Here is a 72,089-nt window from a genome sequence, read left to right as displayed (position 1 = left end):
CCATCCTGAAGCCCCTCTGCCAAGCGTTCCAGTGTTTACTTGTTTCAATTCACGATTTGTTGACGTGTGTCTCCAAACTAAAACAAATCCTCGTCCATTTATTGGCCTTGGCAAATCAAGTGATTTGGAGTCTGATTGTGAGAGCTGCTGCTTTCAATACTTCCGAGGGATGGATGAGAGACGAATCAACAGAGGGGAGAGAGACAGAATGATAGATGGAGCAGGCACAGCGGAGGCATGTTCAGTGGATTCAAGCCAAGGTTTCTGTCGGAGGGGCGAAATCCAACAGGGAGAGCTTTCTCACATCCTCCCCTCGAGAGTTTCAGCACCTCCTCTCGACTCTACGTATTTCCCCCCTCTCTCCTTCTCTTTTTATAGCTCTCCCTTCCCCTCATATCCCTCCATCTGTCTCCGCTCTTCCCTTCCTTCTCTCCCTCTCTCCTCCGCTCTTCACAGAGGTGATGACAGAGCTTCCCTGGCACGTGTTGCGCAGATGAACCTCCAGAGTCTGTAGACCCACACATGCACACTGAACACATGTTGAATGGATTAATTCAGCTGTACCATACCCACCTGCGCTGAGGAGATGCTGACGGGATGTTCAGTGAAGTCTGCAGCCGGTCTTAAGATTCCTTATTGCCTTTCTATGATAGCCATTTTTTCCACAGCAATGTATGAATGGCACCCAACAGCGAACACCGCGTGTGTGTGTGTGTGTGTGTGTGTGTGTGTGTGTGTGTGTGTGTGTGTGTGTGTGTGTGTGTGTGTGTGTGTGTGTGTGTGTGTGTGTGTGTGTGTGTGTGTGTGTGTGTGTGTGTGTGTGTGTGTGTGTGTGTGTGTCATACTTGCCAACCCTCCCGATTTTCGCGGGAGACTCCCGATTTCATCGCCCTCTCCCGGTTTCCTCCCGTGGTCATATTTCTCCCGCATTTCTCCCGATTTCTGACAAAATCTGATTTACTCGGGACTGTTTCCACTTGTTCTTTAATACAGCTACACCATTGTTTGGTTTCCATGGTAGCTTGTCTCTTTAGTAGCGCACGCAACTGACAGTCTGAGAGGGTGAGGAAGATAGTCACAGAAAACAGAACAAGAATCGACAACTACTCTACTCTCTGCTCACTCCTTTCCATCAAGGATGGTGCTACAGGCCGCAAGACAGTGCACTTACAACTACAATAAGCATGTTAATGTTAATCTAATACAGCTCCGGCGACCCCCCCGCGGTGGTTTTGAAATGCTCCTGATTTCTGAGGTCTCAAGGTTGGCAAGTATGGTGTGTGTGTGTGCGTGTGTGTGCGCGTGTGTGTGTGTGTGTATTGTAATGACTGGGTGCCATGGCTCCTTGCTGTGTTCTTGCTAGCTATGACTCACCAGCAGGCAATTAGCTTAGCTTAGCATGGATGAATTGTCACTTTCTATAGATCCAGTTCCTACAGGCTACAGTTTACACCTCGCATTAAACTCTCTTAAGCAGGCTAGTGTATTAAAAAAGACAACTGCGTGTGTGGAGATTGTGAAAAACTTGATAGCTTTTCTACAAAGCTCCGTCCAAGACTGATTTAATGATTAAATGAAACTGTAGAGTATCCTCAAGTGTTACACTGTGAGTATTTGTTCTGTGTTCTCTGGATTATGTCTCAGGATCAAGTCATTGAGGTCATTGAGAAACTGAAGAGCCCAGGAATTTAATAAGTTTGCTGTCATGAAGCAACGGATATGCAAATGTCTTTTTGAAAGATTAGGAACAGATGAACACATCTTGATTTATTAGAAATGGGAACATACATTATACAGAATAGTAGGCTATGCATCAAATAACTCCTTGAAGTTGACACTAAACATGACATCAATATTATTTGGTGCAGGATTTGTGAAATTGCCAGGCACATTTTGTGTTGCCAGAAAAGGGTTTTGTTTCTTTTCAAATAAAATAATGACCACATTATCAGGCCAAAATCTGCACTTGTTTTCCTCTTTTCGGCTGTAGGAGTCTGCTTTCCTGCTGGCTGTTAGCATGAGCAAAGGCTATACCGTACACATTTCACGGTACGGTTTAATAGGAAGGCATAAAACATTGCATTGCATCATAAGCAATTTGTTATGAGGGCTTGATCGCTGATTACACTCGCTGTATATACAGTCTGTGCATACATCATCTGTAACATAACACAGCTATGAGTTTCTGTGTGGGTAAGAGGTCTCCTTCATACATCACAGACTGTCTGCGTGGGTAACATGTGTTTCTCATTGGGTGTCGTTGAGTTTCATTTGCCTATCTGAGCCAGGTTCTCACCTCTAAAGCCTCTGGATTTATGTGCAAAGGGAGATATGAGACAGGTTTGAAAAATAGATTGTTCTAATGTTACAGCTGCAAAGAGAACTGTAATGTGTTTTTTGACCACACACTGCCCTGACCAAGATGATTGATACTTATATTAGCACAGCAATAGTAGCTGAAACATAACAAATGCATAAAATATGTATATAAAAATAATACATACACATTGTTACGTCTTATTTTTCTTCTTCAAATACCTTTTTTAAAGCCTTAAATGTACTATTTTGGCTGTAAAGTGGGACTGGTCAACATATCAAATGCTAAAATAAGAGCTAGTTTGGTCAGCAAATCAAATCCGTATTTTACTGTGTTATAAATCAAGATTATAATTAGTGCTATGCTTAAAAATAAATCTACTTCCTTGAAAACAGTATTTCCTGAATCCTTATAATCTATTTTACGATGATTACTACTGACTACTGAATTCATTAGAAGGTCATAAAGTTGAAAAAAATGTTCATAGACTTCTATACAGTCTGCCTTTTCTTTTGTCTACCAGTTAATTCGCCTCCTATTGTCTATTCAAAAGAAATGTAGGTTTAAGGCTCTCCTGCATTGACTTCACTTTCTGCTTCCAGTTTTTTGGTAAGATTAGTTAACATCCACTTTTACGACACTAACGTGCGATTGATCCCCCCGTATATCTATCTACAAAGCTCACAATAATAAAATCATCCAAAACACAAATCGAATTCAAAGCAGAGTAAAAGATACAAACATGATGGCATACTGTGTGCCATTTCAAAAAACGATCAGCCAATCCAAAGACAAAGACTGAGTTCCCTGGACTAACTCAGTTCAACCTTCAAAGACATCTCAAATCAAGTGCTTTCCTAATAATGTATCTGTCTTTGACGTGCTGAAGTCTCGGGACTTTGGGGAGGGATTGACGTATTTGGCTACAGTTGTAACAACGGCAGGAAAATTCATTTCTGGATTGTCAAAGACATTTGTTCTCCATGGCCTCCCAAGGCGAGAGTACAATCCAAGGTCTCTTTCCCCCCTCTCTTTTCTTCTCTCTGTCCTCACTCTCTTTCCCCCCGCCTTACGATCTCTACTCTTGCCCTTGGCTGACATATCCCCTGGATTTTGTGTGTGTGTGTGTGTTTCTGTGTGAGACATTCCTCAGTAGAGTCCAGGAGCTACGTTCTGTCACACACTTCCTCCCTGAGGCCGAAGCCTTGAAGAGGGAGAAGGAGGAAGAAACAGGGGGGTTGATTTTTTAAATACTTTTTAAAACATGCACACAGGTAAAATCTCATGTATACAACACATAGCAGAAATAGAATTGAAATAGTGTGAGTGGAAGGTCGGAGATGTGATATCATGCACAGTTGGCCGGTTACTCCCTTTATTAGACGGATACATACCAGTGAGGCCCCCCCTGTCATTCTATCCTCTAGGTGTGCATGTATGTGTGTTTTCAACTCGCCTAAAGGCCTAATGTTTGCTTTAAGCGCGCTTCAGTGAGCAGCGAGCCAAAAGGCGCATTTGTTTAACCCCCCAAAGCACTTGCAGACACACAAACAGAGTCTAGTGTTTACATGTAGGAGCTCCTTTTAGTGTTGAAACAAATACATGACAAATCTGTCACTTTGCATTGAATTGTGGCCCAGTTGACAATGCTAATATGATAGCATTCATCACTTCAGTAACTACAGTCTATTCAAAATAGATTTCCCATAAAACAAAAATGGAATTGTCAAAAACATATTTTTAAAGGATGCTGCTTGTTTTTGAAGCATTAAAAGTATGTTTCTCGTCCCAAAAAGTACCTTTAGGAAGGAGACAAGCATGCAGCTTTCCCCAAAAGACTGTTTTTTGGTGCCTTGAGTCAAAACATATTTGTTATGTACTGGTAGTGAGTTGTTGGTGGACATACTCTAGGAGAGAGGTTTGCTAATACAACCCGAACCGTAACCTTAACCTTTCACACAACCTGTTTTGTAAATGGTAACAACTCCAAAATAATCTGTCATCATTAAAGTTACGGGTTGCACCTTTTAAAACACACCAAAAGTTACAAACGCTTCTCAGATTTACTGCTGTGGAGAGTTGCTCATATATGGAAGTCTTTGGGTCTGCAGAGGCTTAAAGATTAGACAATGTCATACAGGAGAGGTTTAGCATTAACTCAGTGAGGTAATCACTTTAAGATCTATAGAGTGGACCACTCAGGGGGTTTCTATGTATGCTCACAGATATGATCCAGGCAACAGCAAACACAAGTGTATTATAGTGCTGTCAGAATCAAGTTTTAATTGACAAAATTATAACAAACATACATTTTATCATTTATACTTGATTAGATATATATAACCTGGAATCTAAAATAACAAATGCTTTGATATTGGATAACCTAATCCTAATGATTAGAACGGGTACAGCAATTTTATGTATGATGTATGTTCTTGGTGTATTATCCTTGAAGGTAAACCTTGTTAACAATAACTGGAAATCAACGCCCCCGTGATCCACCTTGGATTGAAATATGAAATCTGGAGTTACAGGACAACCAATGCTGAGGATAAGTTTGGTAAGGGGAGACTCACTGAAACTCAGAAATGGAGGGTAGACAAAATGCAGAAAAAAAAACTTTTTTTAAGCTTGGTCAAGAAGAGGCAAAACGGAACAGATCTTCCAAATACATGACACAGAAGATGGATACCAGATGCAGACCATAACAACACTTTCCTCTGTAACAACACTTTGCAACAACACAAAATAACACTGAGCATATACTTAATATTTACTGTTGTACTAGTTTCTACTTCATGACTTTTTTTATTACTTTTATAATGATGCTACTTCCATACCTTGGATGTGTACTTATTGCTTTTTAATTAACCTGTGTTTGCCTCTTTTTTTTATATCTTAATCTGCTCTTTTAGTTTGTCTTATCTGCTGTGTCCCCTTCGCTGTAACAATGTACATTTCCCTGCTGTGTGACTCAAAAGATTTCAGATTCTTAAGGACTGCCATTAAATCCTTTGTCCAACGACAAGTGTGCGTCTCTCAGGCCAAAGAGTGACTGACGTGTGCAGTAATTGTGTTCAGGAGTGGGCACCCAGCAGGAAGCCGCAGGCAGCGATGTGGCGACTTCCATCCACTCGAGTTTAACGACCACCCAACCTAATATGGTCACGCACTCAGGAGTTAAACAGCCGGGCTCTCAGAGTGCCTGACAAAGTGCTCAGGTATTCCAGCTATGGAGGCTGAACTGCTGGAGGTCCTCCACAGGTTAGAGGTAGCATGCCGGATGTGATGTGTGTCCTTAGCCTAATTAGGGCAGTTTGAGAGGTATCACCATAGGAGTTGTTTTGTGTGTGTGTGTGTGTGTGTGTGTGTGTGTGTGTGTGTGTGCGTGCGTGCGTGCGTGCGTGTGTGTGTGTGTGTGTGCACGGACAAAATGTGCCTTGAGCCACGAACAGCACATCCACCTAATAGGATTAACATTTAACCAGTGCGCTCACTCTCTGTCACACACCTGTCTAAAAAAACACCACACCAGTGAGTGAGGAAACTGTGTGCATCTGTATGTGTGTGTGTGTGTGTGTGTGTGTGTGTGTGTGTGTGTGTGTGTGTGTGTGTGTGTGTGTGTGTGTGTGTGTGTGTGTGTGTGTGTGTGTGTGTGCGTGTGTGTGTGTGTGTGTGTGTGTGTCGCTGTGGGGGGTGCACTGACTGTTGATTTACTTCATTCAACAATTACCAGTCACAGGTGGCAGGAATTCCAGAAATGAGGAAAGATTGTGTTCCGCCCCGTCCACTCGGAGCATTTCCTCTCATAAAAATACCGGAATTAGTTGCATTAGCTGGCTGAGCCTCTCCTGTGTCACACCATATCTCACACTCGAAGGTCCACGCTTCATTCTGAGTTATGTACTCGTCTCTAACGTGATATATGGTGTGCATGCAGGTAGGGGTGAGGTGCAGTGCTCAGTTACACTTTTGACAGGACGCTGGGCCTTCAGAAATATATTTTCAGGTCAATTGTGTTTAAATGTGGTGAAATATTATTCCCTTTTCTTGTCAGGAGTTAGATAAATAAATCGATGTCACTGTCATGTCTGTACAGTAAATATGACTAAATTAAAATTATAAAAATAGTCAAATTTAAATATATAAAAAAACAATTAAATCAAATAGAAAATGAAAGTTGTAGAATAAATATGTAAATACTTACATTTAAAAAAGTAACATACAGTATATTCCATACGATCAGTGTCGAAATTAGCTTTTAAAATGAACACAAAGAATAGAAAATCTGAAATGCTAATTTCACACCAAATATGAATACATTTACCAAAGGCTTATTTTCTTGAGCTACCTTTGACATGACAATACAAATAAAATAAACAATAAAAACCTTGAAACGTGAAACTTTGACATTTGTTTAAACTAAGGATTGAAACTGTCCTTTAATTGGTCTCTTCAAAAAAATGTGTTCCTTCTCCAAACCAGAATATAAATGTAGTCCCAGTGAAAACTGAACGGGCTAAATGGCTCCAAAATAATGTGAAAAATGGACGCCAGAGTCATGCCTCCCGTAGATGCTTCCAGTAAGTGTAACCGAACCTCTCTTGACTCGAGTGAACTTACGCATCTGATGACAGCTCAGAGATAACAGTGCACCCCCCCCTCCAACCCGACCGACCCCTATTCTGCCTGTGGTAACGACAGAGATGACACAAGCAGATAGACTAACGACAGCGGGGGAAAGACAACATGTTACAGGTAGATAAATGCGATGAGTGACAGTGAGTGAGCGGGACGTCCTGGTAAATACACAAAGAAAGAGTTTGTACTTGTTACAGGCTTTATTTGTTCTTCTGCTTTTAACCCGAGGAGAAAGAAGCTTCCCTCTGAGTTTATTTTGAGTTTAAACAATCAGACGACATTCCTCTTCACTGTCTCCCCGCAGATGATGTTTTGTGGACAATCACAGATTCCCACAGCTTGATTGACAGTTTTCCTTAAGGGCCAAATCTGGAACCACTTACCTCATTCTCACAACGAGGAGAGGAGATTTCTGAGCTGGGTTGTACAGGGTCACAGAAAGAAGGAAAAGTTTTTATTTTGGTGTATATTGGTCGATAATCCCAAAGCTTCTGGTGCCAAATGTCAGGATTCAGAGCACATGGTTTGTGGCTATTTGTAGTTTCGCCAGCTGGTCGTTTTCTCCTCTGTGTGACAGGGTTGAATATCACTTTAATGCATTGGTCACGTTAGAGACACGGTGTGTGGTTATTCTGTGTTTTTAATGAAAGGATATCAACTTTCAGATCAGTCCTGTAATCGTATGCCTGGTTCTGTAGTTTTACGTTTCCTGGTAGTGAGCCATTTGTTGAATTACATTTTTGAAGTGGTCAAGCTGTGGTACTACACTGCCACTGCCTTGACGTCATAGAGGCCCAAACATACTTTTTCCCATTGACTTACAATGGGAAAGAGATGTCTGTAGATCAGCCAATATATGTTTTAGGTAAGCCAACTAGCCAGTATGAACACTTGAAGCCCTCGATTAATTAGATTATAAAAGTTGCATAATGCATTTAAAGCCAAAACAAGAGTTATTTCCCCTCTCTATTTATCTGACAGAGCCGAGACCGAACGTGACTATGGATGTATAAATATTACTGGATACAGCTTCGAATGTGGGGCACTGTTCTTACCTACGACAGTTGCTCAATGGCACATGAAACCAAAAATCGACTGAACAAAAGTACCCAGATCATCTGAAGCCTTGGGCCCATGAAGAATGAGCACTTGAGTTTTCCTTAAGCCCCGCCTCTGATCTGCCAATCTCGGCTCAGTGAAAAGAAAAAGGAGGAATCATAGCTTTCGATTCACTGATTAACAGACGTCTCTTTCCCATTGTAAGTCAATGGAAAATAGTGTTGTGCCAAATGACACGGAGGTTGTAGTACCACCTTTTGGCCAATACAAAAATGTGCTTCAATGGATTCGAGGCGTGGCTTGGGGAGGCATACTCTGTGGGCCAAAGTCCCCAGATGATCAGGGTACTTTTTGAACCTCCAGTCAGTCCATTTTTTGCTACAGGCGCCACTGAGCAACTTTTACATGAATGAACTGGTCTCCGCCTCTAACACTGTATCCAGTTCTCTTTAGAAATCAATGGTTGGACCTTCTTGTCATCTTTTAAACCCAACACCAAACAAACATGTATACACCCTGCCAAATATTAAGTCTCCAACCAGATACTAGGCTGATAGGAAGATAACCTTTAGTCATCCAAGTTGGCGTCACAAAGCACGCAGTCCCACATCAATCTGGATTGTTTTCAAAGCAGTGTTCCAGAAAGAAAAGAGAAGGGGGATTGGAGATAAGAGTCAGGATCGGAGATGTACAACGTGCTGCGCCTGCCTCTGACACTTTCATAATTCGTGCCGTGTTTCCACAAACCGGAGGGTGACAGGAGCAGGATTTACTGACCCAGAGGCCCCTTTTGTGCCCTCCACGCTGCACTGATCCCCGCTTCCTCTCGGGCTGCATGTGTAGGCCTATAGGCTTACCTTTTATACCCCTCTCTCCCTCTCTCTGTGTCTGCTGTAAATAGGCTTAATGTTACAGATGTCTGTGGGCGAGCACAAAGAACCGAGTCGAAGCACAGAGAGCGGCTCTATTCCACAAGCAGGCCCGGAGAACAGGTGGAAAGAGAGCAATCGGGACACAGAAGATGATCGGATTTCACCTTAAAAGTTTAGCAGCGTGTGAGGTGATGCACAGCAGGTGAATTCAGAATAGCTGCTCAGTCAGTGTTACTTTGTTCAACTTGTTTGACACTTCTTTCAGGCCCCTGTGAGATATTTGTGTTAACACTCCCAGGTTTTCAGTGTTTGGTGATCTTGGAAATGAAGCTTGTTCTACTGCTTCACTTAAAGTCCCTTACACACCAAGCCGATTTCGGCCGTCGAAAGATGTCAGGCCGCCGATGAGCGTCGTGTCGCCCTACTCAGATTGGTGTGTCTTGGTGTGTCCTGCACCGCCGTGTCTTTTCGGCCGTGCCGACACCTTCCGTCGGCTAAAGGCCGTCGGCCAAAGAAATCACTCTGATTGGCTGTTCAGCTAGCGAATCAGTGCATGAGAAGCGAAACGGAAGTGATGGACCCAAACAAACTATTAAGAAGGCAAATCTGAGATTTCATTTAACCCCTGCTCTCGACACAGGTTCGGGAAAGCCCCATGAGCTTCTCGCTGTAGAGTGAAAATGGAACGCACACGCTATTTGTTGTTTGTTTAAATCACGCAGTCTGTTCTTCTTCCCTCGGTTATCACGCAGTCTGTCTTCCGGTTGTTGCCTCTTTTGAATGACGAATACACATTACCGCCGCCTGCTGGTAAGGAGAGTTATTGCCACTCACACATGCGCAGTTCGTACGTGCAACTTGGCTGAAGTCTTTGCGGTGTGTTCCATTGCGAAACATGGCCAAGATGCAGGAAACGTGAGGCGACGTGAGGCGACGTTCCGTCGGGAGGTGTTCTTTGGTGTCAGTTTGGTGTACAAGGACCTTAAAGGTCCCCTACTATACTTTTTTTTATCAATATATTATAGGTCTCAGATATATACAAAACATGTCTCTGAAGTGTCTGTCTTGTAATACCTAACAGATCATTGCAGCATCCCATAATCCCCTCTGTTTCAGCCCTGTTTCCAAAGTGCTGATTCTCTGTCTGTTACTTTAGATGAAAATAAGGAGCCCTTCCCCACGCCCCTCTGAGAGAGATTTGGTTAAAAAGAACACAAAGGTGCTCTAGGAAGAGATTCAGGTGATAAGGTGGGCAGGTGTTACCTTGGTTTGTTATTGGCTAATGGTTACACAAGGCAAAACATCGTTATGACATCATAAAGTGGCCAAAATCTGATCAGCTCATTTTCAGACAGGTTTTTATAGAAATGGATCAGGACAAAAATTGAGCGAATCTTTCAGATTCTCTTTCCACAGAGGGGACACATGTTTATGTAGAAAATACATGGAAAAGTGGATTTTGCACAATAGGTCCCCTTTAATGCAGGTTAGCTAAGAGGCTAAATGTAAATCGAAGTTATAAATCAAGCTGTCAGATGCTGTCAGAGCTGCAGCCAACAGGGTGAACGGGGGCGTCCGTGGGTCCCTCGCTGTGTGGGCTGCTGGCTGCTGGCTGGCAGGGACAATAAGCCATACTGTTTGACCCCCGCCCCCCCCCCCCGGTCCCGATGCCAGGCTCACAGACATTCAAACAGCTCCCTTCACTCCCCTGACCCCACCGCTGAGAGTGAAAATGCAAACCGAGCGCAACGCTCCACAAATCAGATTCTGCTGCCTGTCGGAGCTCTTTGTGATTATCCAACTCTGTGGAAGAGAAACAGTTTTGACAACCATGACCTTAAATAGTGTCATGACTTGTTCATTCTGCGCTGGCAGGAGTCACATTTTCATTAAGCTGTGACGCTGGCTTCACAATAGGATATGTGTTTTCTTCTAATTTGGTTCCTCTCATGACTCAAACCATTTTATGATACCACCATTTATTACCTTGTAGAATGTAGCTTCAGGGTTGCACGAAAAAAATTAAGGTCAACCAGACCAAGGAATGTGACAAGGAGTCCATGCAGGAGTTGTGTTTTAAACATTGAAGTAAGGTTAACACAATACAGACAACGAATTAATGTGTAAAATTACAAGAATATGATGGGTAGAAATGGAGGGCTACAAGTAGCAATTTTATAGACTGGAAGATTAAAAAATTACAGTAACTGCTGTTTATTGTGACCATGAAGGGTATATGGTTGTTCTAAATCAGTGGTTCTTCTTCTCGAGATTTTGGGAGCGTACAAAAAATACTTCAACTAGCATTAGCCATAAACAATGGAAAAGAGCCAGAAAAACAAGCTAAATCATGTAATAAGTTCAACTTTTTTTAACAATACTTTATTAAGAAAGAAAGAAAACTTAGTTGTACATTGCACATAAATACAAAGGTAGTATACAAGGCCGTGTCTCCCTTGCTAAGAAAGAATTTAAACAATTTTGAGCTAGCCAAGTCATTTCAAATACACTGACAAAACACTTAGTTATGAAACAGACTCTACCAACAGTGACGTAGACCTATTGTGAACGGGCCAAAGTCTTTAACTGACACACTGGTCAATGAAGCCAATTCTATAACACATAGGTTTGAGCAAGCTCTCTGATTGGTCAATAGGCGTGTTTGATTCCACGATCAAACAACGATCAAACAGAACGTGCCTAATCACAAAGTGGGGATAAGTATAGGCGTACGGACTGCCGCAGTACTGTCGTACCAATAATGACGTTCAAGAACGACCTCTCGTTTGCTTAATTGCTTAATTCCAATAGGACTGTTGAGACTGAGGTTGCTTTGCAGTGCATCGGATTTAGGAGCATATCAATAAAGCACATAGTTGATAGCATCAGAATTCAAGAAATCACTTTCCATGTGATTTGTGTAGTTGCCATTCTTGTAAAAAAAACAGGTCTTAGTCACTTATGTGCTGAAAAACAATCAGGTTTAGCCATTTTTCCTGCAGTGTGAATGTAGCCTGAAGGAAGCCGCTTCTGGATTTCTGCAATACTGGACATACTTGGTTTCATATATCGGGCGTATGGCATACTGTACAGTAAATAAAACCTCCACGCACCATAACAAAATGCCAGTTTTACTTTTCAGGACGTGTGGTATGTGAGCATCTGACATACATAAGCATGATGTAATAGTTAATCTAGAAATCTTTAATGTGTCTGTGACTAAGGGTTACAGTCCATACAGTCAATTATTTGCAAAAAAAACCTGAATCATGTATTTATTTAAAAATATCTGAACCCAGAAGACAATATATTACATAGTTGCTGCTGTACTCATATGAGCACTCAGTAAGTAGTTTACAATGACCTCATCATGCTTTAAAGGTATTTCTAACACACAGATTCTAATGGAAAACTATTAAAAACACATCACGTGGATTTGATAGCCTCAAAAGCAAATCCATATAGTCATGTTGTTGATGTATGCTGTGTGTCTGTAAGTGAGAAGGAGAAGTGTGTGTAGAGGAGGGAGAGGGAAAGGGGGAGGGGGGGTTCAGGTTTGAGCCAATAGGCGCAGAGCACAGCTAATGTCATTTCTCAACGCTTTAACTTTGTGCCAGAGCTGCGCAGCGCTCAACCCTGGCTGAGCGTCCTCCTCTCTGCCTCTCTTTGCACGATCATGCACTGAAAGACTTCATCCTTTGAGCTGATTTAGGACTCCCAACGGCACTCAATTGTGTTATTTGGTTGCAGTCAGCCCGGATGTCTCCAGATTCGTGATTTCATTCTGATAAACGGAATATCCAAACCCGAGCCCGGACCAAGTTGTTGCCTCTGAGGTGAGTTTTGTCTCAGAACAATTCTTGTAACCCTACTTTTTCCTTAATGTTGCACCATGGTTTCATGAGAGTTTTCAATAGACTTGTGATGAAAAACAAATGTGCATGCTTGGAAATCATCATGTACCAGCCAGATTTAGGGATGGAAATGATTTTCCTCTCCATTACTTCATGGCCAGACGCACAGCAGAAAATAGTTAGTTGAGGCTCGGGGACATATTTTACCTCAAGAAAGAGAGAAAAAGTGAAACTGTGGCAGATTCCGGGGTGGGGGGTTTGGGGCTTTAGCTTGGAGAGTGTGTGTGCCTAAAGACGCACTTAATGGTGGGTTGCATTTTGGTTTCCAGATGTGTGGACTCAGCTGTTGCTTGTCACTCAGGTGGTCCCACTCTGTCTGTCAGTATACTCTTTTTCCTGTCTTCACGAGCTCACTCAGTCTTTTTCATGGAGCGTTTAGTATCACAACAGTGTTGACAAAAACAGCCCAAAATCCTCAAAAAGAGTAGAGCAAATACAGCCAAACAATACAATTGATCAAGGAAGACCTTTTGATCATGCTTAAATCTACTTTTAAAACAGGTATACAACTTTGGAGTGTTATATAGTCTCTTTTAGCACAATTACTTTTTTGGGCATTTATTTCCAGTAATCTTAGTATAAGATACTGGTTGTTGTCTTAAAATGAATAGAAAAGTATTTAAAAAAAAACCTTTACGGGGACTTCAGATCCTATATGATGTGTGCAGCGCTGGCTGATCTGTTTTGAAGCCAGTGGTGGCACCTAGTGGTGGGAGAAGTTTGTAAAGATGCTGCAGAAAGAGATGCAGGCTACTGAATCTATCAAACTTGAAAAAAGCTTGTTTCGTAAAATGAGTCCGATCTGATCTGAAAAGTCATACTTATCAATACTTTAAGTCCTGTGGGGTTTCCATGCCTTGCAGGCTTGGTGGCTGTTATTGAATGAGGCTGTGTGGTTAACTGATCCAGGATGAGAGAGCCGCTGAGTATCAGGTGACTGAGGTGTATTCCCCCTCTGTGGGAGGCCAGTCAGCCAGACTATGCAACACTTCGCTGGGGGTACACACTCTGCAAAGCCTTTGTTAATGAGTATGTATCTGTGTGTGTCCTCGTCTGTGTGTGGTACTGGGAGCAAGTGCTCGTGGATCTATTACTTTGTATGCTTGTGCGCGCATGCATGCCTGTGTGTTTCTTCTGACAGAGAGATGTGTGTGTTTGGACCAAGGAGTTAAGCTGCTGTTAATTGGTCAGCCATTCGAAGCACAGGGGAGAGTCAAACCAGGCAGGAGCTGAGTTGATCGACGTGCTTGGCTCGACTAATGCCTGATGACGTACAATTGATTCCAGGCTTTTAATGGATGCTGAACAGGGTCTTTTGTTTTTTCATATAGTCTTATGCTATCAGGGTTGGCAGTGGTGCTCCCGTAAAGCTCAGTACCGGAACTTCTCTGTTACCTGCAATTATCATCAGGTCTAGCATTCCACTCAATCAGTGTAAGGCTTTCACATCCTGGTGGCTGATTATGCTTGATTAGCCTATTTAGATGTTGCAAATAATGCAAACTCATTTTAATTTCAGATTTTCCGGAGGTAAAACATTTTTTTTTTTTGTATTTGTCCTCCCTTTTAATTTATATTAATGTGTTTTTTACCCATTAGAAAATAAGCTGCTTGTTCAGGAGCAGGATACATTTTTGCTACCATCTAAAAAGTATGGAAGAATAGTGTATAGAAATATTTAGCTTAGCCTAAATACTGGAGATAGGGGGGACAGCAAGCAAGGCTATGTTTAATGGTTACAAAGCCCAGTGATTAACGTTTTATACCTGATTTATTTAATCTATACAACTCTGAACGCTCGTTGTCGCTATCACCCGCCACAGTCTCACGGCATTTCGTGTTACAGTCACGAAATGAATCTATTGATTCGTGTTCATTAACACGATTTCGCCATTTTTTTTTCATGTCACACAGAACGATAAGCAGCGTAAATAATAACAAATTAGAAGGAAAAACTGATTTCAGCATTCTCACACAGAGCGATTTTAGAAGCAATGTATTTCTATTGGTATATGTTTCGTGCCTGCACCAAATAATAAAAAATTAGAAGGAAAAAAAGATGACAAAAAATACAGATGTCAGTATTCTGAGGCTCTGAGCCCCATTTATTTTCCTCGCGGACGGCAAAAAAACTCCGACATTATACAATTTAAAATAAAAGGGAAAGGGTTAGGCTTAGGGTAAGATATTGAGTAAGAAAATGTGTTTATGAACCACACAGCTTCTGGTATTCCAAGACCCGACCGGACAAAAAGACGTGGTGGAGGGAGGCACGAAACATACTACCAATAGAAATACATTGCTTTTAAAATCGTTCTGTGTGACACAAAAGAAATGCGAAAATCGTGTTGGTGAACACGAATCAATAGATTAAATTAATTTTGTGACTATAACACGATGCCATGAGACTGGGTTGTAGGCCTATCACCTTAGCAAGGCAACCAACAGAGACCTTATGCCCATAATATCATTCATAAACCTAACTGTCGTTTTATTACTTTGACTTAAATTTGTACCAAAGAACAATATATAACTTGTCAGTGAGCAAGCTTCAGAGGTGCTGGTAGATGTTGTTAACTTTGTATTAAGCCTGGCTAGCTAAATTAAGCTAAGCTAGCTGCTGGCTGTAGCTTCATCTTTAACGGAAATACAGGAGAATGGTATCAATTTTCTTGTCTAACTCTTGTCAAAAAATTGTACTTCCCATGAGTCAACACAATGAGGGGTGTTTGTGCTTTTCCTTGTGAAGTTTGGTGGAAGATTTCTAGCTAGCTTCACATGAGAGTCAGGGTTGAAAAGGTTGATTTTGTTTAAAAATGTCAAAGGGATGAAAATGTGTTGGTTAACAAGGATGTGATTCAGCGCAGGATGTGAAGCTGTTCTTGAAGTGATGACCTTTGAGGTGTTAAAGGAAGACAGAGAATGACTGGAGATGTATCATCATTAAGTCTAGCAATGGCACATAGCGTTGGTTATTTTTTTAGCCCCTTTTTTTGTTTATAGACTCTTTTCCAAACCGACAGACTCATTTTTCAGAGTGTCTTTTGATTAGAGTTTTCATCCTACAGTTCGTCCTCTTCTCATATGCAACCCAGATTCTCATTCTCCATTAGGGGTTGAGTGCCAGAGAGGAAATCCAGCCTGGAGATTGTTTTGATATTGTTGGACAGTGTCCTGGAAAACCTTTTTACTCAGCGACCAAGTGTTTAGAGCCATGGCTTCTCGGCTGAAACACCTCATCTGATCTCAGCAGTGTAGCTGTTCGACGAGCTCAAGATGTGCCATGTTTCGGGTAGCCATTGTTGTTTGAAGCTATACATATCCAATATTTAAATGAAGATGCTGCCATAAAAACAACATGGAGATAATAAACACATTTGTAAAAGATAGTGGTTACTTAACATGTTGCAGTTTGCTCACAAGCAATATTGAACATTTTTAGAGCAGTTTCTCACATTTAATTCATAATATTATACACACACACACACACACACTAATTATGTATTCATTTAGTCTGGCTTGCTCCTGGTGGACTCGGTTCACGGGGGTCATTCAGCATTCACAGATATCTTGTGTCCCAGATTCTGAGCACAGATTGGCATTAGATTAAATAAATGAAAACCAATGAGAGACATAAGCGTGAATGTGAAGTGTCTGTGTTTGCATGTGTGTGTCTATAAGAAAAATACAGAGACTTCCATATATTAGTAAGTCAACACTGTTTTATCTGTGCACCTCTGTCAGCCTAATACCTCAGACCTACTTGTGTACACACAGGCAAGTTTGTGCTGTCATACTGGAATTAATCGAGTGTGGGGTTATGTAAATCATTCCAAACCTCAGAATACACACACACACACACACACACACACACACACACACACACACACACACACACACACACACACACACACACACACACACACACACACACACACACACACACACACACTTTCCAAGCAACTGAACGGGTGAAACAGAACAGTGAACAGTGGAAAACCGTCACTTCTTGGAAGAACGGAGATTAAACAAGTCTCAAATTGATATTCTGAATGTTGCATGGGAACCAATTGCATACAAATAGTGCTGGAAAAAATGTCAAACATTCCCCCTGTGACGTAAGTTTTTTTTTATGTTCTGCTTTGGTCACATTTTGTAGACTAAACCCTGAATCAAGACATCAGTTGAAAATGTAATCGAGGTTTCTTTCAGACTGTTTTAAGGAAAGACTGCACTATAAATGGTGAAAAAGAAGCTAATCTTGTGTTTATATACTGGCCTACAGTAGCCATAAACCATGGCTATGCTGAAAGAGGTGAGTGCTGCGGTGTGTAAGTGTGTGTGCGGGGTTGAGACGGCAGGCCTTGATCCTGGAACACTAATCGAGATCCTTGTGCTCATTGAGTGGTTTCAGACCAAACCCTCCAGGCCGCATTGGCTCCACAAGCCTGGTATTATGGTCAGCTTGTGGGGAGCAAATGTAATCTAAGGCTTAGAGGAATATCAGACTGTGAGTAATGGATTCTGAGAGGGAGGTGCACTGTGTTAAAACTTGAAATAAAGTTGCCCGCAGCACTTGCTAAGCAACACTGAGGTGCTGTTGAGCGTTCTTGACTGCGAGTGAGAGTCGATTTGGCACCAGCTTAATTACCCATACACACAGCTCTATTTGATGATTAAAGCCACTCACACACACAGATACACACACCTGCCCAGACACTGCCAGTCGCCAGTCCCAGCGGTTAGGGAGACATTAAAGGTGATGATTATTAGATGATAATAATTAAAAGGCTTTAAAGCTCAAGTAAAAGGAAAACAGTACAGATAGAAGCACAGTCTCGTATAGGAAGACAAGATTGCGGCGTAACAACCACGTAATTATTCCTCAAATGACCACCCTGAGGCAGAACACAAATGATAGCTTCCAGTTTTGTTTTTGATTGGGAAAAACATAAAAGGTCTCCATAACAGATTCTGGTGTGTTGGGTGCTACTCAAAATGTCACTGTTGTGATGTGAAAACCTCCTCATTCCAATTTTAAAGATCACGTTACACAGTTTGATGTTCTTATTTCCAGCTCAGAGGAAGGGCCACCCGTTCTAAATCCATGGGATAATGTCAGAAATGCAGCGCCGCAGAACCAAAAACAATCCCGCTGTTGTTAGTGCAAAGCTGACATTCAGAGATAAATGGTTTACATATAACAATTGTGTCGTGAGCCAAGTCTGTGTGATTTAAAAACGTGGTGTTGTTCCATCAAGAGAGTTTAACTTGCAACTGTTTGTATATTGTGAAAAATGTCCTTAAATACTTTTTGTTTAATTCAAAAAGCGTATTAAAGACGAGTTTGGGATCTGACCAAAGGTGAATTTTCTTTTTAAGTAAAGTTTACGTTTCTGACTCTAATCTCAGAAATAGAAAAATATGTTTTTTTACAAATATTTAATATCAAAGTTTTGCCTTTTTTTCCCCTTAGAATTCTGACTTTAATCTCAACACAAGATTTTATTTTACTTTCGATCAGCTCTCAAAAGCTTTTTTACATCTGGCCCTAATCCTCTTCTGTATTATTGAGCAAAACAAAGCAACAGCTGAAAGGACAGACCCAAACAACATAACTATAATTTTATTTCTTTACACGATTCCTGGATTAAAGTTTGGGTGCAGGCGTCAAGAAAACACTTCCCTCTTTAAATGGGTTTCATGTGTTGGACGTGTTCAGATAAGCTCCAGAGCTGAGTGTCTTTATATCAGGTTTAATCAGGGACAGTCTGCTCCTTTCTTCCTCTCACCATCTCACCTCTCCAATATGCATAAAGCTTCAGATGTTCTCATAAATACAACTCTGTTTTTTAAATGCCTAATCATTGTCAGTTAACTTCAATACACAGAAGCAGATGAGGTATGAGGAGTAGTTTTATGGTACAGGAAGACATCCAGTTAGTTGACATTTACAGGGATGTGTTGGGTGGTCTCTGCTGAAGTCTCCGGGGACCCTCCCTATCAGTCACTGGTTTTCCATCTTGCCTCACAACATCTCCCAAAGGAAAACCAGCATCTCAATTAACCCAAAGGGGAAATGGCTTAATCCAATCTGATGCCACTCCGAGTCAGGAAATGGCCTTTTTTGATAAATACTGTGTAAGTGAGGGCGGGGGAAATTACCGGATTTTCACAAAATTTACCAAAAAGCCGCACATTTTCTGACTCCTGCTTTACGAAGGGAATAATCTGAGGTGTTTTGGTCAATCCAAAGTACAACATTAGAACAATTTGAAAATCTCTTCATTTGAGAGGCTAACATTTTTGAATGATTAAGTCTATAAGATGTCAGAAAATACAAAACATGTCCATTCCAGTTTCACAAAGTCTTGAAATGTATTGTTTTGTAAGTCTGTAATTTATGCAGAAAAAACTTCTAAATCCTTTAATTCAAGAGACTGAAAACAGCATCTTCTGCTAAATGTATGAAAGGAAAATTACTGAAATTATTTTATTCATTATTCAAATTAAAACAAATTGTGCATTTCTTAATAGTGTAAACAACTCAATTGGATGCACTTCTTTATAAGACATACACTTTGTGGTTATATAACCTCTCCTCCCATTAACAAGCCCTCAAACTGCCTTTTGGCTCTGTGGCAAGGCATCAAACAGGCGTGTATCCTTCAGTTGGGACAATTTAATCTCAAGAGCGGGCGAGTGTAACAGATATTTACCCGCTGTGGTTAGCTGATGAAAGCTCGGGGCTTTCCGAGTGCTCGTCGCACAAACCAATACAAACAGTGATTTGACAGTCGTCTGGGTTCTTACTTCCATTTTTCTTTAATGCCTGTGAAAGGGAGCTTAAATTGCCACTTGCATTAATGAGGCAGTAAATAAACGTCTATTGTGTTTACACTAATGACCTCAAAAACCAGACAGTAAACTGGGGGGGGCTAAGGCGCTCATTATCTATAAGCAGCCACCCGTGAAATCCAACATGTGAGGGCTTGTTTATGTGTGTGTCCATTTGCTTGTTTCCATCATATGTTTTTATTTATTCCATTCTTTACACATGTCTCTAATAGTGTGTGAATGAGTTTGAGAGCATGTTCCCTCCAGAGGAAGCTCTCAAGAATCCCCCTCAGGGTCTTTCCGACATCTGGTTGTGGATGGACAGCTTATATCTCCGAGTTATACGTCCAGTTAAGCCCCTGGGAGCCTCCGCCGTGCACATCATTACATCCCTCCTCCGGCTTTGCTTGGAAATTTGCTAAAACCCTATCGTTTGGTTTAGAGGGGTACAAATATGCTGTATATCCTTTTATACTACTTCCTCCCTGCTCTGTCTCCCATCTGTTGCAGATTAGTCTTCAGCGTGTGTTTAGAGAGCAGAGCCGGTCGCCGAGCGGGACAGATAGTAAACCCAGGAGGTTTTAGTCAGAACTGTCAGGTAGGTCTGAATTAACAGAGAGGCCAACTGAGGATATGGCTGGCTGGGAGGAAAGGGGGGGGGGGGATCTGAGGAGAGGGAGATGGCGACCAACTCCAAAATTAAACAGCGAGCCCACCAAACAGTTTCAATGTTTACCAATGAACCTCAGGCCCGTTACTCGAGGGTCGGTGTGGAATGCCAACAGCGGCCGGTTGGTTAAATTCAACCACAGTCCCTGGGAGAGAGGAGAGGCAAACACCCCCTTTCCCTGTGATAGTGAGTTCATTTAAAGGGGCCCTATTCTGCTCATTTTCAGGTTCATATTTAAATTTAGTGTCTCTACTGTGACATGTTTCGATGCTTTAATGTTCAAAAAATCCTTTATTTTTCTCATACTGCCTTTTCACCCTCTGTCTGAAACCAGAGCCCAGTCTGCTCTGATTGGTTAGCTGGCCTGCTCTGTTGTGATTGGTGAACCGCTTCGAGATGTGTCAGAAAGGTCACCTACAGTGTTTGATTGCTAGCCAATAGAAGTGTTACTTAGTGATGTCACAATGCTACGGAAGTAAGGAGTCCAATGGAGGTGGGAAATGTGTAGGTGAGACATTTGGGATTTTAGTCTTTGAAGACCATTGAAATGCACAGAAACCTATATAACACACAACAGTAAAGGGGAAACCACAAAAAGTATAATAGGGCCTCTTTAAGCTTAAAGCCTCGTTCATATAACACGTACCCTCGATATCTGTCGCCTTCGTGGCATCTGAACCCGCCCCCAAAATATAACCGTGCTGAGCTAAGCTGATATCAGCTGATTTGTTATCTGTTTTCTTTTCTGTCTCTGGCTCACTAACCCACAGAAAGCTAGACAAGAAGCACCAAGGGAATCCGCTATTCCAACTACAGGCTATATGGTTTCACACACACACCCTTCTCAGACACTTTGCTGCCTGGAGAACAGTCCCAGAGTGCGAAGAAGTGCCCGAGGCCGCGAACTTGGTCAAACCTGCCGTTCCCAGCTCTTGTTGTCTTTCTAGTGCTAGGTTATGGGAAAGTGAGGGTTATGGTTGTGTAATAGAATATGTGTGTGTGTGTGTGTGTGTGTGTGTGTGTGTGTGTGTGTGTGTGTGTGTGTGTGTGTGTGTGTGTGTGTGTGTGTGTGTGTGTGTGTGTGTGTGTGTGTGTGTGTGTGTGTGTGTGTGTGTGTGTGTGTGTGTGTGTGTGTGTGTGTGTGTGTGTGTGTGTGTGTGTGTGTGTGTGTGTGTGTGTGTGTGTGTGTTCCGCTTGACTGATGTGCCATCCCTTCAGGGTCCTGTCATTAAGCCTCTGTGTAAACAACCCAAATACCCGGCCTACGTATATCTCTTATGCAAAATGTGAATGTGGGATACACACGCACACATACACACACACACACACACACTTTCCCACACTGATGCAACTCTGACACTTTTGTTGCATGATATTTCATCAGATGTAGCTGTTTTCTCTCATTTGTTTTTTGCAACGCCTCCTTCTAGTTTGATTGGCACAACTCATTAAAGGTCCTGATTTATCTGTTGCGTTTGGCTGAAGCACGACAAACCGTAAACCAGTCAGATGGATTGATAGATGACTCCATTTAACAGCAATAATAACGCGGCATATTTGATTGTACAGTCAAAGTATAACCCAAACCTAAACATATGAAAAAGTATGTTGTGCAGCTAAACTCTTTCACTTTGATTTCCCTGTGAACAAGAACGAGAGAGACTGGTTTCTTACATCTGTGGCGTAATAACGGTCTGTTCTGGACTTTTTCTTTAACGAACACCTGGAATACATCACTGTTCATCTTTTATTGAATTTATTAAAGCTAGACCTTACATCCGTGATCCAATCATGAACCATTGAAGTGAAGCAAAGCAGCAGTGGATTGTGCATTTTTCCTGTCAACAAGCTCAAGAAAATCTGGTTTTGGACATTTTATTTTTTCTATCATCAGTCCATCACCATCTCTCTCTGTTCCAGTTATTAATATCTGTCTGTTCTTTCTCTTCTGCACGTTGTATGTGATCAGAGCAGTCTGGGTTTTTATTAAGACTCTTCAAACACACTCACACAAGCGTACACACACACACACACACACACACACACACACACACACACACACACACACACACACACACACACACACACACACACACACACACACGAATGCACAATCCTGAGGAAGGAATGCATCACTTAACAATATCGAATTAGTGTTTGGTGGGATGCATGAGACATTGCAGATATATAACCCTTTTTTTTAACTCTCACACACACACACACACACACACACACACACACACACACACTGTTAGCTGGGAAAGATGTTGTTGAGTAGAAACTCTATTCATCATGTGTTGCAAAATCTGACTTAAAAAAATCAGGAATTCTCAATGTCTCAATTCCTCTAATGTGCTGGACCAAAACATTAACTTATTAGGAAGAACTGTAGGACACTGATTATTGAGCCCAAGGTGTACCAACTATGTAGAGCAGCTGGGCACTAATCCACAATGCAGTATACATTTATTTGAAAGAACACAACCAGCTATTTTTAAGACCAACCCATTTTAAGACCAGAATTAACGTTATTTTGAAAAACAGATTATTTCTTCATCTACTATGAGTTGTTTTTCCAAAGTGGATATATTACCCTGATGCAACAGTTTGAATGCAAGAGGATACTTTGGTTTGGCAAAGTATCGTAGCCTACAGGGACCATCTAGGACTTGCATGCAGTCAGATTCAGGTAATAACTCGTATTAAGCGACCCTGCCAGATCGTGAAAACTAATGATAATATTCAATAAGTTACGTCTAGACATGAACTGTTGAAGCCTCCTTACTGTGTTTGAAAACCCTAAGCTCTAAAATGACATAATTCCTCAACATACTCTAATCAGCTTGTGCGTAGTGAAGGGCTTTACAGAAAATCCACTTAAACGACAGTATAATAGGCTACATATGCAGCAACAAAGGCAGATCTTTAAATATATCTTTAAATATAAATGACAGATACACATGTAAGGCTTAATGGTAGCAGCATTCAAACCGCAATTATTTTTCATTTGCAATGATTTCTCCAAATTGATATACGTAATATTTGGAAGAGAATAAAAGGAACATGCAATAACAGCTGTTGGATGTACGCTGCTGACAAGTGAGCGCTAGTTTTCAACCCCGAAGCAAATAGCTTATTGGATATTGTGACATATCACAAAGACTGAGTGCAAATGCAAAGTCCGTATGTCTTTCTAGTCAAGGAGTACACTTTTCAGTTAAGGAAGGTGAAAGTAGAATCTGAACATGTGTTGTGTTTGGTAGTATCTTGAGCTAATTTTGGTCAAAAGGCTATACGGCTCTATGAAGCTGTACTTCTGTGGGGCTTCGAACTACATGTTAACATTATCTGACTAACATGGTTACAATGAGAGAGGCTGTCATGTTAATGTTAAGCAGTCATGATACATTTTTTATTATGTTCCTAATACTAATTTGCGATTTAAATGGCTAACATCTGCTAATTATCACAAAACACAACGTGCAGTTGGGGCTGAAGGGCATGGCATTAGTTGGCCCTACATCATAAGTTATAATGGTCAAAATCCAAAGTATTGGACAAATTAAAATGTTGACTTGATGATTTTGCTAGCTGGAAAACTAAACTACCACCAAAGTCATTAGAAGTCATCCTCTGGGGAAAATAGGTCTGTCAATATTTGAATGTTGGCCAAAGTTGTGGATGGACACATCAACCCACATTGATATTTCCAATAGGTTAACTTAAAAAATGGAACGCCCACTCTGAACTTTACTCATAAAAGGTTTAAGTAGAGGTCTGAACGAGTAGAATCTTAGCGGAAGCATCCCAAACCAATCACTACCTCAGCTACCATCACAGGTACTTGACCATTTCCTGCATTTTACTGCCATTTTATTGCTGCTCCCATTGTCCCGGAGGTGAGCAGGTAACACCCTGCAGTGGTTAACAAATCTCAGCCGAGGGTTTTATGACTAGAAACTGAAATCACACTCGGTCTGGGAGTGTCAAAGGGATACTAACAATGAACTGTCGAGACCACCGAGCTGCACTTCCAACAACCTGATATGCAGCGAGTCGAGCTGGTGGGTCTTGTTAGCAAAGGCTAAAGATCCGCTTCCTGGTGTGAAAGGCTGCTGAGAGGTGTCTGTCGGCATCAATGGGGCTGAATGAGGCTTCATAATGGATGTGAATTGAGACGGAGGTTCTTTTTGTGACGCAGATATGTGTGTGAACTGGTTTGTCAGCTGTTGACCTCTGAAAGTAGGACACTGCTGATTACAATCAGAAAAAAAATACGGTCAGGATACTCAAGTCTTTCATTGCTACTTTTAGAAAGATATGTCTTTTGGGTAGAGGTATAAACAAGAACAATTTAGTGTTAATGACGTAGGGCCAAACAACGGACTTTTAATATCTAGTTTAAAATTCCCCAATTGTGATTTTGTCAGGGCTTGTCAGCTTTGGTTCAGTGATAGTGCTTGTTTTGTTAGGAACTTATTCAAGATCTTTTTGCAACTCAAACAAGGAGCAGACAAAGGTGTGCACCATGCCCAATTGTTATGGTTCATTGGGTTTCTTCCCTTTGTATGATGGTAGGCTTTGTGCCCTGCCTTTGAGAAGAGCTATAAACATGTTTACCTTTTTGTTTTTACAACTTCACGTACAAACTAGTTTCTTTCAAACATACACTCCCTTTTTTAAGATGGTGAGACCAAAAACACGTCATCTTTTCGTAGACATTATATTAAATTGCAGATCGTTTATATCTCCACAATGACCTCCACCACACCCTTACGTTTACCAGAATGAAAGCATATTTGAACCGGATGATTGTATTGTCCTGCAAGACTTTCAAAGCCTATGATTTAACCCTTTGTAGGAGAGCTATATTTAATTTGCACTTGACTAACTTTAACATCAAGAATGGTCTCTAGGTTTCATGACGACCTGTCTTGCAACAAGTTGAGACATGTCACTGTCCTTGCTTATATCTGTTTCGAACGACCAAAGGGCGATGTCACTCCTGATATTTGCATTCTAAGGGTTTCAGTTAAACGGCCTCTCGCCTCCTTGGGATGGAGCATAGTAGTGGTTGTAGAGTCCAGGTGTGAATGACTGCTATACATTGAAATGAAGAAAAGAGCTGATTAGCACAATAAAAGGTGGAGAAAAAGCCAAATTACCAGTTAAACTATGTTCGATAGAATAAGTGAGTAAGTGTGATGGGTTTGTGTGTAAGAGTGTGTTGTCCAGACATGGTGTTGAATTTAAAGTATAGAAAAAGCCCCTAGATCTTTTCTGAACCATCGTCCAGAGCCTATGCCAAAAAAATAACACTGTCCAAAACGTTTCTGCCCAAATTACTTTACTGGGCTAAAGATAACTATTTTTTGCAGATAATGGACTTTTAAATAATACTGGATAACAGCCCAAAATTCCTCCATCAGATTATTTCTCATTAAATGTCAGTCATTGTTCATTTTCTTAGAATTGTTAGGGGCTGGTATAGAATTGGGTTTAAAACTTGCCATTTTACTACATTTCAAAAGCCACATTTTAAGCAGCTATTTGTGAAACTGTGCAATTGTGCACATTTACCATGTTACTATACCATCAATTTGTATTTATAAGCGCCCGTGTCAAAGGTCACTGTATAAACCCCCAATTTGTTACTTCCTGCTCATAAGCCTCGGACATGTGAATAAGGCGGGAGTATCATCCATTCAGCACATGTCCACGGAGTCCTGATACATTACGCCATTGCCTGAAAAAGACCCATTACTTTGAGTAAAAAAAACCAATTTATAATGCAAAGGAAGAACAGAAGATGGATGTCTGCAGTTAGGTTGTGATCCTACACATTTTAAAGCCAAAGAATCCAACAACAAAAAGTAAACGTCAAAGACCTCCTTGTTGACTTTTAAGGACACCTTCCACATCAACTAAAATCTAATCTTAAAGAACGTTCTGATTGTTTCTGAACTGGTGCACCCCGATCTTTTTCCAGAGGAAGCAAAGGAGACAGCAAGGTCAACTGTCCTCTTGTCTTTTCCAAAGGACAAGGGGTCTTTGGCCACAAGTCCAGGCCCAGTCTGGAGGGCTGATATCTGCCTATTGTGTTGGATAAAGCCACTCATCCTCTGACCTGTCCTCCATTCACACCCGAGCATTTCTCACCCACTCATTGTCTCTTCCCGTTATCTGAATTAAGTGCTTGTCGGTCACAGAAATAGAGCTTTTTTTCCGCTCAACCCTATGATTTTGAGAGCTTTTGCAAATCGAGATAAAAATCTTGATGCACATCTCTTAGAGGGTTGAACACAAAGTGGGTTTTACAGAGTGCAGCCAAGACCCGTGGAAAACTTGAGAGCTTTTGTGAAAGGTTTACCCTCAGACTGGACTGCCAAGCTTCTCTCTCTTAATTCCAAATGTGTGTTGTTGGCATAACAGGAAAGATGGCCGTCTTGGCAAAAGCTTGACAACTCCATCTCTATGCACACAGAGAATCTCTCGCTCTTCTAAGCTAGTAAGCTAGCGGAGCCATTTCTCATTTGTAACAGGTATTTTGGCATGTGACAAACAGCTCCGTTGCCCCGTCTGCAAGTCACTCTTTGTGAGGTTGTCAAGGGAGAGGGTGCCTTTGTCTGCCGGACAATTGAGTAAACTCATTTGTCATTTTAGGCTCTTTAAATGAAGCCCTTGCTGCTTTTCAGCCTTCCACAATGACGGATGGTGCAGAGCTTGTCCAAAGAAATGACAACAAACTTCCCCAGGCTTATTCAGTCAATTGCTTGTGTTTGTGTCTCCTGGTTTTCTGCACTGTTTTTGTGCAACGTATCCCCTCTTTGAACTTATTAAGCACCTTTTCTTCATGGTGGATATCACATTTTGACAACTCTTAACTTCTAGTTCTGCCGGATAGTCAGGCGTTTCCTGACGTGAAGCGCTCTTCCACAATAACGTCTTTGTGATTGGCGGAAGTGAGAGATGATGACAGGGGACCCCCCTCCACTATCTCATTCACATCTCTAAAATAGGAAGGGGTGGTGGTACCAGTGATGAGGTGAGGTTGAAAGACCCCCTGTGTGAGAAGTTCCTAAAAGGGATGAGATTGACTTGGGAGGAAGCACAGTCAATATTTAACCAACAAACTTTAATTTTGGAAAGGACGTCATTTGCTTCTTTAAATTACGCCATACCTTTAAACCACGTTGGCCAACAATATCTACTTAATTCAATGGATATGGAAATCTAATACCTTCTGTGTCCACATTTATGTGAAAGAGGTCAGTTGCAGTTATACCCATTCATATAATTATCTTTTATACTGAAATTATAGCATATTTTGATTATTGCCATCTTTGACCCCAGCAAAAAGCCTTTTGGGCAAAAAGCCAGCACCAAACAATAGAAAAGCCATATTAACAATTTGCAAAAACAACAGTTATCACCTGTTTAAGTGAACTGATCTCATTTAAGTACCATAAATTGCCTCAGCATTGTTTCAATAAAAAAGTATTTGAGATCAAACCCTTTAATTTCATTGTCACAACAGAGCAGCTGGCCCACTTCCATTAACCACCCTGTGATCTAATCAGCAGCTAAGTAGAAATAAATGTGACATTATTAGAGCAAATGAAATGGGATGCATGAGACTTAATGACCCCAGGAACCATTTAATGACAGCGTGCAGTCACTCGCATTGTAAATAGAAATGTTGTTGGAAATCAAAGAGAAGTGATATTTTTTTTAAAAACTGCAAAATTAAAATCAATTGCATTTGGAGGATTTTTTAATCTTTTAAACTTTATCAAAAATGAAGGCAACCCCTTATTTGTGTGCATGTAACCCGCTGAGTTTGAGTTGGACACTTGTCTGGCTTGTGGAACAAAAAAAAAGTTTGAGTGTGAGAGCCGAGTGGACATGTCATCTGGCTCTCAGGAATCCTGCAGCCGAGGTGGGGGGCTGGGTGGAGGGGCTCGATGTCACTCTGCTGGAGGAAGGGGGTGTGGAGATAGGTGGGGTGTTGACTCTGAAGTGTGTGTGTGTGCTTGTGTGTGTGTGTGTGTGTGTGTGTGTGTGATTGAAGTGCAGTGGAGGGGGGAATGAGGGAGGGGCTGACAAGGCTCGGCTGACCCAAGAGCACACACACACACACACACACACACACACACACACACACACACACACACACACACACACACACACACACACACACACACACACACACACACACACACACACACACACACACACACACACACACACACACACACACACACACACACACACACACACACACACACACACACACACACACACACAGGCATCACAGACACTCCAGATAGAGACACCACTCTCTTGCCCTCCTGCTTTGCTCTTTGGACCTTCACATTTTTTTGGGATCACTGAATGAGCTGCTCCCCCAGCTGCAGAGCGAGTGGTGTCTTCTCAGACTCATCCCTTCTCAGCTGACTTTCAAAAAGCCTGAGCACTTGTTGGCTGAGTGGGATCTGGATCTGATTATAGCGTGGATCCGTTCACCTCGATGCTGCTGCAGACATGTAGCCAGAGCGACTGTGTGGGGGATTGTGGGAGTGAATGAGAGCTTTATTCAAAGGTGGAAAGAGAGATGCTTTTCCTGGAGGTAAGAGAACAAACAGATGAGCAGAAATGTAGAATTTTGCATTTAAGTTCCACCATTAGGTCTGTTGATGGAGAGGCATGCAATGGATGTTGGGAGATTTCCTTGGTTTTGGTCAAAGCTAAGCTCAATAAGTGCGCATGTATTGCAGTGGTTGTGATATAGTGTATCGACAGTCCTTATGTGTCTGTGCAGGTGGTCTCACTCCAGCTGTGTTAGGTCTCCTGTGCACCCCCTGACACCCATTTGGCTTTTTAAAATAACACTCTTTGTCAGTCAAAGAGCGATGACCTCAGCCTTTGAACTCCACAATTTAATGGTTTTCCTAAAGTAAATCCAATGATGCATAGAAAAATATACTTTCTTTTATGGTTTCAGAAAGTGCACTCCAAAGTAGTCACCAAACCTGGGACTACTTTGCTTCACAGAAAAGCCCAACTTCTTGGTGGTTTTGGATGTTTTCCTGGGGTTGTGATCATTTGAAATTCCCACGTGTTTGACTAACTAACTCTTTGCTGAGGGAGAGTCCCTTTTTTAAAAGTGTCAGTTGAGCGGGGGAGGCGCAGACAATTAACCGTTAGCTCGCTACATCTGGCCCGTGTTTACACAGACCCAATGTTGTGACTCTTTAAATGCCTTTTTCAAACACTTTTCCCTTTTTAACCCCCTTAACCTCCTCCTGTCACGTCTCCACATCGGCTGGGCTTTAGAGGAGGGAATGGTTGGACATTTTGTTTTTGTTTTTCGACAAAGACGGCCATTGTATTGTGGCCAAAAGGGTGACACGGTGTAATGTGAGTTGCTGTGTATGTTGGCTCAAGAATCCACAGTCACCTTTTTCTCCGTTACTTTTTGAAAGATGCAGGGAGGGCAGTGGAGGAAAGACAGAAATGTAAAGTAAATTAGTTGAATAGTTACATTTTTGTCATTTTCGAGACAAAAATACCAAAACACTCAGGTATAAGCTTCTTGAAAAGTGGGATTTTTTTTTTTGCTTGATATTACCAGTTATGACCGTAAAACCAACATCTTAATATTTTGCTACTGTTAAGTAGACAAAACAAGCATTTGAACACCTTGGCTTGGATTTAGTTTTAATACAAAACATCTCAAAGGATGCCCAACCAATTTTGGGGGGAACATTTCTTTAAAAAAAAATTCTAAGTGCTTGCAATGTTTTGATGTTTTGTGACATGTTTAATGGGATCATGTGATATCATGCTTTGGAGAAGTACAATTTTGTTTTTAAGTTTATGGTGGCCTTGGGGCTTTTGTTCCACGTTTAGGAACCCTTGCACCAACCCACATATTTTCCTTAACAAATTACACATCTTAATATTGTCTTTGGCCCTGTATTTTTAACACTCCAAGCTACACAAACAACCATTATTCCACTGAGATAATGGCCCTAAAAGCGTACCTTGTGTAGTTTAAACTATGGTCTGAACTAGGCTAAGCGAGATATAAAGCAGAACAGGTCAAGAAAAGCTTCTGGGTGATAAGATTATCTGTCCTACCATAAAACCTGATAGATTAGTCACTGAAGAACAAAGCAACAGTCAAATAACCCTGTGTGCCTTGATAAGAGTTTTGGTTTGACTTGTTAACAGCATTTCTAATCTGTGAATTCAGTGTTTTGAGGCCCTGGTATTCATCCAACTGTATGCTAATTGGCTATTGCTAACATTTCCTAAGTCATGTGTGAAGCATTTTATTGCAAGATTTACTGCGAGTGAAATCGATTAGATGAATTACATACAAATTGCATGTGCACCTTTTGCTTATTCTCTAACAGTTTTAATAACTGTTTATTTAGTAGCTCTTGTTTCATAAGTATAAAAGATGGAATGATTGGTAAACAGGGCACACCTTTTTTTTTATGTTTATGAAAAGTTTGGCAATACTAGGTTCAGTTCAAATGTAGGAATTGAACTATGAAAAAGTTATTGCTTAATCGATTGGAACCAGGGTTGAATTTATATATTTGAATATATTCATAACCCTAAGGAGGTTCTTGTTTCAAACAACCGTCCCACACTATTCATTTTAGTACAGTCCCTTAGTATCACCTGGTACACGCATTGGTCTAAATGAATTTAACTGACAGTTAACAGGCAACATGTTTGTTTAATAGAAGCCATCAACATCCTAATGTGCTGCTTTTGTGTGGAACATCAAACCTACATGAGGTTTTAAGGGCCTGTGTGAAGTTTTAACCCAAACAAGTTATATTCTAGTACATATTATCATGTCAAAGAGGCAGATCACAAAGTGGTGTTATCATCAGGCTGAGAGGGCTCAGAAGAACATGGCTGCTGAGATAAGAGGGCTACTGCTGAAGGCAGGAGACTCACAACGACGACTAATCCCTATTCATGTTACAGTCTAACCGTTATCAGCTTGTAAAGAGAGAGCTGCTGAAAGTGGTTTTATGCTGCAGCAGAGTGAATACATGCAGATTGTTTTGAAGGTCAATCGTGTCTTTATTGAAAGATTAAAACTTTTTTTTTTAGCTTTTTACTTATTATTTACATCCATTTACTGCACGTACCAGTAAATCACAGTCCTCGACTCCTAGCACACTATTAAAGGCTGCTTACAAGTGTTTCACAACCTTCAGTACTTCGGAGCACAGAGGATAAGAGCAACAGATGTTTGGTGGCAGCTGGACATATCTGTTGCATCACATTTACAATCCCCCCCCCCCCCCTTTAGAAGAAATGTACTTTTGTTTACTGACGCTCAGCATATTTGCACAGATTTGTATCTTGAAAGAAAATTCACTCTTTACTGCAATGTAGGGTTGTATGGTTAGTTGTTGAATAAGTGCACCATTTTGGAAAAAGCCTGCATGACTTTCCATTTTAAATCTCTTTAAAGATTAAACAGTATTTTAGGCACTTTATCAAGCATTATTCTGTAATGGATCAACACAGGAAGTATGACAAACTACACTGATGGGATGGAGAATAACAAAAAGCGTGACAAGAGGTTGAACTGTGAACGATGTTAAGGAGAAACGTAATGCTGTATACTCAAGCTCTTTTGGTAATCTTTTTTTTTGTTTTTTTTGTCAATTTATTGAACATGTCAGAAACAAACACATACAACATAATATATATATATATTTTCTTTTTTTTCCTTTTTTTTTCTCACTCAAATGAATAATTATAACAAACTAAAAAAAAAAACTAAAAAAAACCCAATAATAATAATTCTCAAATCTCTTAAAACACTCCTGGGAAAACCGTTATTCTGTTTGGAAACATAGATAAGCACAAAAAAATGCAGAGGAATGAACAATAAGTGGCAAAAAAAATCCCAGCCAATCGGCGACCAAAAGGTTTTTGAAATGTGATTCTTAAATCCTCCCTTTTATCCACAGCGCCCGTGTGTGATGAACCTGGAGCGCAGCGAAAGAGGCGAGCGCCCTCCTCCTCGAGGCCCGGACATGGAGCCTCGTGCCGGGGGAAAGATGGTGAAGATATCCGTGGGCTTCCAGAGGAGCTCCACCTCCGACGATGACTCTGGATGTGCGCTGGAGGAATATGCGTGGGTGCCACCTGGACTCAGGCCTGAGCAGGTAAGACCCGTTGCATTTTCCCTCCAAGATTACTTAACTTGACTGAGCAGCACAACAAAAATGGAAGTTCCTTAAACTTCCAATTATATTTGACGTGACTCCCCTTATTCGAAAAGGAATCTGATTGTATAGAAGTCTAAGAAAATACTACTCGTCATGAGTTTATGGTCTTAATCACTTTTTCCCTTTTGCAGCGTAAACTGGATGATTAATCTTTGAGGCTGGGCCACCTTGTAATTGACCCTGTTTTTGTCTTACATTAAAAAATAAATGTCTTGTTCAGTGTTCGGATATGCTTAGCTTCACCCTCTGGTTCCAAAAAACAAGATGTCGGCGGCAAACATTTCCTCAAACCAACCTCCAATTCTTATGTACAGAAGTATCTTTGTGTAATAGCTATCTAATAATATATTTTTTATATAGGAAAGTCAAATACATATAAATATATGTTTTCCTAGCATGAGAGAGTAAACCTGTGTGCTAACAGCATGTGGTTTTAGTTCAAATGAGGATATGTTTGCAGGCATTCTGTCTCCTATGCCATGCTGGTGGATTAGTAGTGCCACATGCCCGACATCTGGCTGTGGATGTTTTCACATTCATTAGTGTGTATTTAGGATACAGATGTTCAGTACTTTTCAGGCAGTCTGCAATATATTCCCATATCTCTTTCTAGAAATGCACACAGACAAACGTTTAGTCACTGTTTCTATCACCTGTCAGCAGTGTTACAAGCTGGTTCCTTCTTGCAACAAAAGGAGATCAAGTTTCAACAAAAGTTGCCCAAAAAAATTATTTCTTTACACTCACAAAACTGGTCCCAAATAGCAAAAATCCAACTGAGGAGGGCTGGTGTGGTCTCTTCAATAGGCCGGAGCCAGGTGCCACAGGTGTGTCTGATCTCTCCTGATTACCAGAAATGGCTGGGAAAAAAAATCTAATTAGTCGAGTTGTCATTGCAGGAATGAGCCAATGCAAACATTAACATTTCCAACCTGGCTATCTCTTTTGTGTAGAGACATTCCACAGTCAGACGCCTGTGACTGGATGGAGATTGACATGTTTGCCCCACATTGTCCCACTAATAAGGACGCATAGCAACAACTGACAGAAAATGACAATATAGGATCTTTTGAACTTTCAAAAACTACACAAAAACAAGCAATGGTTTGACAATCTCTCTGACCTTTTAAAGTTCATTTATCCGTCTTCGTCCTCAGGTCCAGTTGTACTTCTCCTGTCTGCCGGAGGAAAAGGTACCGTACGTCAACAGTCCCGGAGAGAAGCACCGGATCAGACAGCTCCTCTACCAGCTGCCGCCTCATGACAACGAGGTATGAAAGGGAGAGATAGTGATCAAACAGACATGCCACCTTATTTTGAATAATTAAAGCTCGTATTTGAAGTTTAAAAATATATTTTTCGAATGTCAGAGATATTTCCATAGAGAGGTGGATGAGTTAGAGGGAGAAGTTCATTTCTTGAACTACAACAAAGCTTAACCTGATTGGTACACATTTCATTGGATTTTTTTCAATTTCCTTGCAGTCAAGAACATTTAAAACATTCCTCAGCCTTAACTAGTGTAAAGCCAGCAGTTGGTTAAAGCCCTAACACTCTTGCTAGTCTTTTCTTGTAAAACTAAAACAATGACCACATTCCCAAACCGCCTTGTGACAGTAAAGAAGTTCCAGTCTCTTGTGTATAACGGCTTTATGGTGCGTAAAGCAGCACTCCTTTCACATGTGTGTTAATAGAGTTTGCATTAGGAGATATGGTGGAGGGGTTATCACCTGAGGGGAGGGACAGGCAAGGCCTACAGTCTGACAGAGGTGGTCTCTGTCCACACACACACACACACACACACACACACACACACACACACACACACACACACACACACACACACACACACACACACACACACACACACACACACACACACACACACACACACACACACACACACACACACACACACACACACACCATGTATACATCACTTCAGGGGATATTACATTGACTTACATGCATTTCCTGGAGACTTATCTTAACCATAATCAACACATGCCTAACCCTAACCCTAAACCTAAGCCTAATCAAGTCTTCACCCTAAAATTAATGATCCCCCTCATGGGGACCTCCATTTTGTCCCCATAACGGAAGCGAGTCCCCACACGTGACTGTGTAGACAGATTTAGGTCCCCACAAGTCTAGTAATGCTAGGCCACACACACACACACACACACACACACACACACACACACACACACACACACACACAGTGTTTGACAGTTTTTATGATGTTTACCAGCAGACCTGGAGGGATCAAACTGACGGAGGATTATTTGCGTAACTCTGGTTCATAGGGATGTGTGTGTGTGTGTGTGTGTGTGTGTGTGTGTGTGTGTGTGTGTGTGTGTGTGTGTGTGTGTGTGTGTGTGTGTGTGTGTGTGTGTGTGTGTGTGTGTGTGTGTGTGTGTGTGTGTGTGTGTGTGTGTGTGTGTGTGTGTGTGTGTGTGTGTGTGTGTGTGTGTGTGTGTGTGTGTGTGTGTGTGTGTGTGTGTGTGTGTGTGTGTGTGTGTGTGTGTGTGTGTGTGTGTGTGCTGACACGCCAGCATCGTTTACTGTTGTTTAGAGAACAACCGAGCTGGTTGTTAGGATAGTCATGGTCTTTTATCTTAGCCCTCATCACCATCTCTAAACACAGAGAAAGAGTTTGCTCACGTCATCCTTTCAACGCAGCCTCGAGGGGAATTTGCTTCAATTAAACAATTTTTCCAGCCTTATTTGGACATACACTGAATACAAAAACCATAAAATATCAGAAGTCTTTTTGGCCCTTACTTTGTCAACTCATTGTCTTTTTCATCTTTCCCCAGGTGCGTTACTGCCACTCCCTGACGGAGGAAGAGAAGAGGGAGCTCCACATGTTCAGTGCCCAGAGGAAGAGGGAGGCACTGGGGAGAGGAACACCCAAGATCCTGCCCCGAGCTCTGCACCACACCCGCTGTGAAAGTGTAAGTGCCATACGTGGATACTCACACACACACACACATGCACACATGTATCGCTCACATAGCCATAAGGTAAGCTAGAAGTTACGAGGAAACCAACCTGTGGTTCTTAAGTTATTTATATCGCGAGCAGCTAACATCCAGCAGCCCGAGGCTCAACCCTGATTGGCTAATGGTTTTGATCACGGACATAAACCTCCTCATTAGGGCGAGAGGGGAAGTGGGGAAATTGGGAGGCTCACGCTCAAGCCGAGCGGAGAAACCAGTTCCTCACGAGGAATTCGCCACATTTCCTGCCGCCCGTCTATATCTCAGCATGACAGACTGCAAAGAAAATGTGCAGTAATTCTTGCAGAAAGTCTTAAAAATCCAATTTTTTCCAAACAACTCACAGTATGAGGCACATTAATCCACATCTACTGGTGTAATGACATGCAGCTGGTCTATTAAACAGAATTATGTAAGAACGTACTGTCAAAGGAAAGTGAAAGGGCCAGTGTTTATGCATGTTAACAGGCATTACACATGAGATAACGATATAATACAATAACATAATACAATTAAGATAAACACAGTAAATATATACGTATCAAGGGTAGAAAGACATATCTATCATTTTCAAAAACATCAGAAAAAGACACTTCACATCAATGTTCATATACTGAAATTAAACAATATGAACGGAAAACAGAACAAATTAAGATAAATAAATAAAGTAAAAAAATACTTTGAGAGTTTCATGTCATTAAGAAAACCAATACATACTGGAGAAATGTTGAAGAAGGGACATTTGTGTATCTGTAAAGTATAACAATACAGTTTCAAGTTTGAATACTACCACTAAAACAAAAACATATAAACACAACAAGATAGTAAATACATTATAATGATAGGCAAAGTAGTTTAAATGAAATCGAAAAGCAGTGAGGTAGTGTGAGTACAATATGTTCAAATTGGTCTGGAAAAATTATTAGCGACCAATTCCAAAAATGAACAAAGAACTCAAAACCATCCTCAAGCTTGCCCCGTGATTTCTTCGTGTGAGTTAGTGATAACAGCCGCCTTGAACAAAAACTTCCTTTCACTGCATCAAACATAAATATTAGTGTTATGTAGCTTCCGGGAAAATGAGCCCTGACCAATAAGTAGACCACATCCTCTGCCGTGTATCGAGGAAGAGCCGGCCGTGTTAATCCCTCCAGACAGGCAGATCAAGTCCATCACCACTCAAACACAGATGCTAAGGGATGCAATGTCACTCACACACACACACACACACACACACACACACACACACACACACACACACACACACACACACACACACACACACACACACACACACACACACACACACACACACACACACACACACACACACACACACACACACACACACACACACACAGAAATGACACTGAACATGCAAGTGTATCCATATATGCTCTGCAAACACACCCTCTGGCTCATCCTACACACGTGCACATTCATACAACCATACTGCACATGCCTATGTATTCAAAAGGATATTTCATAAAGATGTGGGTGGACACACACTCACTTCATCAGGCTCCAGTTTCCTGGTGGGGACACACAACACCCCCCGTTTCCAAGGCCCATGTCTGTCCACCCTGGTAATAATGGTTAACAGCTGGGCATACTATCCCATAGCGGCTATAGGTTATATTAAGACTTCACGTTCAGACACGCTCTTACGATCTCTGTCATTTTGACTCAAGACCAAGGCCTGTGAATTCAGCTTATGTGGCAAACATGCTGTCAATTCCTCAGCAACACCCAATTGATGACTCGTGAGGCATTGCCCCATATGGAAACATAGTCCTACAACCTTTCCGGATAAACTTTAACAATGTCTTTGAGATGCATGCCTTCCGAGTTAACCCTCACAATTTTAAAATGTAGAATCTGCCCCTTTGCCAATACAATAAGTCAGGAAGACACTGGGTGGCGTTGTCACTGGTGCAGCCATTCTTAAAATATCATCTGTTATGGTATCATGTACTCGTGCTATGATTGTTATCCTCGTAGGATTCACTGATGTGGATCATATTCCTTTGGCACTTGCAGTATGATCACCTGTTGTTTGGCCTTCCTTGTCCAAATAAAACCGCAGAAGATATATTTTGAATAGTTATCTCCATAATCCATCTTTTGTTTATGTTGCATTCCCCATGTGTCACAGGGATGAACTGTATCGTATCGGTTTTGAAATCTCATCTCTGTTTGTGATGGTCGCTATTTATCGCCTATGTTTTGTTCTCGATGGTGAACCCCTATGGCACTTTGCAAAACCTTATCCAGGAGATGCCTTGAAATCTAAATCTAATGGATTATCTTTTGTTTGTGTTGATCAGTGTGACGGAGGCATCAATGGAGGAGAGATGGCTATTTTTGCCTCCAGAGCGGGACCGGGCCCCTGCTGGCACCCAGCGTGCTTTGTTTGCGCCACATGTCAAGAACTGTTGGTGGATCTGATATATTTCCACCAAAATGGCAAGACTCTCTGCGGACGACATCACGCTGAGCTTCTCAAACCACGGTGCTCTTCTTGTGACGAGGTAATACACCATACTAGCACTACCCACTTAATGTTTAACAATAGCAATAGCCGCGTTCACACCGGGGTACTTTTCCCACTTTAGTTCCGATATAGTTCCGAAATGTCGCGTTCACACCAAAAAGAGCCGGAACTAAAATGAGTTCATGAGAACCTTTTTACGCCCTTTTCCGTCCCTGCTAGAGAGCAGAGACTCTCATGCGGCTCTCTTGTGAGCGGGTGTGAGCTGGGCGGATTGCAAACCACGCCCCGTAAAACTAAAAAAGTGTTGTGAAGCCACCATTTTATTATCCTCGCATTAGCATTATTAGCATTAGCATTAGCATTAGCCCAGTGCAGAAACGCAGAGAGACTAACTTATGGCAACACAAAATAAAACATGGGAGCGGTGGAGATGAGGAGGTGTCGGCGTTCTGGCGATTTACTCGGAAGGCTTCAGTAGAAGCTGCTGGGAGTCCCAGCAGCTTCTACTGAAGCCAGTCCCCAACTCCGGGGACTTCCGGCCGGGGATTTTGGGCGGGAAGTTGTTTGCAGCCTGCCAGTAAACCCAAAGCAGCAGAAGAAGAAGAAGAAGTGACGTCAGCGGCTTCATTTGCCTAATCCTCCCCCAGGGACTTATTCCGGTGTGAACGCATCTGTACTTAGTTAATCAGAACTAAAGAGTTCTCATGAACCTTTGTGGGAAAAGTACTGCGGTGTGAAAGCGCCTAATGTCCAAAAAACTAACAGAGTATGTGTCTGCTTCTTAGATCATCTTTTCCGATGAGTGCACTGAAGCAGAGGGTCGTCATTGGCACATGAAGCACTTTGCCTGTTTTGAGTGCGAGACAATGCTAGGTGGACAACGCTACATCATGAAAGATGGCCGGCCCTACTGTACTTGCTGCTTTGAGTCTCTGTATGCAGAGTACTGCGAGGCCTGTGGTGAAAACATTGGTGAGTTATATTGTTGAGGTGCTAGCTTTCTTGTTTCTCTTAGGATTCAACTAAAATGTTGTATACCCGAGCTTGAACACAAGATCCTGGTGTTTTAATCCCAATCTTATGGTTGTTTTATTTTCATCCTACCATGTCCAGGTGTTGACCACGCTCAGATGACCTATGAAGGTGTGCACTGGCATGCCGCAGACCAGTGCTTCTGTTGTGCCCAGTGCAAGACGTCCTTGCTAGGCTGTCCCTTCCTTCCAAAGCAGGGTCGCATCTATTGCTCAAAGGCCTGCAGCCAGGGGGAAGATATTCTTGCCTCCGACTCGTCTGATTCTGCCTTCCAGTCTGCACGCTCACGTGAATCACGGCGCAGTGTGCGCATGGGGAAGAGCAGCAAGCCTGCCGAACAGTGGAGACAGTCACAGCTGATCAACCCTCCAGCCTCCGTCCCCGCGTTTGAGGATAAGTTTGGAGATGGAGAGGCTGATTGCGACATTGGTATCGTAGGGCGTAAGCTGGCCCGTCTAGGTCTGGAGGAGGAGAGGTTCTGGAGGGAGCGGGAGGAGCAGGATGCTGGTGGGGACGAGGATCCAGAGGAGTGGGCCCAGCATGAGGACTATATGACTCAGCTCCTTCTCAAGTTTGGAGACCGTGGGATGTTACATCAACTTCAGCAGCCGTCCCTAAAATCTCCCAGTCCTAGCAGTGACAGACCCAGGGTAATGAGTGTGTCAGACCCCTGGCTAAAACCTGATACAACATCTTTGGGGGTCACCGCCTCCTCTCCCACCCCTGCCAGTCCAACCCAGAGCCAGACTTCCAATCAATCCCGGACCAACAGCTTCAGCCCCGGACTGATGAGCAAGAAGCATCTGCCTGAAATGTACTGGGCCCAGTCCCAGGACGGGTTGGGGGACTCGGCCTATGGAAGTCATCCAGGCCCTGCCAGTGCCAGAAAGATTCAAGAGTTGGAGTTGGACCAGGATCAGGAACAATCTGGGACAGGAAGACGGGCCTTCTGGCAAGACAACAGGGAGTGGTACGATGACTCCCTTGAGTGTATCGCTGATGAGCTGAGGAAAGTTGAGCAAGGCGCAGGAGACTCCATGGACTCCTTGGCACTTTCAAATATCACTGGTAAGCAGACTGCTCGTTCAGAGAAAAGATTGACCACCTTATTATATCAGCAGCTTTTTAAAACGTGTCTCTCTTGCTTGTTCTGTTTTAGGTGCGTCAGTGGATGGAGATGGAAGGGATAGATCCATGGTCTACAGCCTTGCCATTCAGAATCCATCCGTTGTAGATGACTGCGAGAAGATGAGCAACATGGGGACCTTTAATTCATCTCATCTTCACCACAGTGCCAACTCTCTTAACCTTCACATGGAGAAGGGAGATGACGAGGACGTAGCATTGGCAATGAGGGGAGGAGCCCCAGGAGGACATCTCGCAATGTCCCCACATTCGGAAGGCCTCCCTTCCTCCTTCATCCATGCACCAGCTCTTCGGAGAAGCAAGTCCCAGTCTCGGCCTCCACAGATGGTCAAGTTTTCAGAAGACACAGTGGACAACGGATATAATGATGGCTTCGATGTCAATATTAGAAGGCATCCAATGAGTGAGAAGCCACAGCGGAGGGCATACTGCTCGGAGGAGATGGGCCAAGAAAGAAGCCGCCCGTCCAGCCAGCATGGGCGCAGCAGGCAGCATCACCAACACCACCGGGAGGGCCGGCACCACAAGAGCCGCAAAGCCCGCTCAGACAACAACCTTCACTTGGTGGCTTTGGAGAAAGCACAGAGGCCAAATGAGCCTCACCAGCAAGCACAGAGGCCTTTTGAGCCCCAGCAGCAGGGTCTAGTGAACCCCCCGTGTGGAGGCATGGTCCCACTGCATCCTGCGCACAGGCTGCCTTTGGCCTACTCCCAAACCCGGTCTGACTATATGCTTCAGGGTTCAGCTCAAGGAGACCCACGACTAGAGCAGTTTATGAATCTATACAGAGATGAGGATGACTGTTGTTCGACTTGCTCTTCCTCATCATCGGACTCTGAGGAAGAGGGCTATTTCCTGGGCCAGCCAATCCCTCAGCCACGAGCGGCAGGGCGGTACTACGCCGAGGACTACCCTACAAGGGTTACAGCCCTGACTTCCCTGAGTCATGGCTCACAGACTGGTCGCAGGAAGAGCCACCGCTCCAAAAACTGTATCATCTCCTAACAGCTCTCAGTGCAATTACATTATAACCTGCACTGTGCTCAGCAATAAAGTCAGATGTTCTGATCATATGATGGTTTTGCGGATCAAACCCATTTGTAGATATGGCCTAGGCCAGAAGGTGCTTGGCCAGATGTCAAGATGCATATCATATTTAGGCCCAATTGTACTGAAAGAAGAAATGTATTCAAACAACTTGGACAGATCTGTGTAACAAATATTCAGAATTGAAACATTGGTTGGTGTGTGTTCAAATTTGGCCTTCATTTAGCACTAATATAAAGGATAGGTACATTTGGAAGCGTTTTTTGATCAGGATTAAGCAGAGTGGCATCATAAAGCCTTTTGTTCTTTTCATCATTTGCCATTACGTTGTTTTTATTTTGTACTATTCTTATGTTATACATTTTGCAGCAATATCTTTGTGAGCATTCAAATGGAAACGCATTGTACAAAGAGTTCGATAACTTAGAAAATAGAATCAAACCAAATAATTATTTAATGCATTATAGTACAAAATGATAATGTATATACTAAGTTAAGATTTTAATACTGGTATTTTTATATCCGTGGTTTAAAGAATTCTTGGAAGTGTATGCTTTAGAAAAGAGCAGGTGTAAAGGTAAACGAACAGACCTCGTTATAATATTTTATGCGAAACAAAGAAGGTGCCACTTAATAAACTGTTCTTCACAGTAAAGTGCCATGTTATTCTGTAACAATGTCTATCACGTATATTCCACAATGCTTACTATTGCCGTACCAAATATGGAACAAATGGCAGTAACACTTGTATGTTCCATATTCAGCTGTTCACTACCCTCGCTCTGACATAACCAGATAAATGCTTTGATGTAAAAACGCTTGTAATAAATATTTTTCTCCTCAAAGCTTCAAGGATGGCTTTTCTTTTCCTGGTGGATTTTAAAATGACAGGATGTATCCTTTTGGAATGTAGTGTTTGATAATGCCAGTGAACCAATCCTCAACAAATACAAGTGTCGCTTGTGTAAAAGATCACAATACCTCAAAGTTAACAGAAATCATGTTTACTTCAATCTTTAGAGAATCTTCAGTTTGTGCAAAAATGAGACAACATAATAAACGCAACCAAACTGGCATTTCTCTAGACAGTACAAATGTATACAATGATGTAGACTGTAAATTGAGCAGCACCAAGTCATACATCTCACCGCACTGTGATGTAACTTTTAAATAAAGTAAGTGATTTATTTCACCCAACATTTGACAGAAAAAAAGTTTTTAATCATTTAATAGTTAACATCTTTCAACAGAGACTGTGAAAGTTAAAAAAAATGGTCTGTTCAAAATTAACACTGTTCATCCACACATGCATGCTGTCCCATGTTCAAGTTGACGTGGGAATTCAGTTCAGGTCCAAGCAATTCCAAAATATATCCGAGTAACCATCATGTTCATTCTCTCATGGAGCCGATGTGTCAGTAAGACGAGCTGTGATTGGCTGCTGTCTTTATGAGTTTATGACCCGTTGATGGGGTGGTGGAGTCGCACACGGAGGCTTCTGGCTGCCGGACCACCTCGTCCAGCTCGTTGATGAAGTGTTTGAGATCATCCAGGCATCGCTCGCGGATCTCGCCGAGGTTCTCCCTCAGGGGAACCTGCAGCTGCTTCTCCAGGTTGGCGTCTTTAGCCACCAGCATCTTCACCACCATGCCGAAGGTCACGCAGTCCTGCCGGTACACCTGGAAGTGCACAGAAGCAAGTTAGAGCTAAATGTTCCATATCATCCCTTTCCTGTAGTGTGTTATTTTGGTTGTAGGTGCATGTAAGTAGGCCTGTCGCGATAATCGATAAATTGACTTATCGTACGATAAATAAAAATGGACTCGATAAATGTTCTGAGCTCGATAAATTTCCGTTTACATAAAGATGTGACCAGCATTTTAGCCTGGAGCGCTGTGGCTGCCAGGCGCGCTGTGAGGGGCGGGGCTGACACACAGCCAGGTCATGACACTCCACGTGCACGTGCAGCAGCGTAGCAGCCAAATTAATAATATAGCGACAAGCGGGAGACAACGTGTGACTTACTCGCGGGGAATTTAAAGTGAAATGGAATTGGTTACAAAACCTAACGACACATCTCGATTCTCTGGTGTGGCAGTATTTTGGATTCAAACCAAATCAACGAGGCGAACCTACGGACTTGAATGAGCCGGGCGGTGTTTAAATTGGTTTAAAAAAGGTAGCGACAAAAGCAGGCAATACCACGCATTTTAAACCACCTAAAACACAACCACCCCATTCCGTTTTTCCAGCTGGGAGCAAACACGGCAGCTGGAGATGGAGAGCCCCCGCCCGACAATGCAAACATGTTGGTGTTCCTTGCTCGAAAACTTAGAAAAACAGATTTGGATATGGCCTGTTGAGGCACCTGGGTCTTTGACAGTGGACTGTACACTTGACTGTTGTTTTAAGGAGGGTTTTTTTGCTTGTGAGATAATGTGTGCTCACATTTATTTATTTATATATATATATATATATATATATATATATATATATATATGAGAGAGAGAGCTCTGTTTTCCAGCCTGACTCTATTTAATTTATTGTTTTGGTTGTGTGTGATTTAATTAATTTATTATAATTTAATTCATTGGTTTTATTTATTATATATAATTTATATATTTTAATATTATTTCACATTTCATTTGCAATTTTGAATGTTCAATAAAAAGTTATGTTTGAAAGGATGTACTTGAAATATTATTATATATTATCATTATGTCTAAAATGGTCTTAAAACGGTGCCGACAATATTATCGTTTATCGCAATAATTTCCAGAAAAATGTATCGTCCAACACAATTAATTATCGTGACAGGCCTACATGTAAGTGCTCTGCAAAGGCTAGAATCCCAAAGTTCTGCTGTAGCACAGGCAGTATGAGAAACATTAAGGCTTTTTGGAACATGAAAGCACAGAGAAATGTCACGGTAGAGGCAGAGAATACACGTAACCTGGAAATGAGCATATGTGCTCATAAAAAAAAAAAAGAAGCTTTTGGGCAAAAACAATTCAAATCTTTCCTCTAAGGAAAACATCCATTCTCATGTATAGTTTAGGTACTAAAAGTGGGGCTGGGCAATATATATATATATCGATATTTGATAAGATAGGAGACTAGACATTTGATTTGGGATCTTGTGATATAAGTGTTTAAAAACTAAAAGTTATGACATTTTCAGAATGTACCTCTTGTTTTAGCCGTTCTATGCTTGACCCACTTAATCATTATCTACTACCAATCATTATCAAAATGTTCATGTTGCAAATATTTTGTGAAAGCATTAATATTAAACTAAAACAATATTGTCACTGTTTTGATATTGATGTATTTGGTCAAAAACAAGTGCTATCTTTCAAAGAGATATATCTGGGCTATCCCATTATTATATTATTATTATTATTACCCGAATAATCCTGGGGAGGCCAAGGTATAAAAAATATATTGTTATATGATTTCTTTAAATCGCCCAGCCCTACTGAGGAGTGTAAAGAGGTCAAAGCCTATAAAAGAAAACGTTTCACCCCCTCAGTTAGGTTTCTTGTTTCCTTCCTGCCTAACCTGGCGCCTAGGTGTAAATATCCCAGTGTCATTGAGGCCGAGCGGATCATTCTGGTGTCAACACACATCACGCAGTGTCAAAAGATAAACACTTTTCCTCTCAAGTTTAATAAGGGCCCTTTTTATATAGGACAGGGTGGCCCAAGAAGCAATAAAAGCTCCACTTTAGAGGCTCATAACAGGTGTGAGAGGGACAATGAGGAAGAGGTGCTGGAATCTTGTTTGGGAGCTGCCATTTCACACCCAGCCTCAAATGTCTCATAAAAACAATACAGGGGGTCTGATGAGCCAAACACCAGAGGATCGTTTCTGATTCCTGATCCTTCACATGAGCTGACAACGTGAAGAAGTGGGAAAATATCACGGTGTCATAATAGTAGTTCAGTCAGACAACTCACGTGTTTCTTAATTAGAAGCAGCATATAGTTTGAGTTTGGCTTCTAGGCTCGGGCCTCATCACTCCACAGATTTACAAAGAACATTGAGTGATGATTAGATAACTATCCCCCGAGCCTACAGGTGGAAGCTGGGGTGGTGGGGGGGCAGGCAAGCAGCAGCAACATGAAACACAGCAGCAGGAACATGAACGTAGCAGTACCAAGTGAACACAGCAGCAGCATAGCGAGGCAGAGGCAGGAAGACCTGGCAGATTAAATAGAGCGGCATGTTTAGGAGAAAGTGTTTGGTTGTAGGGACGAGGTGCGTCACGTGTTAATGTATCATTGGTGCTCGAGTTGACTGCCTGAACTAGCTCGCAGGCTTCGCCCCATTACTTTGTCTGGATAGAAAATCTTTTGTTTCACAGAAAAAGTACCAGATTGGCTGTGGATGGTTGCCACACATATATAGGCAGGGTCCTTTGCTGCATCTCTCTGCCTTGTTTCCTGTTGTCCCTCCTCTAGTGTAATCTAATAATAGCTTAAAGTGCTCCAAAAATAAACGAGAATTACTGCCTTGCAGCAAAACGCCCATCGAACCGGTCACGTTGCAGTCTTTAGACATTTGTGTGACTGTGCAAGAGTCTTAATTAACAGCACATGAGGCCAACAATGAGTTTTGTGAGGTCACAGTGAACTTGATCTTTGACCACCAATTCAGTTCATGATGAGCCCAAGTTGTTCCAGAAGTCATTTAATTCTCTCTAGGGATGGACGGATTACCGTTTCTGGCTAGAGGCGTTATAGAAATACACATCAGGACGTTTAGTAATCCGCCAGTGTGATGCTCTACTTCTCTACAAAAATGGAACAGATGTTTAGACACACCTCAATTTCTCTGGACTGCTGCTCACTGCTCTTTTAGTTTGTCTCCATCTGTCTCTCTAGAACAGTTTTTCCCAACCTGGGGGGGCGCCAAAGATCGCAGGGGGGGCGCCAGGCCTCAGATAATTTGAGGCCAAATATCATATTTATACTTTAAAAAAAAAAAAAAATTGATTAATTCATTTGAATAACAATTCAATTTAGTAGCTATTAAAGGCATAAAAAGACAGAAATGTATAATTCTTTCTTTAATAGAAATATTTCTTCGGCCCGTAAAGTGTCCGAACCAGGCTTTTCTGGATAAGCGCATTTTTAAAACATAGTCGTTGTCCATGCCGGTTTCAGTTGGGTTATTTGTCACAGTTGCTCCGATCAGATCGGTCTCCTCCATTTTGTAGATTATGGAATCCACATAAACACATCGGCAAAATCCGGCTTACTTTGAGCATGTGTTTTAAAAAGTTTAATCCCTTTGTGAATTGTTTCCACTTCCGCACCGTCCTTTAATTTCTTCATACAGCGGGAATCCAAATGAATGAATCCCGAGTCCAATAGCCATCAAAGTCACTCCAATAGTGCTCCTTAATTACGCTTTCATCCTCCTTTAACAAAATACTTGTGTGTGTGTGTGTGTGTGTGGGGGGGGGGGGGCGCAACTTCCAACAGGAGTCATTTGGGGGGGCTCTTGGGAAAAAAGGTTGGGAACCACTGCTCAAGAAAGTTGCTCTCCATCTTCCCTGACTTAGCGGGAATGTATTACCGCGCTGATACGGCTACTTATTAATTCGTGCCGCGGGCGGACACAAGGGCACCTCCAATGTCGAGGCCTGTGTGTTTATACATGTGCCTGAGAGTGTAAAATTAGGCCAGGCCAGGCTGGGTTTCAGTCATTCACCGGATACCAACGCTGGCTTCGAAGCTGCGGGGCGTTCAGGCTCGCTGGCTTATTTATAGCTTTTCACTACGTTCCTAGAGCAGAGAGCTTGGCCGGAGTAGAGGAGAGATCACAAATAAAGATCTGTTGTCAAAACACAGTTTATGTACAGGAGGCAACTTTCCAAAAACCTGCACTGCATGAAAGAAAATGGCCAGCTTAAAACGTAAACAAGGGATACTTAACTTTGTTTTTAAGGGGGCCAAGTTAGAAATAATAAGAGTCCAGGGGCCACTAAGGATTACCGTGGCTCAGCCCAAACATCTGTCTTTGGGAGATAGCGCTGGGCGATATGAATAAAATCATATACCACAATGTTTTTGACCAAATACCTCAATGTTAATGAGGTTTTAAGGCAAGGTAGACCATTAGTGCTTTTACAACACGTTTACACAAAGAAAATGTATTAAATAATATGTACCGGTAATGTGGATTTAATATATAAGCATGCAAAGGCCAATTACAGATCAGCTAGACGGCCTGATAAATTCACAAAATGATATCACTTAACTGTTATGCAGCCGAGAAAGCAAAACACTTTACATTACCCCAAATCTAAAACAACATCTTGTGATACATTTCCCAGACCTAGTGGGATCATATTCAACAAGCTCCATTAGTGTATATATGCACTTTGGTACCTTATTAACAATAAAAGTCAAAAGAAAAACTTCCATTGTGGATAAATGTATATTGATTCTGATAATAGAAGAATGGTATCACTGACAGACCAATCAGAACAGTTTGCTCCTAATATTATCTACTTTGAGACTAGATCAGCGTCAACGCATGAGATTCTTACTGTATCTCCTCCCTCTTGACCCACAGCAAACTCTTTCCGTGTTATGTGAACAGCTACAAATTCATTTACAGGAAATGTGAGGAGACACGTAGAAAATGAGGATACAAACACTTTCAGGAAAGAGTGCTTCAGTAAAATAAACTCATTCTGGGTGTTTCTAAACCCCATGAACATTCCTCATGTCCAATACATAATGAAGTGGAAGCCGTTGCAAAGATCAAACGACGTAAACTGTATGAAACTCAATCCTGTGATGATAGCCCTACCCTAAATTTAGCAACAACAAATGGTCCGATTAATTTCTTATCACAACCTCAACAGCTGATAACAGATAGTCAATGTTTTTATCAACGTGGTGCCGACAACTGCTTCTTTGAATACAGGGAAAGTTTTTTTTCCGAGATAACAATGTGCTGAAAATGAACTTCCTGAAGCCCCTCCTTTGACAGGAAGGAAAAAGGCCAGTGCTTGACTTTGGGTGGGGTCGGTACAGAACCATCTCTGCCTCTAGAAGCTTCTTAAATGTTCTTTCGCCAGTTAAAGTAACGGTTAGGAATGACTGTGTGAGCCTGACTGGGGCCTACAGTTCTTCAACCTTTAAACAAATAAAATAAAAGGCCTGTCTGGTTTTCCATCTTGTAGCGGAATATATTTAGAAACCTCAACAAATGAAATAAAACGCCCTTTGTATCACAGCCTGGACTGTGAAGAGTAAAACATAATACCCTTTATTGCCTCGGATGCCTTGTCACTCACTGTAACCAGTTAGTCTGAACTGCAGCCAAAGTCAACTCTGACAATGAGAAGGGGCTTCAGGTTGAATTTCAGCAGACCTATTTCACTTAGCTACACAAACACGCGGCGAGGCAGTGGTACGATGCGGCTCAGCACGATGTCGGGCCTTGATGGAAACTCCAGTATGGAAAAGTGTAGAGAGTGAAGAGCTACTGGACCGGAGTGTGTTTGTGTCCGAAGAGATGGCTAGACCAGATTGGGGGCAGAAAGCCAAACATCTGGACGACACTTGTCAAGACTCTGAACACATCGAGTGCCGATTGTGACACAAACAGTGATTGTTGTCTCAGACCGAAAAAGGAAAGTGTGTCCTCGGCATGGTGGGAAATGAACACCGGCCTCCAGACTTGGGCTACGACATTTTCCAGTTTGTTTTGTCTGCCATTTTGGCGAACCATTATGTGAGGCGATTCTTATAGGTTTTAATCGGTGTTTATATAAAAGGGTTTAAAAAAGGGTAAAAAGTGTCTACTTAGAAAAATCTGAAATACTTTCGGGATCGTCAATTCCTATTTATTTAAAAAAAAACAACGTATCAAGATATTGACCCGGAAATAATTGAGATGTATGGTATTTTTTTGTATCTGCTCTTTTAAATACACAGATTTGATGTACATTTAATTATGTATTTTTTTGTTTTATATGGAATAGCCACATGGGACCATTTTTATTTAAACTTTTTTTTGATGATCTTAGAATTATTACCACCAATCCAATAAATAAAATGAACTCTCCGTCGCCGTTATTTTTTTTAGCAATGTCTATCTATATAATGTAAATCCCTTATAGTGGTAGGGAAACCCTGCTGTTTACCCGGGCGACATATTGGCTCAAATGTTTGGTGACAGTCTTATGTAACGACAAATCAAATGTAAACACAATGGGGGATATCGAGGTCAGCGGAAAAAGATCAAGGTTCTGTGCACACGTGATACGCTAAGTCGATAACGTCATTATCCTGCCAGGTCTAGTAGTGTGTGAGAGAAACACAGCTGACTGAGGCGAGGTCCCAGACAGCGTACATGAAAGTGTTCTGGAAATCACAAAGACCAAAGCGGAGGACAAGAGGAGGAAAATAACTGCTGATAATCATCTGGATCTGCTGACAATTCCAAAGAAACTTCATATCCCTGAGAAAATGGAGTACACAGTTTGAACAATAATCTCATGACTACATTTGAAGATTAAAGCAAAAAGGAGCATACTGAAAATAGAAACACGATAATAACCTAAAAGGGTCAGTGTATTTTTTGGTCATTGGATTTTCTTTTCACAAAAGGATATTCAAAAACAAAAAACGAGTGGACATTCAATTTTTGTTTTAAGATGTAAAAAATGTAATTGAAATACAAGGCGTTTTTCTTTATCATGGTCAAAAAGGGATTTACAAAATTTAAAAAAACGGGATGATTTTCATTTTTTACTTCTCAAAACAAAACAAAAAACCACTAGTAAAAAAAAAAAAAAAAAAAAAAATGTTTTTTCATATTCTGCTACCGGAAGTTGTCTTACGAAATAAGAGCGCAGATGAGGACGATCCTGTCCACCCTGTCTAAAAAAACAACTTGTAATAGCTACGTTGGCCCTAAAGACTATTCTCGTTTTCCGTAATCTGTACCATATGACAATCGAAACAAATTAAAGTACCACAGCATAGCTCGAGTGATGTGAGGAGACGCAGGTGTGGAGAAAGAGACTATAAGAGGCTATAAAACAGGCCAGAAGCTGCAGCGTAGGCAACCCTATAGGCTCTGTGGCGCAGCTCCATGTGGGGGCGCAGTGTGTGCTCCAGGGCAGAGCTGGCTGGGGTTTAATGGTCCCAGTAAAGCAGCGGTGGTGCTCACTGCCTTCATTAGATAACTGAGCAGAGCTGGAACCTCGGGCCCCGGGGCGGTTTGAGCTCCGTTGAGCCCTCGATTTATTGTACGCGCAAATCTATACCATGCCTGAGCTTTACTTGTGTTTCTGTTTTCGTTTATGTGTTCCTGTAACGTACATTAGCCTAGCATTTCTAAATCCGTGTGTGTAAACAATAGAGGGTTGTACTGTTGAGCTATGCAGGATATTAAACTGGTGTAAGGGTTTAATGAGCAGTTGTTGCACAAAGGAGAAAACCGAGATGCATTTAACAACCAAGTTCGCCAGATAATGAACCGTCATTCTGCTGTGAGACAGATATCTGGTAGCGGTGAACATTGGTGTACCCATCACTGTGAGTGGAGGATAGCAAAGTGAATCTCCTGCCTTATTAGGACCATAATAACAGATGGATGTTCCAGAAAAGCATATCCAGAGAAATAATCCAGCTTTTAGTGATTAAAAACACATCGAAAATAGCTATATTGAAACACACATCATTTACCAATACCACATCTATTTAGTTTCTAAACAAATGATTCATAAATACCAGTTCATTCCGTATCCAACCAAACTAGTGTATTTTCTTTTATGAGCTCATGGTGAGTTTACAGAGAACAGTGTTTCTACTATTTCCTAGTTCATTTCCCAGGAGATATTTAGTGGTGATGAAGTTGGTATTACAGGCAGAGATTGAGTCATACTCTAATAACTCTCTGTGGAAGTTTGGGCACGGATTATCTTTGAAATAATCTTTTATAAGCTTGGAATTCATGCCAAATGACATGAAAAGCCTTTCACTTAATGTGGACCTATCATGCTATTTTTAAGCAATAGCATAGGTCTCAGATAAATACAAATATATAAAAAACATGTCTATGAAGGGTTTTGCTCAAAATACCAAACAGATCACCCATTCTAGCCATGCCTCATATCCCTCCATTTCACTTCCTGTTTCAAAAGTGCTGATTTGGGGTATAAAGCTTAACCTCTTAGGCCCCACGGACCCGGTTCCGGGGCCGAAATCGCGTCATTTGTAAGAAACAACGTCTAAGGAACCTTAATATTTAATAAACTATGAATATTTTATATCCATATAACGGGAACATTTTTATTTAACTGATCTTTTTCATTAAAAAAAAAAACCACACAATGCTAACAGTGAGCCTCTGAATTAGCCCTGAGCGAAACATGCTAACCTATTACTGCACCGAAAATCACTCCTAGCTCCCTTATTACTTATCCTAGCTGCACATCCAACACATCATTTATGATCGTAAAGACACAGAATCTAACGGTGCCCACCTCAACACTGAAAGATACAAACTCGTGACGTTATCAACAAAAACGTACATCAAAACAGGTAGCCCACAACGCTAACATGGCTTACCTTTGTCTGGTCTAAACTGGTCTTCAATGGCATTAAAACGATAACAACGATGATGTTGTTAATCCATAGGTTAATATCCAATGTGGCTGTGTCCCCTTTGAAATGTTCTGATAATCTATAAGCAATAAAACTGCAATTCCGTTTTAAAAAAGTAGAGCAGGCCATTCCTACGCTCTGTAGCTTCATTGAATGCGCCATCTTCTTTTTTTAACATGAGTGTGTGCGGGACGATTTCCCTTCAATTCTATTGGCTCTAACGATCAGAAAGAGATGTCACATGTCAACATCGAAGAAGGGGGGCCAGAGATAAGGAAAATCCACCCAAATGGCCCCAGAAGAGGTTTTTTTTGCTAAATCTGTCTAAAAAGGTCAAATATCACTTGTTTTGCATCAATCTTGAAACAGGGTACTTATATGTTGTACTTTGGATTCCTAAAGCTTTTATTCTACTATCCCATCATCCAAGGTTAGTTTTCACTATAAGTACAAGATGTCTTTTGGACGGACATTATAATTTACAGTTTTTTACCATGTTCAATCTTAATTTTCTTTAAAATAAAAAACATCTATATTGATTCTGACTTTTCTACATCCAACTCACAAGTTTATCATTACTTTGAGAAAAAAGATTATTCATTTAACCCTTTTAGAAGGGAAGACATGGTCATTTGTTCTGGGAATGTCATTCGAGCCTGAAACCTGAAAAACAGGCTTGGGGCTAAAGAGGTTAATGAGCTCATGCAGGAGACGCTACCGGCAGCTACTGTCTAAACTAAATACTGCCGTGATGAAACGCCATCTCATGGATTATCAAGGATTATCTCTGAAACAGTATGGAGCTCAAAGGCTTTCTCTCTTGCCGGTTATACCACAAGGTGAGTTCCTTTTTATTTCCTGCTTCTTCACACACATGCTCTCCAGGACATGTTAGCTCTGAGTTTTAGCGATGCTAATGTAAACACCGACCATATTACGTCCAAAACAGTCGGGCATTGTTTCTGATAGCAACGTTTCTGATAGGGCTGTGGGTCCACATTTCCGATATTACGTCATATCGGACGCAACTCTGGATCAGCTCCGTTGTAGCGCCGTTTTTAGAGATTTGGGTACGGAGGAAATGTTTATGTGTAAAAGACATACAAAAGTGCATTTTGCATGATAGGTCCCCTTTAAATGTGAGGCTACCGCTAGAAAACATTACATGTCATGTTATGGTCCTGTTGACAAAGCCCTGCTACAACAGGCCTAAAGTTAAGATGTAAATTGGGCAGTACCTTCTCTATCTCCTGAGCTTTGGCTGAGATGGCCTTCGCTCGCCGCTCCTTGAAGTTGTCCGGCGACAGCTTTTGGCATTCCTCCACGACGGGAGTCACCAGCGGCTCCTCTTTGTCTCCTTCTGGGGCGTGGTTATCCTCCTGGAAAGGTAGAAGGACAACCGGGTGATTCACTGTCTAAGGAAGACTCAGAGAGGTGAGCACAATAATTATTATTAAGCAACTGCCACAGCATGGGAGAAGTCAGGAAATGAATGCCATATAACTACAGAAGTGACAATAAAAAAAATAACTAAACATATAATTGGAAAACAATGAACGGACTTAGGTCAGCAACTTCTAGCCATTCACATAGAGCCAGTGCAACCTGACCTACTGACTGTTTAACGTCACGGCAAAGATGTGTGTGATGAGGCGTACCAATAGATGAAGCTCAGAGTTACAGGAGTAAAGCCTGAGTTGCTGAAAAGCCTGAGTTGCTGAAAAGCTCGAGTATACGCTGAGAAAGTTGGGTGCTGTGGATTTCTTCTTACAACTACTCGACAAATTGGGAATCCATTATAATTACATCGATCTATATGCTTTCAAATCTGCCAGAACTTCATTTTGCACACGGATCTTATTACTTATAAACTACGACTAAAACCTGGCTTAACATTGCACTCATTTTCCAAAGTAAATTGTAGAACGTGATATGTTTTTATTTCTTAATAATGTGAAATGGGGCAGGGCGAGGCCACGATGAGCCTGTCTAATGGATAGCCTGGGAACTCTATCACCCATAAGTATTACTGTGGGAGCCAAAAGAAAGAGCAAAGGGGAGAAATGAGGCCAATTTGGATCAACGCTCAATTTCTTTTGCTCATTTCCTGATTCTATTAGAGTCAGAAGGCCAGGGAGCAGAGCTGCCCAGCCATGACTAAGGTCCGGTCATACATTAAAAAGGGAAACGGGCCGCGGACTAAGTCATTAAATCTCCAGATGAACGAGGGGGATGGTACATCGCAATGTCTGATTGTGGTCGGAGATAAAAAAAAAGGCAAGACTCATAAAAGCATCATCCAATTATTCCTCCGTCTGATTCTCCCCCTGAAGCTATGCTTGGGAGGAGTACGCCTGCACGTTTGTCAGAGTTCCTTAGACTCAGTGAGAATATATCTGTCTGAGTCTTTCACTTCAACGGGCTGGGCACAGCGTCATCAATATGAAGCTATACAAAAGGCACAAAAATCCAATCTCATCAGGGTGGATGAACTCTTCCTACCTGCACAGGAACCACCGGCGGAAAACAGCAATTTGATAAAAACCATTCCACCTTTCATTGTTCTATCTATTCTTTGTGCATTGTCCCTGTTCAAATGAAGAAACACAACGTATACATGGATGTTTAAAGAGGTTTTTGGACCTAAAGTTCTTGCAAATTGATCTGGTCAATCTGGAACTGACCATGAACATTTTCTAATTACTGCTTTAACAAATGATGTCATACTCTTCCACCGTGGTAGATCTAACCAACAAATGTTTATGAGCTTGTTGATCGAACTTGCCCTGATTCTCTGTCTTTACCTTCAAGGAAACCATGATGGAAATCCAAAAAGGAAGCTAAATTAAAAAAGGCATTCAGCCAATTCGTTTTTGGTAAATCTCACTCGTGAATTGAAACCTCATGGTGACGCTACAGGAAAAGCCAGGGGAACACCAACCGCTCAAGTTTCAATAACATCCATGTCTGTCGAAAAATGTCATTATTTCTGTATTCATCCTAAAAGATATTTGTGTGAACTTGCCATTGTTAGCATGAAGTATGGCCCGAAATATTTTGTTTTGTAACATCACAGTAGCCTTGACCTGTGACCACACAATTCTAAATGTCAAGAGTCGGATTGGACTTATGTGTGGGGATGGGTATCGTTTGAAAACCGGTTCTGCTTATCGATTCCGGTTCTTATCGATTCCCTGTTTCGATTCCAAAATTGTAAAAGAAAGAGGTCAAACGTTTAGATAACAAAAATATCTTTATTTTTTAAAATATTTTTACAAATAAAATATATATATGCAATACAAATTTATTGCAGAATAGCTGTGCTTTATTTGAACTGAGCTATGCCTGTGGCAAGCTATTAACAGGCATTACACCGTGCCTTGTCTTTTTCTTTTTTAGCGTAGTGGAGCATCCCTTCAGAGCGTTTACCGCGACCCATCTTTGGTGTTATGAAGTGACTGAGCTCATGAACTGTCTACGGGAGGGCGGGGGGAGCCTCGCTGCGGGGCAACTGTGGACCTCTGTTGCCTTTCAGCGCAACTTACATGATGCAGTTTAAAAGAATTAAGGGCGGTGCCGGCCGTCAGCGAACCGAGCCGGCCGTCAACCGCCCGCTGACGACCGGCCGTTCTGTGATTCTCCAGAACACACAGATGGCCAGTTCGCCCTGACCCTGTAGTCCACCGGGGCGCCGCAGCGTTGTCCATAGAAAACATAAAGCCCCAGCAATGGCTTTCCCCAGCATGGAGGCATCGAAAACAGTAGACTCACCGACGCTGTACCCCCTAAATATATATCACAATAACTAAACTTCTGAAAGGACAACAGGTTTATAACCCCTGTGACCCTCTGCCTGCTTGTGTTCCCTGTTAGCATCCCATGATCTCAGTAATCATCTCGGTGGGTAAATGTCATACTGTAATGAAAGAGTCTGCCTTGTACAGCCATGCATCACTTTGGTGACCTTTTCAGTTACAGGGCATGCTCTCCACCCGCTACGCCACCATGGCTCAAAGCTGCTCTTTAGACACCCCCCCCCCCTCTTCTGTCTGGGATGGCTCCAGAGAGCCTGCGAGTGTGTTTTTTGAATCCCCACAGCAGGCAGCGGCCGGGGCCATAAGTGCAAGCTTGAGAGGGGGGCACAGTGGAGGCCTTTCATCTCGGCAAAGGTTACGGGTTTGTGCCCCCAGAACACAAAAAAACAATGCACCACAGGCTAGATCAAACACAACAGCAGTGTGTGTGTGTGTGTGTGTGTGTGTGTGTGTGTGTGTGTGTGTGTGTGTGTGTGTGTGTGTGTGTGTGTGTGTGTGTGTGTGTGTGTGTGTGTGTGTGGAGGGGTGGGGCACTTTCATCACAGCTGGATGGTGGTGGGTGGCACTAACAAAAATGCACATAAGGAGGAGGGGACTATGTTTTCACTTTGTTACGCATCTTGTAACTTCGAGAGTATAAAGCAAGTGCATGGATTTGCAGCTTGAGAAGACGACTCAGGAAAAAAATATATAAAAACATTCTAATTACCTCCAGCGTGCTCTGAAAAAGATCACAGGGCTGCTAATGGGATAAATAACGAGCCTGCTTTGACATTAAAGCGGCATTTAAGGACCGTTTTATGGGCTTTTTGATCAAAGAGCACATCAGGAGCAAGAAGGAGCAGTATAGTTTACAGGAGGGTTTGAACGCTTCAGAATGGACGGCAAACTGCGTAACTCAGTATTATTCGACCAATCGAAATCATCAGTAATAAATGTGACACTGTAGTTTTTACACATCAGGGTCGCTGACATGCTACATCTACTCGACAGTCACAGCTGCCAAACACAGTATGTTGCTGTTCAACAGAAAAAAGGAAGCGGTTGTTCATTGTTAACGGCCTACACGCAGTCCATGCAGTTCCACGGGGACTTCTCCTGGCTTTGCGGCTTAGATCATATGATAACGCTGCGACTCGAGCTACCGAGTTAGCCTCTTCCCTTCTGGGTGGCCGGGGCCAGACGCATTGCGCCTGATCACATCTGATTCTATTTGCACTCCTCTGCGTAGTTGGATGATATCAGCCAAACAGGCAGGAGATATCCACATTAAATAATTTTTATTTTATTTTTTAAAAACACTTTAAAAAGGAAGCACGGCTGGTACTTCCGTAGATACTTGAGCCCCCTTTCCCCCCCCCCCCTGCACCACTACAACTCCTGTGATTGAAGTCTGCTTACAGCACAGGTAAACAAAGCACAGGCCCCGATGGCTTTTACGCGCTGTGCGACGGCCACTTTAAAACCCATTAACATACTTCAATGCAACTAAACACTTATTAGAAGGATGGCATTTAAGACGTTCCAGATGCATCCTGCTGTACAGTGACAAAAGGCGGGATGTATAATAAACAAAAAGGGGCTTTTTTTTTGGAACAGAAGACCCGTTTGAAAAGAAGCATGAATGCTTGTTTTGGTTTTTTATGAAGCAGAGTTGTAGTTTGTTACCTTGAATGATATTGCGCTGACTGGGGAGCCTTCTCTCGACAGGCCAGGGATTTTGTCTGGAGAGAAATAGAGACAACACAAAGTGTGACACTTCAGTGAAACATATGTGATGAAGAAGATTTAGAATGGAAAAAAATGACAGGCAGCAGTGGAAGAAGACATTTAGTAGGTTTGAGTGTAAGTAAGGGGTGATGTTTGGTTCCAGGATCCACACAGGTACCTAGGCTAGAACAATCAGGAAACACATGGTTCACAAATCACGCTCCGAAGTGAAAAGATTCAACGGGACTTTTACAAATTCCCTCTCATCTATCAGACACCTCATATCGCTTTCCTTTCCTTTCCTTTCCTCCTTTTCTTTTCTCAAGCGAGTATTCTAACCAAGGCTTTGTGCAATCCAGTCTGGAAGCTTCAGGGATATCCATCAGACATCCTATCCCCTCTCCCTCTCGCTCCACACACGACCTGGTGGCATCTTTACGAGGCCTGACAAAGTGGCAGACGGAGCGGGGAGTGATCCGGCTTCTGGACACATTACAAACACTCCTTCTCTCTCTCGGGTTACCCACACCGGGAATAGGTTTGAGTTTAACGATTGTAACCTTTGTGTGTTTCGGAAACAAACCCACTGCATGGAATTTCATCTCGCTTTCATTCATTTGTATGGCAACAATAATAAAAGAAAGAATCACTTGAAAGACAGGCAGGGGCTATATTACATACAGTATGATGGAGTACCTCTCACATTGGATTGTTTATGTTGAGACTAGGGCTGCACGATTTGGGGAAATAATCTAATTGCGATTTTCCTGACAGATATTGCGATTCGATTTGCGATATTTGTTTTTAAGCGACCCAACGGAAGTTTATTGTAAAATGCGGCCATATCTCCGGCTAGGAAGGTCGCATCAACGTGCTCCGTCTCTAGCACCCCTGCAGCCCGAACTACGAGTGAAAGAACTAAACTTACATGAAACTTCCGTTGGGTTGATTTAAAGTCAAGCTTCAATAGTAATAGAAACATGTGATGGAGCATTACTAACCTGACTCAGACGGTTTGTTTCACCAAACCATCTAGGAAAGCTCCACTGGAAGCGATTTAGAAAGGGCAGGCACTTTCAAAAATACTTGGCAGGTGATTGGATCAATCTGTCTATCACCGTCTATCATGGGCCACTTCTGATTGGTTAACAATGGCTGGTACATGTGGAGCACAGCACTTCTGACTGGTGTGGAGGACTAACACACAAGAAGAACAAAAACAATTCATTTCAAATCGCGATTTCGATTTAAAATCGATTACTCCTTCAGCCCTAGTTGAGACATCCATGGAAATAACATTATCTTTAATGCACGTGTCAATTTTGTGAGTTTAAGCTCTTATGCGTAACATAGATTTCAGATGAGTTGAATAAACAGTTTTTTTAACTACTCTGTCTATTTGGGTGTCTCGGTTTCAACATGGGACGTTTCATTGTGATATCTATTAGTTAAAATTAAAAAAGTGTGCTGAAAATGTATGGAATTTAACGATACACATTTTCAAAATTATTTTTCTGAACCGAGTAAAAACATCTCCCCTTCAGTGGCCCTTACACACACCAAACTGAATGTTTTTACAGAGTATATTGTTCATACATCATCTTTAGCCTGATTTATAAAACATTGTATTCCCTAACACATGGCAAAAGTATATGGGTAGAAAGTAGTTCAAGGTTTATGGAGTAATATTTTTTTAAAAATCCAAAATACTGTGTGTTGAAAGCTTTTGACTCTAAAATGTCAATAAAGAAATACAACCAGCATTAAACAAGGTTTAGAGTGATCGAAGTGAATGCAAACTATAGCATATTTAAGAGGATTATACCTCATTGGAATATTTAAACAGAACAAACACCTTAAAGCAAGTAATCAACTGTACCTTACTAACCGGGGGTGTTTCCTTTAAAATATAGATTTCTGAGGAAACAAACCAACTGCTTTTCTATTGGTCTACACAACAACTATACTGAACTGTACTTACCGGAGATCTTGCTGTGAGAATAAGTCTCTTCACATCCTGTAGGAAGACCAAACCGTAAGGTCACTGACCGTGTACACAATAACTACACTCTCCCTTATCCAATAGCCATCCATCAAGCACACTCTCTGCCCTGATGCCTCACTAAAATATGTTTAACGGTGCTTTGCTCAGCTTCTTAGAGATTACCATCATGCATCATAAACATTGAGGCAACCGAGGCTTACTTTGCCACGTAAGCATGACGACCACTTGCCAGTCTAAAAATGGGCCAGTAAAAATGTCAGAAGGAGATGGCAGCATTGAAGATGGTAGGAGACCTGAAGGAAAGGGTTTGCTCGGATGGTTTAGGTATACAAAGCATACAAATGAACAAATGCTAGCAAGTTCAGTTAATCTTAGATTTGTTGCCGACATGCTGCGAAATTAATCATGTAAAACTTGAAAGGCAGCGCATGTCCAGTGTCAGTAACAGAAAAAAGAAAAAGAAAAATCTAAGATTCAATCAGGCATAGAGTGGTGCAGGAATGAGTCCAACGACCCGGAAATTAGCATTTTTCAACTTTCGGATTTTCTTATTTGAAGTCACTTTTTTTTTTAAATGCATTTTGGCTTAGATGTCTGCAATAAGGTCTGTGGTTAACACACTCTATTGAGGGTCTCACAGGTTGAGGGACCCTTTGATTTTAGATCATCACTGCACCACTAAGACTATCCAAGTATGCAGTTTGCCAAATGCCAGCATATGAATAGGGGCATAGAGCTTTAATATTAAACTGTAATATGTACAGTTCCTGCACAAAGCCTTATTAAATGCGTCATTGCCAGAGCAGGTGCACACTGTCTGATAACCAAAGGGGGAATCATGTAGGATTACATAAAGCATATCTTAGGATTTAGTCAATTACTTTAAAATGTCTACATGCATCTGCAAGGTTAGCATATGATATGTCATATTTACAGATCAGAGTAGGAAGCAAGGAAGGTGCTACCACAGAGGAACCCATTACAGTCACCACTAGGAACTAGTGAACAAACAGAATTCTGTGCGATGAACTTCAGACCTGGGTGAAATAACTTCCGGGTCAATTCGGAGTTTATTATAGCTAGAATACTTAAGGGCGATTATTTAACCGAGGTTCATTTCTTTGATTATCTTCTATAGGTTTGAAGCTTTTGTAGGCCCTTAAGTCTGTCCTCCATCCTTGTATCCTTCTCCAAACTTAGTGTCAGTAATAGGAGGCCACAACATTTCCTTCTGACAGGACAAGGATGCAAGGAGACGAGAGAGGAAGAGAAGATTTGCTCATTGTCACCCAAGTCTGAACTGGTTTCAAATGGCTTTATGTACAGACCCAAAGTTTCATGTCCAATCTGTTGAGGATAGAGCGCCCCCCAGAGGGGCTCAGCTAGACCTGCATGACCCTCTGGAACGTCCACACCTGAAAAGCCGGTCACCCACATTACCAGTTAAAGGAGGAAGCAGTCAAATAATAGAGGAACATGGAGACAGTAAATACATGTTTTGGGATGGATTGTCCTGAATTTCAAACGTTGGGGAGGGGGTCTCTGCGGGATCTACATACTCTTGCCTTGCTGTGAGGGGAACGGCAGGCTCTTGGCTCGGTCCGGGGAGTATCCTCTGCTGCTGACGCTGGAGCCCGAGCGGCTGTGGGGGGAGCGGGCCACCTCGCGGCGCACCGGGGAGCGCTCTCTGGGGGGGGGGAACGGGGCGGCCTTCCTCCTGAAGAGGTCTCTGTCCTCCCTGGGAGAAGCAGAGGGGAGTTATTTGAATAGTCAGATTATTCTCAGTGTTTTTTCTAAATGTTAACAGAGACAGTTTCATCCTACAGGCCATAAGACTGTTAGAACACCTGAACCTTTGAAAGAACATCCATAACATTCTGTCTGCAACATATATGTATGTATGTATATATATATATATATATATATATATATATATATATATATATTAGGGCCGGGACTTTAACGCGTTAATTAATTACACAAAAATTAACGCATTTTAAATCGCACTTATTTTTGCACCGCGGAACGTTTCTCACTGGATGAGTTTCAGGGGTAACGATTATACTGGAGCACCAACTAACGTTCATGACTTCAAACAACAACAAACCACAGTGAACAATAGTCAAACGTGAACGAAGAAGCTGATGAGACCGCTTTGGTTGGCCCCGTGGATGGGACATTTTGTTTTAAAAAACGGACGGATGGAAGCGTCGATAAGAGCACAGGCTCAGGTCAAATATTTATATGTGATTAAAAATGCGATTAATTAATTACAAAGCCTCTAATTAATTAGATTAATTTTTTTAATCGAGTCCCGGCCCTAATTATATATATATATATATATATACATATATACAGACAGACAGACAGACAGACAGACAGACAGACAGACAGACAGACAGACAGACAGACAGACAGACATACATATATATCAATACTCCAATTAGTTGTATATAGACTATTCTGCACTATTTCTATTATATTGTCATTTGTTTTATTTACTTGCACTATTATTGGATGTATTGTGTTGCACTGTTGGAGGCGCCTGTGAGCTAAGAATGTCCTCGTCATAACTACACTGTAGCTGTGAACACATGACCATAAAAGCCTTGAACCTTGAAGGTCCTCTTTCTCATTTGACAACAGATGCAACAACCAGTGCGTGAACACAACCAAGTACACTTTGCTCCAGTACTGTACTTTGAGGTACGTGTAGTCTCCCTGTGTTCATGCCTCTTTCTACATTTCAGAGGCAATATAAAATATGTTTGACTCTACTGCATTCATCTGACAGCTTGAGTTTCTTGGCCAATTTAGAGTTTCAACACAAAATAATGCATAAAATACGTTGGTTTCTTTTAAGTTGAGCAACCCAGCAATGTGTATGCGCCTACAAGTAATATAAATAATTAGACGATTAATCAAATTTGCTTATTGACAGAATTTCTTTCATTTTTTTCCCCACCAAGACTTTTTCTGCATCGAGTATTTTCACTTTTGTAACACTTTGAGATCATTTTCCTTTTTCTTATGCTTTAAATACATTTTCAATGCAGGACTTTTTTACTTGTAACAGACTATTTTAAGCATTAGTCAAGTGAATCTGAATACTTTAACAACCACAAACGTTTGAGAGAATCTAAAACACGTCTACTCTTTTATTTCTTGGTTCCAGTGCCTACACAGTACAACACCGCCCTCTAGCACAAAGGCCTCGACATATGACATGTTTAGTTCTGAGTATTTATACCAGGTGTTTTCACTAATAACACACTTCCTTTCTGACATCAGCATTTATGGCTGCCATGAATAAACCACATGAAGTTGGGCTACGCAGGGTTAGCATGCACTCACTCGTACCCTCTGTCTAGGTTGAGGATGGCTTGCACCAGCGTGTCCTCTCCGCTCTCGGGCAGCGACCGGGGGGCCGGGTAGAGGCCTTGGTTTCGTGCGTTGTGGGGTTGTGGTGCACGGGCGCTGAGGGAATAAACACACATATGAGAGCTCAGCTGCATACTGTGCAACATGGCATGCCTGAGAGGAAGATAAGGCAGAGTTTTCTTTTGTAAATATTGAAACAAAAGCAGTTTACCCAAACTCCAGAGGCCTTCCTGGGAGGGGCTCTTCCCTGGGAACTCTGTAAGGATACTCCTCCTATACAATACGAAACAAAAAGCCCTTAATTGTGAGTGTGCATATGAAACCATCAATATTAGAACAGCTAGGTAGTTGCAATATGTCTGCAGCAATTGACTGTTAGTGTAAATTCATATGTACAGTAAGTAACTCTGTTACAAATATTAGTATCAATAGTAATCTTAATTAAAAGGGTTTCTAAAATAACAAAACATTCACAAAAATATCTACGAGTTCGATAACAGGGGCATATGCTAATATTTCTGACTTTCAAAACGGACTTTTTGACCCATATTTGATATTTCTCTGCTATTGAACATTCTGTTTATCGTCTTGTTCAAATTAAGCGCATTAAGAAAGTGAAATGCTTCTTCTCAATTGTGGAAGTTTCTTTCTATTCAATTAAGTTCATAGGTAAGAAGGAAAAAACACATTGATAGTACAGGGTATCTGCAGGAATCCTGAAGTCAAATGTAATTCCTTTTAAGACCTTTTTTAAGACCCTTTCCGTACATTTGAAGACCTCATCGCCACTTTGAGTTCTAACCGGTTACCTTGGCGACACACTTTCCCTCACATTGACTATATACAGTATTGATTGTCCTTCCTCCTTATCTCCCAACTGTTGGGCGCAGACTTGCATTTCCCCATAACGATGTTGCTTAGCAACCGGCGTAAACGGACCTTCGCGCCATCAAGCAGTGAGCGAGCGATGTCCTGTTCAGATGACGTCAAATCCAACGGGATGCCATAAATAAACTACACAGAATCACACTACACACCTACGCAATGATTACATTCAGGCACACTGTAGAATACAACCTCTTTGGACCATTTATATACTTATTGAAAACAAGCTACAAAATGTAATACCTTGGAAAATGCCGTTTAATAGCCTTAATTTTCGCTAAATTAATTGATCAACTTTTAATACTTTTTAAGACCCCGCGGACCCCCTGATGTTCTCACCCTCCTTGCAGGCGGCGGAACAGCTCTCCGCTCTGCAGGGAAGTGGATGTTGTCTCCGTGGTAGGCCCTCTGATCTTCATGATAATTTCGTGGCGCTCCTTCGTTCGGGAAGTAGCGTGGTCCTGCTTCATATTCGTACCCGCCGCGGCCATAATCTTCCTCCGGCCTGCCAAAGGGGACCCTCCTCTCCATCGGCCCAGCAGGACGCGGGTACGCACCCTAAAAGGATGGGTACATGTTGAGAATTGAAGTTAAACTTAAAAGAGAGGTTAGAAATGGATATTCAATTATTCTGACCTGAGCTCCTCCAACAATGCAACATATATAATAAAATACAAAACTACAAAATAAAAAGCCGATATACATGTCAATAGAATATGATATGTACAAGAACAGAATATGACATTAAATAATGTAAATTAAGACAAAATTAAAAATACTGTTTATTGCAGTGATAACTATTTATATAAATTAGTATATTGCAAGATGACAACAGGAATGTTTATCGAGGCACTTCACAGAGCTCAGGTGTTTAGCAGTCTTATGGCCTGTGGGATAAAACTGTCCCTGAGGCTGGTGGTTTTTGTGCGGATGCTGCGGTACCACCTGCTGCTGACTTAGATTAAAAAAAGAGAAGAGAAGAGACAGAAGTCACTTTGTCCACACTCACCGGTCTCTCTGTTAAAAAGCGCTCATCGTACACGTCTCGTATGTTCCGCTCTCTCCTGTACGCCACTGCAAGAGGAAAACAATGTAAGAAACCGTATGTTCGAACATGCAATCGTGAAGGGTAATTCAAAAATAAATGTAAACAAGGTCCTGTAGTCATTGATACAATATAACTGCTTATGTGTACTGAATTTGTAGTTTACGCTTGTCGCCTTTTTATTTTTTGTATGCAAGTCCACTTATTTTCCTTCTGCCTTTTATCTGCACTTCACCTTTGCTGCTGTAACTCTGTACTTGTTCCCCAGTTTCATTATGTCGATAAATGTTGGTTTTGCCAAGTGCATGATGCAACACGAACAAAGGTCTTCTATAAACAAATATATACACATAAGGCTCTGAAGTGTGTCCCAGTTCTTGCATGTGCCACATATTGTGTTTTGTAATGTGATCTCTATCAAAGCAAGGCAGTAGCTGCGTTTATCTTGTTAAAAAAGAAATGAGAACTTACTTTTGGACCTCCGTTAGTCGCAGTGATGTACCGATCTTCAACACAATCTGTAAAAAATATTGAGTAAATAGTGTTAGATTAAACACTTTGAGTTTTTAACTGTTGAGCGTATATAAAGAACACATAATAAGAAGGGGGAAACACGTTGTAATTGCATGGTTTGACAACTAGATGTCATCACATAAGATATACTTTATTGATCCCATACGTTTTCGTTCCACTATTTAGGTAAAAACTCTTCATTACAGAACATGAAGCGGTCCTTTGAAAGGAACGTAGAAAGAAAAAAAGGTTGTAGGTTACATGTTTCCTTAAATAAGATAAGAAGCACGGTTTGACAAGTAGATGTCATCACATAACATTAGTTATTGAGCTGGCTGAGAGTATTGTCTGCAGATTAACACAAAAGTAAACACAACACTAGCTCCACACCTAGACTATTAAATACAAAAACCCCTTCATGCTCTGTAATGTCAACACACTGCTTAATACTGTAGTTCCACGTACATCAAAACACTAGCAATGCTAACGTTAGCCCTCATACGTGTTGAAAGCATTCACACGTTCAATTGTATGGTATTTTCAATAGATATTAACACCAAATACTAATTCACGCCAAAACCTTGCATCTCAGAGATGATTACGTTTTAAACAACGCACAGGAAAGGGCATTGATTCCAGTAAAAAAAGAGGCAAACAATCGTACCTTTCTCTCTATCGTTTGGTTAGCTTAGCATTTCACGGTAGCTAGTAGCTAGCTACATGGACAGGCGGCTAGATTTATTGGAAGAGGGAGGTGCATACGTCATCAATTGGGGACGTTCAGTCAATCTGTTTGTTTCTCTTCAAAATCTTATTATACATCCATGTTCAAAATGAGGAGATAATGGAAATTGATAAAATACAAATTATACTTTATTGATCTCAAATTGGGCTTTTTTTCTTTCGTTACAGAAGCTTAAAAAACAAGTCATGGCATAAAGCTAAACATTTAAAAGAGTAGAAATTACAACATATCACTATCTACAAATCTGTAAACCACCTGACAAATAAAACACTATTTAGGGCCAATTTACAGCAAACAAATCCGTGTACCATTAAGTGTGCAAGGAAGGGCATAGCCTATAATTTTATATAAGTGTACAGTGTGAAGTTATTAAGTCAAGTTAACAAAAGAGTAATCTGAGTTTTTTTATTTAAATTGAATTTAACTGTACTGTGTAATATTAGATTAACCTGTACTTTAATATGTTTTATAATTGCTTGAGTGATAGAGATTACGCAATGTTTTAAGTGTTTGTTGATTCTGCCTAAGGACTGCAGATGGAAATCAGAAATGAGCGGAAATCTGGCATAAATAATCTCTTCCCTTTTCTGAGACTAATGTATTTTTTATACATGGTCCAAAGTAATATTAGAAATTGAGTCAGGGAGACTATTATATTATTTGACACAAATAGAGTTAATAAAGAACATGTTTTATGTATTTTGTATTTAAATGTTTGTGGTAGATTCACTCCAATACAGTAGGGGGCGTTAATGCTCATGCTAACGCTGGTTGCCACCCGCCATAAAACCGTGAAAAGAATAAGAAGAAAGCATTTGTTTCTTTTTGCTAAACATTAGCTTCACACTCATTCATATATCATTCGGCTTTTTAAAAAACACTATAGTTGTTATATTGTTTTAATAAAGTGGAGGCTGTGTTGGTAAGTTATTTGTATTCCTCTGCTTGCACTTAATTTAAAATTTGAATCGCGACATGAATGGTGGAGTTACTAAACTAGCTAAGAAGCTGGGTGAGCATTATTAATCATGTTTAGATAGATAGATAGACAGATAGATAGATAGACACGACTGTATTTAACTGTATGTTTCAGCTACTGTAATATAATATATATACTATATGTCTATATTTCTGTTGCTGTAGTATATTGACCTATCATATCTAGAACATTTTATAGTGAGTATTCTTTGTAGTGCATGTCCTTTTTTTAAAAACTGTAGATATGTATATAATATACTTGCTTTTTATTGTTTAGTTTTACCTACCTACCTACCTACCTACCTACCTACCTACCTATCTACCTATCTAAAGATAAACATTACCTTCTCATAAAAAAAAATGTATCAGTAAAAAAAACTATACTCATAGCAGTATCTTAACATTATAAAACATACAAAATAAATAAGAAAACTCCCCTCTAATATACCAATCTACTAAATATATAAACATAGTATACTATATGTTGAACAGTAGCTTGAAATTAAGAGTGATAGATAGATAGATAGATAGATAGATAGATAGATAGATAGATAGTACTTTATTGATCCCAATTTGGGAAATGTTTGCGTTGCAGCAGCATACAAAACTAGAAATAAACAGTCCAAAACATATTTCTGAAATATAAATAAAATAGCATTAAAAATCGATTATATACATGAGGAAAATATACATGTGGAAATACAAATGTGCAGTTACAAATATAATGCAGGATATTATTGTGATAATAATAAATATATCCTGTGAGGTAGTGTAAGTAGGCTGCAGTATGTAAGTAAAGTATGTAAGCAGATTGTTCATAGAGAGCTAGAACCTGAACTAACTTTGTGATCTTTTCCTCTTCCAGTGTGTTGTATGCGTCCAGTATGAGCGGGGGGTTGGCACCAAGCAGAAGCACTGTGTATGTGTCAAACCTGCCATTCTCTCTCACCAACAATGACCTGCACAAGGTAAGATCCTACACCAGTGTTTCTCAAAGTGGGGGGGCGCAGAGGCATGACAGGGGGGGGCGCGAGAGAACAGGAGGAAAAATGATTGATTTGAAAATAATATGAGAGAGAGAGAGAGAGAGAGAGAGAGAAAGAAGAGAGAGAGAGAGAGAGAGAGAGAGAGAGAGAGAGAGAGAGAAGAGAGAGAGAGAGAGAGAGAGAGAGAGAGAGAGAGAGAGAGAGAGAGAGAGAGAGAGAGAGAGAGAGAGAGAGAGAGAGAGAGAGAGAAGAGAAAGAAGAGAAAGAAGAGAAAGAAGAGAGAGAGAGAGAGAGAGAGAGAAAGAAAGAAGAGAGAGAGAGAGAGAGAGAGAGAGAGAGAGAGAGAGAGAGAGAGACCAATACACGATTAATGTAAACAATTATTTCCGAGGCACACGTTTATATGATCATTATAGTTATACAAAAAATAAGAGAATAAATGAAAAACAGCTATCAAATACTATATGGCAGTAAAAAAAGAATAAAGTTTAAAAGAGTGATTTGTAAAATATCAATAAAGAAAAAGTAAATCTGTTTACAGTTCTGTTTCAAATGGGTGTTGAGAGATGTATCCATAGATCTCTTCATTTTGCTCTCAAAGTGCCCCAGATTGATGCTTTTAACTTAAATATTTAAAAAAAAATTGTCCCTGGGGAGCTTGCCCCCGGACCCCCCTATGTGAGGTCCACACACCACCTATAAAAATAGCAATACTCTGCTTACACCTATATGCCGTGAGCTGATTATCAAGCCTTCATTGTAACTGTCGCGGGTACACTGTATAAACCGGTACATTAATGGGAAACCCTAAATGTTTGAGCACCCTCTATGAAACGTCAAGCTACCCCACAGCACCCCCAAAATAAATCTCTGGCGCCGCCACTGAGCCTGCAACCCCCCGAAGAAATGTGCAGTGCAAAACAGGCTCATTGCAGCCACTAATGCTGTGATGAGACACACCTTTTTGCCAAATATCAGCATTTTCTTTGCAAAGTGGCAAAGTATTATAACTTATTGTTCTAGCAAAGGGATTGCACAATTGTATTTAATTTGTTTGAGCACACAAACTTATGGAGCATTGTTTTATTATCACTGTTCTAGCAAAGTAATTTTTTTGAAAGGAATGCTCACGTTCATATTGATGTATTTTAATAAACGTTAAGTTGGCCCATTACGTGACTATTTGTGTTGGGGGGGCCCGACTTTTCTTTTTCTCCAAAGGGGGGGGCCTGACAGAAAAAGTTTGAGAACCACTGTTAGGAGATAATGTTATGGATGCTTTTGCCTGGCAACAACAGAAATAAGTAAAATACCACCGTGGAATCGAAATGAAAGAAACTTGAATATTGAAACAGATTACTTTGTCTCTTTTCAGCTATTCACCAAATATGGAAAAGTTGTAAAGTAAGTAATGGCTCTGTCGTAATTTGTTTGTATAATTGTGTTTCTTTTTAGTATGTGTACACCATAACGTACATAATGTGTACACCAAAACAACAGTTAATGGCTTTGAATACTCAATTGTCTCTGACCTCTTTTAAATTACTTCTTAAAACCCATTTTATAGACTAGTATTTTTGTATCATTTAAAAAAAAATGTATTTACTCATTTACTTCTCCACTATTTGTCTTCTCTCTTCTATGTTTTTCTATTTTTTTGTTTAAATTTGACCTTAATTTAATCTTGCTTTGGGCTTGCCTTACTGCGATGCTTTTTTGTTTTATAAAAATTCTGGAGATCCTGCGTTTGTTGTCAAAGCACCTAACAATAACTTAATTGAAATATGCTTTATAAAGTTATTATTATTATTATACGTTTGGTTAATAACCGCCATGTTTATTCCAGGGTTACAATCGTTAAAGATAAAGAGACTCGCCTGAGTAAAGGGGTGGCGTTCGTTCTGTTCCTGGACAGAGAATCAGCTCATAACTGTGCCAAAGCAGTGAACAACAAACAGGTCAGTCTGTCATGTTCTTATTTTTCAGACATGTATTAGTTGCAGTCAGTGATGTTTTAATGAATAACAGATATAAAACTTGACACCCCTATGTTTGTCTCCCAGTTGTTTGGCAGAACAGTGAAAGCGAGTATCGCCGTAGACAATGGACGAGCAACTGAGTTCATAAAAAGACGAAACTACACGGACAAGACTAAATGTTACGAATGTGGGGTCAGTGCATATTTCACTTATTTTATTTCAATTGCTTGTATTCTTTTCTGAATGTGTAGAAAACTATCTTAGAGGATGTTTAGTGATTGTGTGTGCTTTCAAATGAAACATGACAGGATACGGGTCATCTGAGCTACGCATGCCCCAAAAACATCCTGGGAGAAAGGGAAGCTCCGAAGAAGAAAGAGAAGAAAAAGAAGAAAGAGGCAGAAAAACCCGGCATGTGTACGTGTTTTACACTTGATATTGTCCGATTTTCTTTATGTAAGAGTTTTGTGTTTGTAATTTCTACATATTTTCCGTTTAAGTGAGGAAGAAGAAGAAGAAAGTGAAGAAGAGGGAGAGGACCCAACCTTGGACAGTCTGAGCCAAGCCATAGCTTTTCAGGTAAGTGTGCAGGGATAGAAATCAAAATAGACCTCTTGACTTTGAAGGTCCCATGACATGGCCATTTCTACTGATCATAATTCCATTGTTGAGGTCTACTAGAATAAATGTACATTGTGCAATGTTCCAAACTCACATTGGTTTCTCATACAGCATCTCTGTACAGTATGTGTATTCACTCTCTGTCGTACACGGCTTGTTGGAGCTCCTGCCCCCTCCCCCCCCTGTGAGCCCACTGTGCTCTGATTGGTCAGCTCACCCACTCTGTTCTGATGAGTCTACCGTTACAGCGGAACATCAGTGATTATGTGTTACCATGGCGTTAGCAACCAGACAATGACATCAGTAATGACAAACAGATGAGAATGCTTCGTGGGGTCTGGGTGCCGTGTTGGCGGGACGTTGCGGGGCTCGCTGCTGCGAGGAGCGGACAGTGTGAGCTGGATTACTGGTGTCGTTTCCTGGTTGCTGCGTGGGATCTGCGAGACAGCGAGACCGCCTGGCTGTGAGTTTGTGTCACTATAATCGGGAAGAAAAAAATGGAAAAATAAAAATGTCCAACGAGGCGTACTGGGGCAGCATAGACTGTGTTAGAGCTTTACTCGCTACAGGGTGTACTTTGAGGGCTTGTGACTCTGCAGACCGTTTACATGCAGAAAAAGCTACATAACACACAAGGGGACGGGTACTAACCAGAAAAGCATCACCTTTAAATGCACCATACACTTGAATTGAATTATTAGCAGTGTTATATTCCCTTTTTTCTCCATTTGTGTCCTTTCAGCAAGCCAGTATTGAGGCAGAGGAGACGCAGAAGAAGCGGGCGCGTTTGTCTCAAGAAGAAAGTGCTCACGCTTCAACATCCTCAGACTCCAAGAAACCAAGGATCAAAAAGAGCGCGTACTTCAGTGATGAGGAGGAGCTAAGCGACTAATTATAATGATAATATAGTTATAACACAGGGTTTAGACATGAGCCCTATGTTCTACATTAAATATTCCTTTATTTTTGTAAGTTGTATTGTATTATATGGGAGGTGCATCCATTACACAGATACACATCCGATTTTCTTTTTACTTCTTGTACATAAAACTCAAACATTGTATTTGTTTTTATATGTCAGTCAATAAAACCTTGCTTCTTAATGACAGGCCAAATTCTTTGTTGTTATTCCGGTGTTAAACAAATAATGAGATACTGATTCCTGAAAGAGGCCGTTTTTGTGGAATTTTGTTCATTCATTTGTATTATGTTTCCCAAAACTGTCCAAATAAGTGTGTCAGATGTTTATTTTGTATCGCTATGTTTCCTGTTGACACAGAACCAACAAGGATTCAACTGTAATGAGTCTTTCTGAACTACATGTAGTGATTTAGACGGTGTGTGTTATACTAAATATTGCAACAGCTAAAATGCAGCAGTTAAGGTCTCCTTGCTCTAAAATCTCATCTTGGGGACATTATGGAGATCTAGTTGACATGAAAGGTTCAGGATCCCCAGGCTATGGTGTTTTTCTCAGGCCCATTAT

The 72,089-nt window shown here is 41.2% G+C and overlaps 3 protein-coding genes across 7 annotated transcripts; 2 read left to right on the top strand and 1 right to left on the bottom strand.

Annotated features, from left to right (window-relative positions):
- The first annotated feature begins 12,514 nt into the window (after positions 1-12,514).
- On the top strand, positions 12,515-42,148 carry LOC307021868 (prickle-like protein 1). 2 transcript variants are annotated; one of them, XM_079654377.1, is made up of 8 exons: positions 12,515-12,725; positions 32,322-32,519; positions 33,740-33,853; positions 35,402-35,539; positions 37,912-38,115; positions 38,864-39,050; positions 39,192-40,178; positions 40,270-42,148. In XM_079654377.1, exons 2-8 carry the CDS (start codon positions 32,334-32,336, stop codon positions 41,259-41,261), a joined length of 2,808 nt encoding a protein of 935 aa, XP_079510503.1. In that variant the 5' UTR covers positions 12,515-12,725; positions 32,322-32,333; the 3' UTR covers positions 41,262-42,148. The 2 variants fall into 2 exon arrangements, with proteins under 2 accessions (XP_079510503.1, XP_079510504.1); XM_079654378.1 differs by lacking the exon at positions 12,515-12,725 and adding an exon at positions 24,043-24,150.
- A 143-nt stretch (positions 42,149-42,291) lies between these two features.
- Positions 42,292-66,070, bottom strand: pphln1 (periphilin 1). 4 transcript variants are annotated; one of them, XM_079654379.1, is made up of 11 exons: positions 65,959-66,070; positions 65,253-65,299; positions 64,746-64,810; positions 64,076-64,294; positions 63,063-63,124; positions 62,831-62,947; positions 61,030-61,208; positions 60,799-60,885; positions 57,424-57,479; positions 53,179-53,319; positions 42,292-42,982 (listed from the first exon to the last, which is right to left on the bottom strand). In XM_079654379.1, coding segments are annotated over exons 2-11 (1,191 nt in total). In that variant the 5' UTR covers positions 65,254-65,299; positions 65,959-66,070; the 3' UTR covers positions 42,292-42,718. The 4 variants fall into 4 exon arrangements, with proteins under 4 accessions (XP_079510505.1, XP_079510506.1, XP_079510507.1 ...); XM_079654380.1 differs by having other exon boundaries at positions 61,036-61,208; XM_079654381.1 differs by lacking the exon at positions 60,799-60,885.
- A 732-nt stretch (positions 66,071-66,802) lies between these two features.
- On the top strand, positions 66,803-71,718 carry zcrb1 (zinc finger CCHC-type and RNA binding motif 1). The gene is made up of 8 exons (XM_079656093.1): positions 66,803-66,961; positions 67,883-67,985; positions 69,379-69,407; positions 69,850-69,961; positions 70,067-70,174; positions 70,291-70,403; positions 70,483-70,561; positions 71,346-71,718. Exons 2-8 carry the CDS (start codon positions 67,902-67,904, stop codon positions 71,493-71,495), a joined length of 675 nt encoding a protein of 224 aa, XP_079512219.1. The 5' UTR covers positions 66,803-66,961; positions 67,883-67,901; the 3' UTR covers positions 71,496-71,718.
- Positions 71,719-72,089: the final 371 nt, after the last annotated feature.

Source organism: Notothenia rossii, assembly GCF_949606895.1.
Source record: "Notothenia rossii genome assembly, chromosome: 10".
Classification (NCBI taxonomy): Eukaryota; Metazoa; Chordata; class Actinopteri; order Perciformes; family Nototheniidae; genus Notothenia; species Notothenia rossii.
Note: the sequence above shows the minus strand (reverse complement) of the source record. Positions and strands in the feature narration are given on the sequence as shown.

Excerpts from the sequence above, each read along its gene's own strand:
- LOC307021868 (XM_079654377.1), top strand. The coding sequence starts at position 32,334 with ATGAACCTGGAGCGCAGCGAAAGAGGCGAGCGCCCTCCTCCTCGAGGC. Across the intron at positions 35,540-37,911 it reads ACCACACCCGCTGTGAAAGT|TGTGACGGAGGCATCAATGG; the intron begins GTAAGTGCCATA and ends TGTGTTGATCAG. Across the intron at positions 39,051-39,191 it reads GGCCTGTGGTGAAAACATTG|GTGTTGACCACGCTCAGATG; the intron begins GTGAGTTATATT and ends TACCATGTCCAG.
- pphln1 (XM_079654379.1), bottom strand. Across the intron at positions 61,209-62,830 it reads ATCCTCAACCTAGACAGAGG|GGAGGACAGAGACCTCTTCA; the intron begins GTACGAGTGAGT and ends TGCTTCTCCCAG. Across the intron at positions 60,886-61,029 it reads CCCCTCACAGCAAGGCAAGA|GTGTGGACGTTCCAGAGGGT; the intron begins GTATGTAGATCC and ends CCGGCTTTTCAG.
- zcrb1 (XM_079656093.1), top strand. The coding sequence starts at position 67,902 with ATGAGCGGGGGGTTGGCACCAAGCAGAAGCACTGTGTATGTGTCAAAC. Across the intron at positions 69,962-70,066 it reads AAGCAGTGAACAACAAACAG|TTGTTTGGCAGAACAGTGAA; the intron begins GTCAGTCTGTCA and ends TTTGTCTCCCAG. Across the intron at positions 70,175-70,290 it reads CTAAATGTTACGAATGTGGG|GATACGGGTCATCTGAGCTA; the intron begins GTCAGTGCATAT and ends GAAACATGACAG.